Genomic DNA, 72,089 nt, shown 5'->3' on the forward strand with positions numbered 1-72,089 from the left:
ACCACAATTGATTCATAAAAGCAAAATTGCCTAATCAATGGACTAGAAATACTGTCACTGTGCATATAAGTTCTGTCCTCTTCTAATGATCCCAAACTAATCATTTCATCATCCTGATGAAGCCCGGAGAATAAAGACAACAGGAGCATGTGACTCCAACATTAGCAAACTAAACATGAAGAATGAGAATAAAGCGGTGGGTAAACAAAGGAATGGGGGGGGGCCTTGTCTCATCCATTCCCTGGCACATCTTTAATATTCCCTGTACTGATAGGACCCCAAAGTGTTACTTGTAAAAACTCAAAAAAGGCGGTAAAAAGCAGAGGGATTTAGAGTTAGAAGATCTGGATTGACATAGAGGCTTCACTTAGTAACTATAAGTTTAAGCAAATCACTTGACTTTTCTTTGCCTCTGTTTTCTGTTCTGTAAAAGGGTTTCTAACACTTGTTTACTAGGCTGTTATGAGGATTAAATAGCTTGAAAGAAGCAAGTCTTTGTACATCGCAAAGTATTGTGTGAGTATTCAGGAGAATACTATTCTTGTCTGCACAACTTAGAATTATGGCCTGTTCGTGGAGCAGAACCCTTGTTTAATTCCAACAATGTTTGCCCCCAAACACCTCTGTCCCTAGCCCAGAATGATACTCAGGCGATTGAAAAGCTGCAGATTTTTTCTCCTACTATCACAGGTCCAGTGTGGTGCACGGGCTCCTTCAGCACAATACGGACCCTCATCTGCTCACACAGTGGAATCTCCTTGTCGTCCAGCGACTGGTGGGAATAGCCAGGCTGGGTTGACCAGCACCATGTGTATGAAGTGAACACTGTGCGTGGAGGATCGGTGTACTTTTCAGAGCGGGTGCAGCAGGCCCTCCCCTGGCACTCTGTGTGACATACCTATGCCAGTGATTGCACTGGCAGCATGGTGGAGAGGGAGGTGGCACACACAGGGAGGGGAGGGCGAAGAAGCATTTTACAGCTTACGATGTAAGTCTTGCCACTTCAGCTGTGTGTGTGTGTGTGTGTGTGTGTGTGTGAGAGAGAGAGAGAGAGAGAGAGAGAGAGAGAGAGAGAGAGAGTTGTTTTTTTATAAAAACAAATTACAGATCAGAATCTCAGAGACAACCCATCACCTGGGCTGCCCCAGCATGTCTGCCAGCCATCTTCCTCCTGCATTCTTTGTCCCTGCCAAGCCATCCCAGTCAGAATAGCATGAATCCCTCTTCTCATTGTCAAGTGGCTCCCCGTGGCATCCCACAGTCTGCCCCTGTCCTGACAATTGTAAAGCTGGCTGCTACGAGTCCAGCCCTGGAGGTCACTATCTCAATGGCAAAGAGGCAAATAGATCAGGAACAAGGAAGTCTGACTCAAGGACACATCTGTCAGTCGACCAGCCACCACCCCACCCTCAATGCCGGACTAACTGGCCTGACATCCATGGGGCATCCTTCCCGGCTGCTGTCTGTGAACCCCACAGGCTGAGACTGCTCAGCCCCTTGGGCACCATTCCCACTGGCTTCAGGTGCGGGCTGCAGGGGCCCCTGGTTTGGGCAGTGCTGCAGCCCTGCTTTGGAGGAGACATGGAGCACGCAGATGTCTCCCAGCATCCAGTCCACCTCTCAGCCACTGTGTAGCAGCCACGCGTTTTGCTGGGGTTGACCCCACCCCCAGCTCCAGGGAAGACACCTAACTAGATGCCGGTCAGGACAATTCCCTCCCCTTCCCTGGGATTAGTTAGGGCATGGGGAGGCCTAAGCCAATCAGTGCAGGCTATTCCCTTGACCCCATGGTGATGTCAGGACCAAACCAATCAGAGAGGAGCTTCGTACTCTTTTTCTGGAAGCGATGCTCTACTCTCTCCTTTTGGATGTGAATGAGGAAGTGTGTCGACCTCCTTAAATCACGAGGGAAGCTGGCCTGATGATAACATCACCTCTAAGAAGGCAGAACCAAGAGAACCAGGGAGAGAGAGGCTCAGACCTGAAATGAGTCAGACTTGGAGCCAGCCTGCCTGTGGGTTTCTCAGTTCCAAGAGTCAATAAGTTCCCTTTGGTAGTTTAAGCCTGTTGGAATGGGATGTTTTGTAACTTTGCATATGAAAACATCATAACTGATAGAAGCATCATGGTCTGGGGAGGCCAGGGAAGGAGGAGGTGAAACCTTAGAAAGTGGCCCTGATGGTTAATTTTATGTGTCAACTTGGCTAGGCCATGAGACCCAGTTTTTGGTCAAACACCAATCTAGATGATTTTGTGTATTTTTTAGATGTGATTTTTTTCGGTATATTTTAGATGTGATTAACATTTAACTGCAGACTTTGAGTAAAGCAGATGACCCTCCATAATGTGGGTGGGCCTCACCCAATCAGTTGAAGGCCTTAAGACCAAAGACAGGTTTCCTGAAGAAGAAATTCTTCTCAAGACTGCAACATAGGAACCCTGCTTGACTTTTAAGCCTGCAGATTTCAGACTCAAGATGACAACATCAACTCTTCCATAAAAATCTTAGCCTGCCGGCCTGCTCTAACATTTTGAATTTCCCAGCCCCCACAATTGCATGAGCCAATTTATTGAAATGAATCTCTTATCTATCTATCGCAATAGAAAATACATGTCACAGAACCAATAGAAATAGGACAGAGCCTGGGGGCACTCCCAAAGTGAGACAAGTGAGTGAGATGAGGAAGCAGTGAAGGGCAGCCAGTGAAATGCGAATGAAGAAAGGGGTTTCTGCAAGCCAACTGAAGATGCTACTTTTTCCCAACTATCTTACTGCAGCCCTCAGCCTAGTACTGCAGGGTGACGTACCTAGATTTAACAAGTACTTATTATGTGCCAGCCATCATGGTACATTTCTGTCAATTAATTCCCTCAACAACACTGCGGTCAGTAATGTCCTTAACTCATTTCACAAATAGTTAAAGCAAGAGTAGAGGGTTAAATACTAAGGTTTAAAAAAGTGGAGATGGAGTTTAAGCATAAGGGGTCTGATTCCAGAGCCCACATGCTTTACCATGAGATAGATTTGTGAAAAGAAAGATTTAAGTGAACCAGTTAGTGAATGAATGAATATAACCAGAGATGTTGGTTCTCTTTGTGTAATATTTCCTCTCCAATCTCTGGACGCTTGCACAGATCATCTCTTTTCCTTTTAACTGCTTGTGATTCTCCTCATCCATGGAGAGTTTCAAACTGACTAATTCCAACCAAAGTCCTCAGCCTCTCAGCAAACTCACAAAAGAAATGACCCCCCAGCTCAGTCTGGTCATGGGCTGACACTCAACTCAGGCAATGTCTGTCACCAAGACCTTGAATGAGTTCCTTCCAGTGCTACAAATTTGTGGTGTTCGTGATCTATGAAGGCCCATGTGCAGAGATGTGTGATTCACAAGAAAATGAAATGATTTTTTACAAATCTAATATTTTCACTTGCTTCAAAATTCAATGAAGGTGTTCTTTAATTTTCATCATACATCATTTTTATTATTTTTAAAAAGGCAATATGCACAAACATATTCTTACCCCCTCCCTCCTTCCCACCTGCCATCAGCTACACAAATACCATCCTTGCTTTTAAAGCCATGAATGAACTTAAGTGAACCCTTTTGGTGGTTTATAGATAAATTAGCCCTTTAGTAAATGAATCTGAGCATAGAACCTTTTAAGAAAAATACTCATTTCCTTTATTTGTGGTCTGTATTTTTATTTTATTTCCAATAGAACTATACACCTCCCAAGGTGATGTAACTTCACAAAGCATCCGGCCCTATGCCTTGAAACCAATGTGTGTCCTAGGTACAGGGATTCAGGTCCGAGAGGAGAAGTGTCTTCTATGATGACAGCAGGGGGAGCCCCTTCTCTCCAGTGTTTCAAAGCTGTTTCTATTACCCCCTTTAATATAACCAAAAATGTATATTTTTGGTGGTACAATTTCAATGTGTCCAAGTTCCTGATGGGTATCACATATTCCCAATGCTTTCTCAGGTTTGACTGGTAGATGAAAAACCAAAGAGCTCTCATAGAGATTGCCCAGTCTGATTCCTTAGCCCCCAATGAGGTAAGTACATGGCAATCTTTTTTTAATAATTATGAAATTGAAGCACAAAAGTTAATTGAATAACCTGAAGTGACCACACAAAGCCCAAGAACATTTGGAGATTTCCTAACTTCTATTCCAGTGTTTTTATGTATCTGGGACAGAAGTGGACCTTTCTGAGGTGTTTTCATAAACACATGAATTTGCATCTCTCAGCATAGTTCCCTCTCAAAGATGTCTGTGAAGCAGCTGAGCAGGGGTAACAGTGGCGCTGCTGTGTCAGGACAGTCACAGGAAAAAAACAGGAATACTTCCTAGGAATCAAATCTCAACCTGGAAAGGCCTCCAGGTTCCTCGATAAAATAATATACGAGTGGACTGTTTTGTATATTTCCATCTCGAGCTTCTAAAATGTTTTTTGTGCCTGTTATCTGGAAAGAAAAATATGTTGGTGAAGGAAGTCTATTGGTTGGATTGTGTCTAGCCTGGAGCAAGGCTTTATTTTTTTTTTTAGCTTCCCCCCCCCCTTTTTTTTCTGCTACTGCAATAACTTTTTAAACAAAGACTAAATTATAATACAACATTTAGTCCATAGTGAAGTCCCTGTGCCCCCATTCCAATGTTAATGATGAATGTCATTTTAATGTCTTTTTTCCCAAAGGACGGGGGGCCATGCCTGTTATTTCTATTTTTTTGGAGATATTGTAGAGTATTAAACTGAATAATTAACAACAATTATGTTAATTAATTGGGTGGCACCTCAAGTGCCCAATGGTACTATGATGAGAAAGAACTTTTCTAATTTAAATAAAGGTTTCTCGATTAAAAAAAGGCAACTCCCTTTTAGGCAGACAGTTGTTACAGTACTTTATTTGACCTAGTAGTCCCCATATGGGCATGTCCTGAGGTTTGCTTAATAAATACATTTTTATGAACATGCACCATGCATTTAGTGTGCTTTCTGCTAAGACAGATGCCCCTTAAACAGGACTGTTTACTCCACTAGCACGGAACATTTGCCTTATTATAGGCACAGTCTTGAGGAAAAAAAAAAAAAAGCAACACCATGATTTCCAAAAAGGGAGTGACATTTGGGACAGCTCTGGTCCTGCGCCCTCTCCAACTTCGCGGATGCGCCCAGTACAGCGGCCCGGCGTCAGTGTCCTGGCAGGCGCGGCCCGGCTGTCGCTGACGCGCGTTTGATCTTTTCTGGGCCGCAGGGCCCCGGGCGCACGGGGCGCGCGTCCTCGCCGGCGGGAGCCAGGCCCCTGCCTTTATTTGGTTCAGCACGCGGGGCCGGGCCTCAGAGCGCTCCACGTGCCTCCGGGACGCGGCGGGGTGCGCGCCTGCTGCGCCTCCAGGCAGCGATCCCCTAATTATAGCCGCGGCAGCTGCGCCGGCCGGGCCGAGCCGGCTTGCGGGGACCGGCTGGGGCTGGGGGAAAGCGGGCGGGGCGGCCGCCATTTCCGGGCTACGCCGCCCGGGGGCCCCGCCGCACTGCCCCACGTGAGCATGGTGGGCGCGGGGAGAAGGCGCTGTTCCGGCCGGGAGTGCGCGCTGGGCTGTGCGGCCCAGGAAAAGTTCTAGAATAAGTCACTCCGGGCGCGGTGTGCGTCCGGGGCTGCGCTGGAAACCGTCAGCAGCGAATAAGGGCGCCTCCTCCCCTTTCCTTCCCCTCGGGTAAACAGGGCTTGGCAGCAGTGGCGGCTGTTTTCTTCCTTCAAAAAACGCTATTCGAAGCAACAATAAAAAATAAAAAAAGAAAAAGCTGCAATTTGACCATTCTGACCTCGCCCTGGTGTTTTCTACCGGCCTGTGATTTGTATGAAAATAGAGGGTCTTGCCTGACGGGTGCGCACTAGGCGGAATGAACTTAGTGCCTGACACCACCTTGGACTTGGGAGTCCTGCCAAGGTTCCGGTCTAAGTTCTAGGAAGATACTCAGTGCTCCATATGAGAAGATAGCCCTAACTCTAGGTACTTCCCTAACCTTTGGAAGAAAACCAGCTCTGGATGGGGGTGAACTCATCCCTGCGGCCCAAAGCCTAGATGATGTGCCTCACTTAATAGGTGTTAGATAATAACGGCAACAACCATATGGGGCTGATTGAGACAACATTATTCCAGAACTTAATGACTGTGACCCTCCTGTGAAATTCTGATTTCAGTTGTATGTGGGGTACGATAAATATTTATCACACACACAAAAAAGCTAATTGAATTGCTGTTTGGAGGCAGAAATAACAAAATGGCAGTGTTAAGGCAGGCAAGAGCCTTTTTCTGTTTGGCAGCTGACACAGTCTCTGAGCCTTCAGAGAACACGGGAGGCCCAAAGCAAGGCTGTGTGTAAAGAAATGCTGATTTATTCAGACACAGACAGTCCCTACTCCTATGGCCCACTTCTCTGCAGAATTCTCACTAGTATGGTTAATATTTTAAAATCATACGATAAAAGAAGGGATGACTCAGTAACTCGAGGCTCACTTTTAATAGTCTATACACTGAAGTGAATTTAGACCCTTACTTCCGGTGAAATGTTTCTGGATTTATTTTTCCTGGAGATACAAGTGGCCACATTTACAAAGCAAATATTCTATTTGAACTGCCATAGGAAAGATGTTTTCTAAGTAACAAATATGCAAGGGCCTAATATTTATGGGTTAAAGTTGCTACCTGAAAACCTACACGACAAAATACAGTATGACTCATTTTCTGTGCATGATGCCTGTCCCCTAATGGGCATCTATCTGAATGTTAACTGATGGTAACGATATAAAGAAGGAAATAGTAATATAGTAATCGCTAAGTAAAAGTGGTAAGTGATGGAATCTAGATTATATAACAGTTAATTCCCCCCCATATAAACTATATTTAGAAATATTCTAATGTGACATTATTACTCTATGCAGGATGTCTTATCTCAGCATCAAGGGCACCTGCTGAATGGCTGGAGGAGGTTCTTTAGATTATGCAACCTAACTTCTAAAGTCCATTCAAAGGATGAGATCAACCAGTGTGTGGATGCCTGCAATTTAAACGAGGAATGCTGGAGTCTCATCTTCAGACCTTGTCTGCCCTAGGAGAAAGTCATCTCCCAGAGGATTTTCATGACTGATTTTGTGATAAATTTTACGTGCCCTGAAAACTTGTTATACTATGATTTTGCGTTTTAAAGGGCTATTCAACATTTTTTCAAAGCAATATTTAAGATTGTATTATAGAAGAAACTGCTTATACGGTTGTAATAGGGGTGTTCTTTTAAGGAAATTTCACTCCATCTCAATTTGTTTTTCAGATTCAAAATAAAAGCTTTAAGACCCAATGTCTGATTCCAAGTAACGATTTGCCTATGGTATACTTCTTGTCCTCAAATAACTTTTCTGTGGCTTGTATAAATTGCTTTATGCTGCTCAGTGTCATACAGAAACACAATGTTCTGTGATAATACATCAGTGCAGATTTCATATTGTATAATTACCAAAATAAAACATGTTAGACCTCAAATTCAAAAGGAAAGCTGTTTTCAATCAAGCATGTTAAGTTGAATTGTTATGAGGAAAGAGCAGGTTAATAGACTGATGGATTAACAAAGGTCACTGTTAAATTAGGTACAAATTAATTTGTTAATGGTAAATAGGGATAGTGTGGATATCCTTAATCATGGTTTTATCTGGGGACTGATAGAGAAATCCAAAGATAATCCATTAAATCCAGTCATTTTCCATCTTCCAACCTAATTTACAAATTGACTTTTTGTGTATTTTTGTGCCTTTGAATTTACTGTGAGGGGTTAATAACTTTTGAGGAAAACGCAAGCTTTGGACAGAAGCAGCACTAATGGGATGTAGAGCTGGAAATCTGGAAGTCATACCCATACCTTTTGATTGTAATCATTTCCATTGTAATCAATACTATTGCTGTTAGAGGCCTAACCAGTGGCCTGAAGGAGTTAAACAGCATCCCCCCACCCACACATTTCTAGAACCTCAGAGGATGAAGCAGGTAAATATGTGTTCCATTCATTGGTGCCTCTGACCTTGGTCTGTGACAGAGGAAAGGCGTGTCTTCTCACACTGTTCCCATGAAGAAAAGGCAAGCGAATGAGGGTGACTCAGGGCTTCTAGTGGCCTACACACGGCTGAACGTTTTTTCTGAATGATTCCACGTATATACTTTGGAATCAGGAAGAGAAACATTTTACTCTTCACTAACCAAATAAAACCATCTATAAATCATATGCAAAACAACTTTGAGTAACGAGGGACTTAAAAAGTCTAGGAATTAAAAGGAGTTCCGTATTTTCCCTTTAACTTTCTCCCCCTTTGGGGTATAAACAAAGACATCTGCCACATCAAGAGTCTGGTTTGTTTGGTTTTTTAAACTGGAAAGTGAACGCAATCATTGAAGTTTACTTTGGAAGGAGCTTTTGAAATTTCAAAAATGACTTCTGCAAGCTGCACTATGTTAAATTTCACTAAAAATAAAATATAGTATTTTTTAAAAAGTAGTTTAACATTTCTTTTAACCTAATTATGAAACGAAACATCATGTTGTATATTATAACTGATAATTAACTTATTAAGAACAGTTTCTTGAAAACTGTCTTAAACGTGCTACTAAAAATAATTAAAATACATCTAGTGATGGGTCCCAAGTTACTGGACCACCCCTAATGAAAATATATCCAACTATACATCAACGGTTGCTGTTTAATTCAAAACGTATAGTACGTCTGTGTATACCCTACCCTCAAATTCTGTAAGTTTCACAACTTCCTTTCACAGAGAAGTCTGCCAAGCCATTGATCAATGAAGAGTAAAAGCTGCAAACACCTAGGAATTTCTTACTGTTATAGTAGAGTTGTTTGTAAATGTAGCTCCTGCTTGCTTTCCACCTTTTATTTCTATTTATAAATTCAGGTTTCAGGACATCAATAAAGCTCACACATGGCTTTGACTTGGACTTTATTCCAAGGCTTTCCAAAGGGTAGGCTTTTTTTTCTCTTTTGTCTTCAGTGCATTTCATTTGGCCCAACCGGGCTGTTTTATTCCAAGCTTTCCAGAGAGCAGCTCCACGTCTTGACAGTCTTTTCGATGTCGTCACTATCTTCTCCTCCCAATCTACTATTGCAGCATGGCTGGCTCTACTGCAAGTTGAAAAATAAGCGAGCAGTTTCTGGCTGTACTTTGCTCAGCTCTTCTCTTTATCTGTTTCCCCTATCCAGTTGCCCTTTCCCCAGTCCCTAGAACTTTTTTTCCTACCATCAGTTGCCTTTTTGTCTGTCTTGTATCTCCTGTTCTTCTTCTGCAGTTCATCAAACCCCAACCCCAAACCCACACATCCTGAGTCACATTGCCACTAGTGATTAAAGCAATAGCCATTCTAACCTTACTTTAAAACAATTAAGAAAAGGCCTCAGAAAATGTTCAGTGCTCCCAATTTTATTTTTATTTAATGCTAAAAGTTAAAGAAAAAAAAGGTACTGTAAATCTGACAAATGACAGAATGCAGGTGATATTTCCATAGCGTGATTTTAAAATATAATAATGTTGATATCTGAGATTACACTCACTTCAGTTGACATGAGTTTCATCATATATAGAAAAAGTATCACCTTCAACTTAAAAAAAAGTAAAGGTTAAAAGGTGGCACACTTTTAAAATACTTGGTGGCCAAGGAAAGGTATATAGTAAAAGCTGTAAACCATGTGTACGTTCTCGTAACTTTTAATGTGAGGCCACATGAAAGACAGTACATCTGTTAAATTCTATAAATTGTTAAAGCAAAAAAGGGAAAGCTTCAACACCCCATCCCCTAATATTTTGAGTATTAAAAGCACAGCTGAAATATTAGGATTTGAAATCTGATACTGCCCATGTACAGTAAGTAGCTTTCTGACATCTTTATCCAGCTGTGGGGGATCTCCGCACTGTCATCAGGTACAACAAAAGATCAAACCCATGTCCCAATGTTAACTTCCCAATGTTAACTTTTTAAACTTACTAGAATGCCAGAAAAATAACCCAGATCAACGCTTCCTAGCTGCAAGCCTTCCAAGGCCACCCAGGGGCCAGGCAGACTGCACACATCTTACTTTTAGAGGAGTAACCTCCACACAGAGCACAGCCCTTTTAAGCTGTTCTCCCCCTTAACCCCCAGCACAGAGAACCATAGCTTGTTTTTTCCACAGCTGGAGAGACTTATTCAAAACAGCAGGATGGTTCTTTATTAATCTTTTTGGAAAGCTTATCTGTATTAAGATTGCAAACATACAGATAGCTACCACAAATTAGGTCAAATGACTGATCAACTTGTAACATCTATGAGGTCAAATTCCAGTTTATAATAAAGTGCCTAGATACGTATTTATACAACAGACCATAATAGTTGAATTCTTTACAAATGTCTTTATGGGCATGTAAAATAGACTCTGTTTCTGCATGTGTACATTTACATAAGAGAAACCAGTCTGATCTGAGTCATAGCTACTCCAATTAAAAAAAAAGTGTAACAACAAACTGGTTAATCATGCAAGTCTGTTTGTAATATTACAATGACTGGTAACATGAATTTGCACAGCATTAATAGGTGCACGCATTAAAAACACTACGAAAAATACTGTATTTGGTGCAGTATCTGATTTTCAAGTGTTAATAACCCGACTATTTAAAATATTTGAGCAATTTTAAAAAGACAAAAACATAACTAGAAAATAACCCAAACTAGAACAATCTATACTTTCAAATTAAAATAGAAGCTGGGTTGTGAACAATACACGTAAGTTGTATCTATACTTTCAAATTAAAATAGAAGCTGGGTTGTGAACAATACACGTAAGTTGTAATAGACCTTGAAGTGATGATTCGGCCTAATTATAGGGCCAAGTTACAAACACCTGAACATAAAAGGACTTAAAATAGTGTTTCCATGATGTTAAATAACAGCACAAAAGAAAAACCAGCATCGTTGTGAGAAAACTATTTCTAATAACTGATGATTTATTGGTTTTAAAAAAAATCGTTTTACTGATGCAAAATAGTGATCAAAAGAAATTAGTTTACAAAAGGCTTCTAAAAATAGTTTGAGGTGGGGCCTGTCTATTATGTAAAATCTTTTCTTTAATTTTCACTAGTTTGACATTTTTTTTCCAGAAGAACTGTATTATTCACTTGGTATTTCAAACACATGTAAGAAGGAAATTACAGGTTTCCTCCACCCCCATTTGGGCTGTCACTGATATGCCCACGGGCAGTCCTGGCAGCACCATGTTACTGTCATTGTACCATACTGTATTTAGCACTCACGAGAAACAGGGTGTAGATGATAGTATCAACAGCAACAGCACTAACAGGTAAATGATAAAAAACAAAACACAAAACAGAAACGAAACCAATGCCACAATCTCCAAGTTCACCTGGACTGGAATGTCCCTTGCAACTCTTTTCAAAGGAAATGACAACAGCCACAACATACAGAGCTCTGGGGTGTTTACAAAGATGAAGTGGCGCTGCAGAGCCAGGCTCTGTTCAAAGATGGCAGGGCCATCTTGTACACACCACCATCCATTATCACCGCCTTCCGTCACTGAATTGTGTATTATGTAACCAACTAGCATGCAGCATTATAATCTTACAACTGTTCACGTGGGCAGTGAACAGTGGTCAACTTTGCCTTAACCGCCCCCCCTCCCCAAACCACACAGTCCTGAAAAATCTCTCAGCAGCAACTGTCAAGCAGTCCTCAACATCCCAACAACTGAACCTTAAGAACAAAATAGAGAAAGATTCAAGATCTATTTTCCTATTACTCTAAGGACAATGTTTTGCGGTAAACTTGGTGATATTTCCCAGAGGCATGCCCACTTCACAACAGTGCCCCTTTCACTCATTTCCTTTCCTTCTCCACCAACTGGCCTCCAGCCTGAGAAAGGGGCCAGCAATTAGGAATAACAGACAGTAAGGCAATCTTACAATGTCAGAAAATGTATTTGGCTTTTTTTTTTCTTTTTAAAATAAGTGCATACAAATACAGCTAGAAGCATTTCGGATTTGCCAAGTGCTCTAAAAAAGCAGCGCAAGTCACGGCCTACGTTGAAAGGTAACTGTCACCAGGATAATAAAGCACAGAAATATGCTAATAACGTTAACAAAAGAAGAAAATGCCTTTATAAGTACATACCTTTTGTCGTCAAAAAAAATATAGAAACACAATGTATTCAAAAAAATCAAAATTATACAGCCATGTTTATGAAGTCTACATTTCCCTTGTCTTGGATATATATATATATATGGAGCTATATATACAATTCAAGCAGTTTTAGTTAAGGGTGATCATTGGGTGATTTTCTGAAACCGGAAAGTCACGAGTCTCTCTCTTTTTTCACTTTCACATCTCCAGCAAGGATAGTTGCAATTTCCCCTTGCATAAAGGCCCAGGGGACATTGGAGCCCACAAGAGGGCATTTTTCCCCACTGGGACAATAGACCTCTCCACTAGCTCCCTGCTGTTTGATGCTTTGTCTGGAGCAAGGGAAGCAGAACTTGTGCGACGGGACCGATGGGCACTGCACAAAGTGGGTGTCCTCCAGCCGCTCATGACAGAGGGTGCAGCACAGCGGGGCACTGGCCGCCAGAGAGGAGTCCGGGAGGCTGGCAGGGTGCACTGGCTCCAGTCCTCCTGTGCTGCCTGCGCCCTGGCTCCCCACCTCCCTGGGGCCTAGCCTTCTCTGGTTCACAGAGGACGGAGAGGGGGGACTGCTGCTGTTCCTCCGGGGTGTGGAGTGAACCTGGCTGGCATCTTTCGAAGCATGACTGCCCCCTGCACTGTCTGCTACTAAGATCAGGGCTGCCATGGGGGACTGGCCATTCTGCGCCGCTTCAGGCGGTGTGGTCCGGTTGGAATGAGGTGAGGCAGTGGGTGGTGGTGGAGACACAAAAGAGGACGTAGGAGTAATGGGGATCTTGAGCCCTTCTGTGGACGTGGACAGCCAAGGCTGTGCCTCTCCATTGATCTTAGGGGGCCCAACTTCACCTTCTGGTTCTGGAGAAGGCTTCCTTTTCCTTGCTGTTCTTGCAACTGGAAAAACAAACAAAAGGAGAAAAAGAAGAAATAAATGGATGTGCACTGAAAAGGACCATTTGCTAACACAAAACAAAACTCACTAAAACGTTCCTATCCTCTGAGAGCCTGTATATAAAAACCTCACGAGTTTCAAGTGCACGTGCAACTTAAAACACTCAGGACATGGGGATCTGGGCTGGACAGATTTTTAAGCTACAGAAAATGGCACATACACAATTGCCTGGTTTTACTCATGTAGGCGTGTAACCAGGTTTAACTGTGCGCATGTTAAGGCCCCCCCAACAGGTTAAAAGGTGACTGGTGCCGTCCTGTCTCATCCAAGAATGTGCTGGGAAAGGAAAACCCTGTGTCAGTGCCCGTCAGCCCAGTCTGACTCATCTCTGTTGTGCTGCTTCAGCACATGAACACGTTGCCGCTATGCACTGGTTCCGCCTACGGCAGAGCAGGAAGTTGGGTGTTTGTTGTTTCTGGACTGGGGTAGAATGGTGAATGGAAAGGGCACCCCCTGCCCGCTCTCTGTCCCCCCTTCTCCCCTAGGTGCCCTCACTCCACAGCCGCCCCTACCTGCTTTAGACCCGTTGGCCCCGTTGGCCTCGAACCCCAACAACCTGCCTGCAGTCAGGGCTGGCTCCTTCTTAAACTTGCTCTCGAAGGGCCCCGAGTGGCCGTGCTGGTGCAGCGCCAACAGCGTGTCCCGCACGGTCTTGGGCCGGTTGACCCAGTCCTGCTCTCCAGGCGCGCGGCCTTTGCCCGCGCCCTCCGCACCCAGCTCAGCAGCCCCGGCCGCGGTAGACAGGCTGTCGGCCGGGCCGCGGTGCGCCGGCGGCGGCTTTTCCTTGGCCCCCGCCTCGCGCTGCTCGTGCTCCGCAGCCGCGCTGCTCGACACAGACGCAGGCCGCTTGTGCGCGCCCAGCTCGGAGGGAGGCGCGGAGCCCAGGCCCGCGGCAGCGCGGCCACTGAGGCCGAGCGCGGCGGGCAGCGGCGCGGCCGAGCCGTTCATGAGCGGCACGAGCGTGGGCGGCACGGCATGGCCGCGCCGCGGGTTCGGGCTCTGGCGGTTCAGCTCCGGCGGCTCCTCCAGCTTGGAGAAGCCGTTGGGCACCAGGATGCCGTTCACGGGCGGCGGCTGCGGCGTCGGCGGCTGGCCCAGGCCTGAGGCCGGCCGGGCCCCGCCGAAGTCGGGGCCGAGACGCGGAGGCCGCTCGGCGGCGGCCAGCGGGTAGCGCTCCAGCGCCTGCGGGGCGCGAGGAGCCGCCTCAGGTCCGGCATGGCCGAGCTGCTGCTGCTGCAGGAGAAGGTCCTTGGCCGAGAGCGGCGGCGGCTTGGCGGTGGCCGGGGCTGCAGCGCCGGGCGGGGAGCGGCCCTCCGGGAAGCAGCCGTGCGCCCGTTTGAGCTGCCGCGCCGTCTCGATGACGAACTCGACGCGGTCGGCGCCCTCGTAGTTGACGCAGCCGCGGCACACGGGCTCCGTGAAGTCCCAGATCATGGCCCAGGGCATGCGGGGCAGATCACACAGGTAGCACGACTGCCGCCGGGACGCAGCCGCCACCGCCACCGCCGCGGCCATATCCGCCGAGCCCGCGGAGGAGGGGACACCGCTCGCCGCCGGCCCCGCGCGCGCCCTCCGGCCCCCCCAACCCCGCGGCTCCCCCACCAGCGGCGGCGGCGGCCGCAGGGGTGGCAGGGGCGGCGGCAAAGGCAGAGCCCGCGCGGGCTCGGCGCCCGCGCAGCGCCCCCGCGGCACGAGGGGCGGCGGGCGCGGGGCGAGGGGCTGCAGCCGCGGCAGCACGGCCCCCCGGCGGGCGCGGGCGCGGGCGGGTGGCGGGGGCTCGGCCGGGGCCGCGGCGGGCCTCCAGACCGGGGCGAAGACGGGCCGCGCGGGCGCGGGCGAGCGCAGCAGGTCTCGGCGGCGGCGGGCGCGGAGTGCGGGGCGGGGGGCGGGGAGGCCGGGGGGCGGGGGCCGGGGGGCGGCCGCCGGGGCAGGCTCAGCCCGAGCGGCGGGGCATGCCGCGCCGGGGCGGCGGCCGGGCGGCGTGGAGCCCGTGCGCGGCGCAGGCCCCGGGTCGCTCTGCTGTTCCCTCACAGCTCCGGGTGTCGCCGCTCTCCAGCGCGCGCGTCAGTGCCCAGCCCGCCTCAGCTCCGCCGCCGCCGTCGCAGCTGCTGCTGCCGCTGCCGCCGCGCTGCTCCACTTCTACAGACTCGATTCTTCGACAGCCTCGCACGGCGCCTGCGCGGGCCCCCTCCCCTAGCGCGCGCCCGCTTTCCCTCCCCCGCGCGCGCCCGCCCCTCCCCCACGCGGAGGCCGGGCGTTGCTGGGAGAGCTGCCCTGGCGCGGTCCGCGTCTCCGCTGAAGGCGCTGCGAGTGTGCTGTGCTCTTCAGCCACCCAGCGACCTCGAGTGTTCTCTCAGGGCTCCCTCCCGCCAGGTCTGTTTGGGTAAAATCGTGCTAAAACTCGTGCTTTTATCAGCGAGGCCACTTTATGACTTGGCTGTCAGTGCTGTCTGGAGGATGGGGACTCTCCATCCAGCGTGGCCCACAGGGCTTTAGGAGTTCCACTTGGACTGTTCAGTAGTGCTTTACACTCGTGTGTGTCTTGGTAGGGACACGCGGTGCTAGAACCCTTAAGTTTTCCTGATGTCCGGAAGGCGGGGGAGGGGGGCGCGCGGTGCAGAGACCTGCTGGCCCCCTCCCCTCTCTTCACTGACCCGGGTCCTCGGCGCCACCGCCCGGCCACTTATGTAGGTCCGCGGCGGGCGCGTGACGTGGGCGCAGGGCTGGGGTCCGCGTGCGCCGTCGCCGAGTGCGCACACTCCGCGCGGACGTGACTCGGCGCCGCTGGCGCTGGCGAACTCATTGAGCGAACGCACATTCCAGGGATCCGGATCTGCGGCCAGCGCGCCGCGTCAACGCGCAGGCCCCGCCCCCGGGCGGCTCTGCGCCTCGAGGCCCCGCCCTCGCGCCCAGCGTGTACTCGAGGTGGTGAGGCGCGGGCTGTGGGGTGAGTGGCTGGCAAGCCCAGGCTGCTTGCGGGCGTCCCCGCGCCCCCGGGGGCGGAGCGGAGGGCGCTCACCGCACGACCTGGGCCAGGCTCAGCCCGGGTGGGGGCGTACGCGCCCAGCGCGAACAGCCGACCCGCCGCGGCCCGCCACGGTGGGCAGCCGCTGGTCTGCCCGAGCTGAACTGAGCACTTGAGTTTCACACTTGCATCGGGAGGAGGAGCTGGTGTGTGTTATGGTAAATCACTTTTGACTGGTCGTTAGTCTTACCGACTAATAGACGTGGGCTTATCACTCTCAGTCGGAACTTTGACACTTCAACTCTGTAAGGGCGGCCTCTGATGCTGCTCTTGTTGAAAAACAGGCCCACATGGCTCCCTGAGACTGGCATGAGCTGGTTACGTGTGGGAAGAACAGGGTACTAATTATATTATCTTTCCTACCACTGGATTGGTAGGTGGAGAGAGAAAAAAATCCTGCTGACGTTTCTCTCTAGTTGTTGCTATTGAAAATGCCAGGTTGCTTCAAAGGATTAACCACAAGGAAGAGAAAAAAAAACACCCTTAGAAAAACAGTGGAGGGAGCCGCTTAAAGCACATGAAAAAACCTGTTTGCAATGACACAGAAAACGTAATGCCAGACCTAAATTTTTTTTCAAGCTAACGCTGAACGTTGTTTCTTGGGGATTTCCAGAGAAGGTGTACAAGCCATAAAGGTTTCCCCATCTGTTCCGGATCCTGCCCCGCGATTGCACTTTTGTCACCCTCTCCTACCTGGGGAAACGGACCTGCCAGTTGCCTTTCCCGCAGTAGCTGGGGCCAGTGTGGGTTTGGTCACTCCTTGTCCCTGCTGTCGCGCACCTCTTAGAGAATCTGTCCATGGAGACTGTGCCACTTATTCTAGCACGGGACTTGGCCCACCCGGCCACTGCCCAAAGAGGTTGAGGCCCAGTCTTTGTGCTGCAGAGAAGTGAGCCTTTACAACACCCCCAAGCAGTGGCCCCATGAGGCAGTGAGGAAACATTACAAGAAAAGTCAGTGTTGGAGCCATGGCCTAATTATACTCATTTACCTGCAATAGGGCACTAATACCCTCAAGGGATAGCCCAGAGTAGAAATACTGAGATGCAAACTCTGCCTTGAGAGGGCCTAAGGATTTTTGTAGAACGGAGCTTTTCTCCAAATGGAGAGCATTTCCTTTTTATCTTAACACTACCAGTTTAATGTCGAAACTGGGTTGATGTAACTTCCCTAATGAAATGCCCGCAGGAAAATGGAAAGGCTATTTTAGTTCTGGTCTCTCTTGCCATAAAAGGATCCGGGATCAAGGGGGTTAAGGCTGGCCCTGGATCCAGGACAGCAATTCCTTATATTGTATCAAAAGTCTTTCCTGCTGCCTGGCCTTTCAAGGAGCTCTGAAGCAGCTTTATCGATGTATGCTAAGTAAACACAGCTTTGTTTTTGTCTCCCACTCCCGCCCTCCCTCCCGGCGCAGCCAGGAGCTGGATCCCTTCCAAAGCGCGGCTGCAGCAGTCACCGCGCCTCCTCCTCCGCGCACTGGGGCAGGGTTTCTAGGGTGAGGCAATGCGTCTGCAATTCGCAGAGACAAGGCAGGAATTGTAATTGTAGTTCATCATGTGATGACTTATGAAAGAGGAAGTCGGTATGTTTTAGTCACGTAGACTGCCCTCCTGCTTAAGGCCCAGGCCCTTTCAGAAGAGAATTATGGTAATCTTTGCCTATGGTAATCTTTGACATTCGGAGTCAAGGTTACCTGCTTGGCTGCAGTGAGCTCCCACACATTCGTACTTGGACAGGCAGGCGCGGGCCGTGTGCAATGTAGTGGAGCTGTGGGTTGAGGCTGGCTTTTAACCAGAATGCTGAAATGCCACAATTTGACTTCAGGACTAAAGGAAATATTCTATGGGGAAAATTGCTGAGTCTAGACAAAGCAACAGTCCTTCCCAGCTCTAATTTCTAAGATTTAAAAAATGAAAGTCACAGTTTAGGAGCGAAAGAAAAGCTGTTCAATATGGTACTGACACAAGCAGGAGTGAGGGAAGTGACGGGAAGGTAAACCAGAGGGAGCAGTTCTAAGCAGCAGCTCAATGGGAAGAACAGATCTGACCTCCCCATACTGAGGCGGCCACTGTGTGAGCGGTAAACATCTGAAACCGGAACTGGTCGCCAGAGCTCATTGCAGTGGAGATGCTCTTGTTAACACCACAGACCTGTACTGACAGTCCACAGGGCAGTGTAAAGAAATAATTCCCACCAGAGGACACCCTGCTGCAGGAGGGTGCCACCCCCACCCTCAGCAGTGTGTGGGTGCTAGCTGGGAGGTGGTGTGCTGAGTTCAGCGTTCACCCTATATCCACATGTGGTGGAATCAGCCTTCATTCTTTTAGAGTGCAGTTTCTATTAATAGCATGATGTTGCAACCATACTAAAGCTGCTTAAACTCTGACCCCTGGCATATTTGAAGGAGAAAAAAATGCAGTGACGTGGTTTTTGCATTTCTGTGGATACCATCCTAGGCTCTTTGTACTTGGGCAAAACAAAGTACCGTAAGACTGGAAAGACGTGATACTCAGAGCTTTCCCACTTTAAAAGATTATAAATATATGTTTGAACATATTTGTTTATGTGAATACATCGACACATACTATATAGAGTCAGGACATAAATGAACCTTTTGTGATAGATATGAGAGCTTTTCTTCTAAGCAATACCATTTTATGAGACAGTTCTGTTTTTTGAATTGCAAGTGTACTTTTTTAGAAATGCTTTCCTTTTGTTCGACCTTTCCCTATAGCCTGCCTCTCCTGTGCACGGAAAGCATTCGTATATTAAGGAAACTTTTGCACGTGAAGGAGATAAACTCTGTGGAGGGTCTAAGAATCAGGCCAAATAAAGTCACAGGAGCTCTTAATCATCCACATATTATACACAGAAGCTGTTAGTCACCAGCCTCTATGTAAACACATGTGCAGGTCCCCATTACAGTAAAGTTTGGGGTCTTGATGTAGGCTAAATTCTTACTGCCTCAGAATTTAAATTGCTAAGTGAAAATACAGGCAAAGGAGAGACTGAGGTCACATACTCTCTCAGGCTGCAAGGAAATTTGTAGGAGAACTGGAAGGGATTCAATAGCCATTTAATGCCAGAATCCTCCTATTGACTTTTTGGAAAGAACATGATGAAGTGCACTTTTCTGGAATAATATCTGGATGCAGGTTTAACTTATATTTAAGACACTCACTAAAATCCTTTAAAAGATATCAGTAGGAAGACGCTGACAAAATAGTGAACTAACTTCACAGATAATGTTTGAAAATATTAAAATGGCAAATTTTCTCTCATTAACTTGCCTACTTAAAAATGTAACTTTCCTACATACACATTTAGTAGTAAGGGAACTGAAAAAATAGAAGATGTGACAATTCTAAAAAGTTAAGCATAATGTCTTTGTGTTTATTATATCTTTCATATGGACATTCAAAAAAATATTTCAAGTATAAATTCTATTATCTTGTCATCCTTTTTCAGAAACTGAAAACCTAAGGTAGTAAACGATTAAATGATTTGCCTGCAGTAACACTAAAGGTGAGTGTCAGAACTGAAATCCAGGTATGAGTCTTGTTGTCTAACCACAAAGTCTAGAACATTCTATTTGCACTTTGCATTTAAAAAATCATGTAAGCACAGTTTAGAGGCCTAGCAAAAGAGTGTTAACATCTGTGTTAACAAAAAGAGTATTAAGATTTGCTTATCTATATATTTAGAGGAAAAAAGGAAACCCTGGTATCTTTCGTAGGATGCATAACCTAAAGTAAAGTAAACAGTGACAACAGATAGAGAGACATGGTAAAGGTGAGAGGCATTGGCCACCCCACCATGCCTAGCATGGGATTCCTTAAATGGCAAACCATTTTGTGCTGGTCTTTATGAACCTTAGATAAAAATGGATGTAGATGTTAGGATAAAAACTTCAATTCTGGGATTTAGTGTGGTGAGGAAACGGATTGGGCACTCACCAAACTGGAATACTGCACCTCTAACACTTTGTGACCTATTTCCTTAAACACAAAGAGGAAAATCTAATGAATTCATTTAATTCCTATTGTAGGACTCCAATCCCGACTACTTTGCACTCAGATAAATAAATATAATAGGCTATAGGGCACTGAAAAGGAAAAACCACTGGGTCAGATATTTCATAGAATTTCAAGGGGCGGTAGGAAGCAAAACGATCATAACTTATTCAAATAAGCCTTCATTATTATTGTTTGTATTTCTTATGAAATAGAAATTAGCAAGTATGAACTGGACTGACTTTCTCTTGACAAGACAAAAAACATATTTTGTAAAAGAACAATCAGCTGGAAAATTTGGCCTTTACTAATGAGGTTTGAGTAATCTGTTCTGGTGGCTTGCTTACTCTAGTCTAATGTGTTTGGCAAAAAAAAAAAAAAAGTGTTGTTATTTAAAACTATCATTTTATGTGTAGAGGTGTTATTCCAATGGTATCCATCCAAAAATCTAAATATTTAACCAAATTCTTTTTCCAAACTTTTTTTTTCAGTCTTACGTATAAAGGAGACACAGCTTCCTGCAGAAGGGGAAAAGGAAGGAAAGTTAAAAAGACTAATTGTGGACTGTAATTTATTAATTGGAGTGAATGGCTGGGTTCATTGGCTCATCCGTTCCAGTGCCCACATGGTAATACTTCTTTGCCAAGGGGAGTGCAAAACCATTGATAGAATTAAGATTCACACTAAGTACATGGGAGCAGACAGCCTGAGTCTAGTCCTAGCAAAAGACCACTCGTGGACAGAAATAGAGAAATTGATTTCCTAAAATGACTGCCTGAGTACAGTGTGTTTACTGAAAAGCTTGTCACAGACAGCTAAAATCCAAAGACAAATGAACTTTGACAGACTTGTTGGCAAGCTGGCTCAGCCCTTCAAGCAAATTCCTGAGTGAGGAAGTTTGTTCTGAAACATGCCTGGGGACTACACACATTGAACTTCCTGGGGGCCATTATCTCTTAGCATTTAAGAGATAGCTAGATTTTAAACATTTTTCAGGCTGCTTTTATTCTTTCTATCTAATTTGCATTATCAGACCAATTCATTATTCTTAGCAGTAACTGACAACATCCACGTCTCTTTATGAATTTGGTAAACTGAGGCACCACGCCAGTAAGGACTTTGCCTTGAGACAGAAAATGTGCAGTTAAACGACAGCTATAATTTGGGTTTCCCAGACTGCAGTTCTTTCTTTAGCCCACTGGTGGGCTACCTCCTATTTCTATTTTCTTCACAGGTTCTTTTTTACATACATGTAAATATCTGCACAGGAGATAGCTGAGGTTCACTTCATGCACCTGGCATAGGACCTGAGGCAGGTCACGTGGACACTCTGGGCCTGTGTTCTTGAGTGGACGAGGGGATGCTAAGCTTGAAACCATTTCTGCTCTGACCTTTCGTGGGGACAAAGGGTGTCCAGGAGAATCTGATAAATCCAACCCAACATTCTTCTGACACATAAGGTATCATAAGACAATGCAGGGAAAAACCATGCAAAAAAATAACCAGTAACTTCATTTTGGGGCATCGTGCCATCCAAATAAAGTTGTGAGGTTAAATGGCTACCAGAGCATCCCATCATCCAAAAGCATTGTGTCTGCTGGGTTTGGGCTCAGATCCCAGGCCAGGAGCGTCTAAACCACGGTCTATACTTAAAGTTAGCCAGGGCAGAAACAGCTGTATCAGCATTAATATGCCAAACTAAAGTGTTTCAAGGCTTATGGAAAATATTTCTTTCCACAAGAGACCACCTTATTTTAGATATAAATGCGTGGCAAAGATTCAATACATTATGCACAGGCTTTTCGGGTTACTCAAGAGGGCCCCCGTTGAAGAAAAACAACAACAGTTCCTTCCATACACTGACAAGCATTTGGCTGAATAGGTCAGCAGGATGTGGAAAGTTGTTTTGAGGTTTTTTGGTATTCTCACCCAGGATTCCACTGCTTAATAGCTGTGTGGCTTCTTCGCTGGCTATATACTGAATTTATAAAGGATGTTATGAGAGTAAGTTCTAGGAATTCTGATGTTTTGAAATTTGTGACTTGGTTAACTACAGTGAAATGTTACATTCATAACCTTTTAAGTGACTTGTTAATTTGGGTCTGATTATGAAAAAACTTAAGGAAGTTTCTTAAATTCTATGTTTTTCAAAAATGGTGGTGGGAAGCACTAATGTGTAATGTTTCATTCCGACTAGTCTTAAACACACAAAAAAGAGCCATATTCTTTACTTTTCATCCAAACGTTATTCAATATATTTTAAAACGAGTGTTCCAGAACCAGACTTCCAGATTCCTTGACTTCAGAGGGTGGAAAAGGATAGGCAGCCCCTTTTAGCTGTAACAGGAGACATTCTTTTAAAAGCCTGGAATGCTGAAGCCCTCTTAGACGGAAAACATGTCAGGACATGCCTTTTTGGGACGCTGTCAAGTGGTTTAGGCTCAGAAGTCTACATTCCATACTTTTGAAATTGTTTTCTGTTGGCAGACGACCTCTTGATTATTTTCATGTGGTGGGTGTTCAGGCCAACCTCTCCTGTTCCAAGTGACTAAAAAGAAAAAACAAGACCCGCACTCTGCGAAGTGTCCACATTTCAGCATAAAGTTATGGGTTGTGTGAGTGCTGGGTCAAGTTTGTGAACCTTGTCCCAGTTCAGAACGGAAGTTAGTGCAAAACCAGACACACGTTACCTGGAATGCTTCATTCTCAGCGCTCTTGCTTCTTAATAGTGTCACCACGCTAAGGATAAAAGTTAGAAACAAGCCAGTTGTCCCACACCACAGAGCCTCTGTTTTTCGGAAGTTCTGATTCATGGTTGGAGCACTGCACCAAATTACTATACTGGCTAGTGTGGGACTGGTTAGATTAACAGTAAATGCTCTGCTCCCCCCTCCCCCACCCTCAGAGTTCGTTTTTACAGGCCCCATTATCTGTGAGTCCCAAACAAAGGTAGCCGACTTAAAATTCTGCCAACATCTACCTTATTAGGGCCCACGTTAGCAGATGTTTCGGTATTTCTTGAACACCAGCAGGATTCTCAACATGCCCTGAAACAGAGAGGCATGATCTTGGGTAATAGTTAAAAATGAAAGGTCTCAGTGGCTGGCTGGCTGGCTCAGTTGGTTAGAGCGTGGTGCTACCGTAATAACATCAAGGTTGCCGGTTCAGTCCCGGCGTGGGCCACTGTGAGCTGCGCCCTCCTTAAAAAAACAAACAAAAAAAACCCAAAAAAAAAAAACCCACAACAACAAGAAAGGTCTCATCTCATTTCACTTTGTAGGAATTACTTTTTTACTTGTCTGTTTTATTGGGAAATTTCCCAGAGACTTCTATGCAACGAGAAACTAGCCTGGAAGAAGACAAACAGGACAGGCATAACAGAGTCAGAGTTCTTTTAAAATATTTCATTTTGCAGACCAAGAATACAACTTGTAAATCTTTTTTATGCTTCTATTATGGTACATAAATTATGATGTTTTAGGAGAAGCCAGGAAAGCCAGCATAGGGAAGAAAGTCACTTTCTTTCAGCTTTCCATAGGTAGTATAATTTAAATAATTCCATGGTAGCATTTCAACACCTCCAATTGAACACTGTTGTTTACGAAGTAAGAACAGTAATCCTCGTGTAAAAGGTAGTATTGCTACCCTGAACAGCAGATGGTGTTATTAAATACACAGGCAAAGTCTAAGGTCATAAGGAACTAACAATTAACCAGAAATACGATCTGTCACAGTTGTTTAATGGGTAACCTTGCAGATATATGCCACTTGTATTATCGTGAGTGTTGGGAGGTATATTGTCGAGCTCAGAGCAGTTACACAGTCGGCTTAGAAATATTGTAATTATATTCTTGTTTAAGCATTTAGTGAGACCAACAAACTAGAAAGAAAGTGAAAATCAGTGTGATTTCCTCATAATACTGCTTTTTGTTACCTACTTTGAAAAATACCAATTCAGACTGCACGATTTCATAGCTATCTCTGAATATAATTGATCTCCCCCAAACTAATCCTGTCAAAATTTGGGATTTTAGACTGCTAGTGTGAGTCGTTCTAAGACTTCTCTGCATTATCATAGGCATCACTTTTGCCCCTGCAGATTTTGTAGTGTGACGATGATGAGAGAAGATTTGGGCATACACAACAGCAAACCGGGAAAAGCTAATGGTAGTGAGTTGGGAGGAGGCAGAGGGAAGATAATTGTCACTGACTTCCCAATCAGTAACAGGGGCACTATTAAAATCGGGAAGTGGGCTCCGTTTTGACTGTAAATCAAATACAAATAGGTCACTAAGGTAAGAGGGAAAATGATCAACAGGGCAGCCACCAAGTCTGAATGACAAAGAACAGGGTTACAATTTGGAAGCGTGAACCTTGGTCCATCGGCAAGAACTCCAAAATGTATGGGGAGTTGTGCTACCAGCCGTAGTATCAACCAATCCGAAAAACAGCACCTGGGAAAGCTAAAACACGCTGGTGCCCCAGGTTAATAAAAGATGAACAATGAAAACAAGGTTCAGAGGTCACTGGCTAATCAGAGTAAAGAAGTGGGTGGATTCCAGTCTGGACAAAAACTGTTGTTAAATTTCCCTGCTGTTGGATGTGGTGAGGAAGTGTGAATCACAGAAAATGTGTGCTCATAAGAATCTTCTTACACAGTTTCACACGTTTAAGTATGTTTATTTACATTTCTCCAAATTTAAATTACTAAGGAATGAAAGCACAGCCTCTGAAGGCAGGGACTCCCAATTTGAGACCCAATTTGAAACAGCTTGATTTTCCGTGTGGCCAAGACTCCTGCTGGAACTTCCAGCAGTCCTCAGAAAAGCCAGTGAGATACCCTTGGGCTGAATGAATGAGAACTTTCTGGAGAGCAGGAGACTGGTGGAGGTCCAGCTGGAAAAACATATGGCAGCAGAGACAGAAAGAGTGTTTCATGACCAGGAACTTTATAAAAAATCTCTGCAGGCTCAAGGCAGCCATTCCAACCTAAGGTCTTCCTAAGCATGATGGATGTTCTTCCTTCCAGGACTGCCTCCAATTCACCTGGACCGCAGCCACCTCGGCATCCTCAGGCGCCCCTTGGGACGGTGCCTGCAGAAGAACAAGAGTCGCACCACATCCCACCTCCAAGGCCAGGAGGCCATGCCTGCCCCACCCCCAACTAAGCCAGGATATGGCAGCTTATTGTGTTGTCCTGAAAAAAACCTAAGTTCGCAAATCTCTGTAGACAGTGTTTTATAATAGATGGGTCAGGAGGGAAAATAGCTATGGTAAATTCTCTGCTTAACCACACATGAACTCTGAGCATTTTGAGGCTACACAATGACACAGACTGAGCTCAAGGAGCCAACCCACGTGCTCTGAGTTTCAGACTATGACACCCAGAGGAGGTGACTTCTGCAGATAAATGCATAGCCTGGAGGTTTTATCAGTCCCTCCCCTGCTCAATGTCAGTTCCAAAATCATGAGAAGGAATATTTGATTTTCCCATGTTAATTCTCCATAATTATCATCTCTTATTGCTAATAACTATTTGTATCTGTTACTATTGGAATGCTGTATTCTTTAGAAAAGAGAAATTAGGAGGCGATTATTCAGAATATAAAAAAACACTTTATAAAGTCTAATTTATCACGGATTATAAAAAGAAAAACTATGTTCCTCTAGACTACTTAAACAGCATTAGATTTTAAAACTATAACCAATATGTACTTTTTAAAGATGCACACATTGTATTGGAGGGGTAGGCATGTATATCTTTTTATCTTCAGCTGTGACATCCATAATTTAGCTATAGCTAACACTACTGTTTTTTTTCAACAGATCATACGGTCACCCTTTCAACTTCTCTGATGGACGTTTCACCACCATTTTCCTTAAGCTGTGGCAATAGCAGAAGTAGCAATCACTGTAGTCACAAACATCAGGGCCTAACTTTATTACCCAATCATTATGACAATTACCTTCCGGTTTTCTCTGTCAAAGTGAGTACACACATTTCCAAGGCGTTTATTTTCATTACTGGACAGAGAATGGCCAATAGGTCAGTTACATACACTCCATGCTGATAAAGCAATGTCATTAACTTCTGGTAAAAAAGAAGCACATTTACAAGCCCTTTATACTTGGGTTGTGTTTTTCCTCTTAGGAAGACAAAGCAGAAACCAAGATGACCAGTGTGTGTGTGTGTGTGTGTGTGTGTGTGTGTGTGTGTGTGTGTGTATGCATACATTATTACTATATTATATATAACAATGTATTCCATATATTCATAAGTATGTATTTATATATTTAAAATAATGTCAGGTAGTATGTTACTCATTTAGAAAGAGCTTTTCATCCACCTGGTCAAAGAGCGGAATGTATCCAAGACCACCTGGGCCTAACGGGAAGAAGCCTTGAAACCCGGCATTTTCTAAATGATCAGATAGAGAAAACCAAGTCACCTCGATTTACTCTTTGAGGGGCACCAGGAGTGCAGACATAGATCTGGGCTGGGATCTCGCTAAGTGTTTGTCTTTTGAACGGGGTCCCAGCTTCCCTTGGGCTGCCCAGCTCTATTCCACATGGTTCCAGGAGCTCCGAATCACTGCACAGACCCTCGGATGTGTAAGGCCTGGGAACGTAAGCCATGCTCTGTGATCGGGGCCAATTCCACCTCTGCTGCCATTTTACTGTGCAAACACAAGCAAATCGCTTCTCGGTGCTTCATTCACTTACCTGTGTAAATTGATAGAATAACGACAACAAAACCAAGTGCTGAATACCCAAAGCCACGTGCCAGGTTTACTAATATGTCCAGAGACCACTCAGTGGGGTAAGTCTCCCCAGCGGTTAAGAGTGCAGGGCCTGGAAACAGAGCGCCCTGGTTCTTATTCAGGTTCTGCAACTTTAATCAGCTGTGTGATCCTAGGCAAGTTACTTAAACTTCTGTGCCTCAATTTTCATATCTATGAAGAAATGGGTGTAAAAACAGTACTTACTGCAGAGGTTGATAGGAGGGTTAAATGACATGTAAAGTGCTTGAACACTGCCGGGCACACAGCAAGCCCTCCATTAACACTGGCCTTTGTTATGTTGGGCATTTCCAGACCAGGCTGAAGCAGCCGCTTGTCCTAAAACCAACCAGATCTTCTGCCTCCCTTGGCCAGACTTCGGGATCTTACCTTAGGGACACCCCCTGCTGCGCAGCATCCCTCCACACCTACCACTGCAGGAAGTCCCTACCACCAAAGCTGCCAGTGACCCTTTTGACCACGTTGGGGAGACGTAACTCTTGTCCTTCCTGAGTCATCTGCCACTTTTGATAGCGCTCCTTGGGTTCTTTTTCTCACTTTGGCTCCTGAAGTCATTTCCTGTACCTTCTGAACGTAAACAAGTCAAGAACTTAACACGTCTCTATGTGTGTTTTATCTGTTTGCCCCCCCCCACCTTCCCACCCCCCCCCTACTCCAGGCTGGCGGTTTCAGCACTCAGTGTGTAGTAGATACTGTAGATAATAAATGCCTGTGGCCCTGCCCCGACGGTTGAAGTGCTTCTGCATCCCTGTCCCTCTGTGTTGTCTGCATATTTGAGCTCTTACTGCTCTTCCTGGAATCTCTGCTACAATGAAATAAACCCTTTAAGGGCATCCATCCTTCATTTGAGGTTGAGATTCTTTATGGTTAAATGTAACCTGTTTCAGATTTCCAATTTTTTGGAGGGGGTATATTTTTAAGATCTAAATTTCACTTCATTCATGAAACAGACTTAGGAATTAATCTCCCCAAACATCAAAACCACACAGTTATTCTGAAAACAACTCCTCTTGGAATGTACAAGATGGCATTTTAACAGGGGACTCATGTTTTCTGAGAGAGAGAACCCAAGAATATGCATTTTAAAGTTCCTTTTTTAACACTGTAGAGTACGATAACCTCTGGTTCCATCTCACCCTGAATCCCTCCGCCACACGTCTCAGTTCCGGGCCACATCAATGGGTTACGTACCTCTGAGAATCAAGGTTAATTAAAACATTAGCACATAACATTAAAAAAAGGTTTTTTGGGTTTTTTTACATACACACTTTCTGAAATCAACTATACATGATTTTTTAAAAATTACCCATTATTTTGGATTATTCACACCATTAGGCACAATAAGGCCCATGATATTTTAGGGACCCATGAAAATGTTTTAATTTTAATTTCTTTTAAAATCAGAAGGGAGAAAATATAACAATGATTATATAATACTTCAAAATAATATAACAACAAATATATAATAATTCAATCTAGATTATATTTGTCTTTATACCAGTGCAGTTGTAGAATATAATTTTTAATTTAATTTTTTTTTAATGGAGGAAGGAGCCCACAAGGGTAAAAATGTCCATGGCAGTTCCAGGAACCACAAAAGTTATAATGCAGCCCTAATAATGACAACTGATTTTGTTTAGGTTCATGTTGTCATATTAGGTATTCCTGGAATGTTTTTATATTTTTAATTTATACATTGCCCCAGACTTAGTCTTTGGTTTTCTAGGTGTTTTTTCCTGTTTATATTGGTCCCTCACAGATCTCCTCCATTTCATTGTTTTTATTCACAGTCTCTATAATAATGACTTCCAAATCTGTCTCCCTGTGTCGAATTCTAACTTTGACCTTTAAATTGCCCACTGGGCATTTCTACTTGTATATGTCATCACCAGCTCACAAACCAACAAACTCATCACTGAGCTCATCTTCCACTGCTCTTCAGCTCTCTCTTTTCCTGTCTGTTAGAATCACTACTAATGTTGTAGCCATGAAAGAGCCAACCTTTCTCTCGTCTCCTCTTTCACTCCCTTATCTGAAGATCTGCTTGAGCCGTAGATCCCCATGCCCTCTGTGTCCCTATGTGAGTCTTGCTTTAGCCTAGCTTTACTTGCCTCTCATCAAAGTCCCTGACACCGGCTGCTGGCCAACTTCCTGCATTGAGCTCCTGCAACAGGACCCCTAACCAAGCCTGAAGGGATCGAAGCACTGTTCTCATCATTTTCTTCCTCTGGTCCACAATTCCACCACTTCAACCCAAATACCTGACCTAGTTTCTAAGGCCCCGCTCAGGTGGGCTCCTCCATTCTGGACAGCATGTCTCCCTACACATTACCACCCACCAAAGGAGAAAATTAAGGACTCCCTTCACTCACCCACGCACTGGACCTGCACTTTTTGTCGTTTGTTCATGTCCTTCCCTTCATTCGCTCATTTATTCAGTGGTTTGAGGGACTACTCTGTCCGAGGCACCTTAAATGTTCTCTCACTACCCATTACAACCCTACACTGCTTTCAAAGCTCAGGTCATGTGGCCCCAGGTCCTCCCTTGATCCCCAGTGTCTTCTGAACCCCCAGGGTACTTGTAGAGAGTGTCCCAGAATTTAGCATTTGGTTATATATGTGGTATGGGATTTCTTGGACATACCATGTATGCTATTTGTGTGAGTTTTGTGAAAGAATTGATCTTTACAGATAGGTGATCTACCTTTTCTATCACCCAACTGCACCTGACATCCAGCCCAAGGCTGATTATGAATGAAAACTGCTATTTTTCAGTGCTTACTATGCTATGATCCAGGCACTAACCATGCTGGGTACTTTATATACACTTATCCCTGTGAGGTTGATATTATCACCCTTTCTTATGGATCGGGAAACTGAAGGTCAGAGAGATAGACTTGGCGAAGTTTCCATAGTCATTAAGCATTAGGTTGCTGCAAAAGCAGTTTGTGGTTTTCAATATAAAAAGATATATATATATATATATATATATATATATATATATATTATATTACACATATATAAATATATAATATATATGTAAAGCAGTAGGCTTATATGTGAACCCACTCAGCCAGTATCTTTCTCTTTCGCAAAGTAGTAGATTTTGTAAATTAAAAAAACCTCAAGATTAAAATTACAAATTCATAAATGTACAATGGAAACAAATTGAGAACATAAAAGTAGTTCTCAAAATGAACACATTATATATAAAAGTTCATGAGTAGGAATTCTTCAGTTGAGGTTGCAATAATGTTAAATCATTAATATTATGTTTCTCTGTTGTTCTCTATATACCCTAACCTGGTTGAGTTTCGGAGACGATTAAAAAGCATTTTGTAGCATTAAGAAAATAAAATAATAAAATTAAATTGCTTAACTACAATGTACTAATTTTACTTTAAGAACATTTTTTTTTGGGGGGGCGAGTGCTGAAAACTCCTTGAGATATTTGTGATGAGGCATCATTTCAAAATGAAATCTATGGCAGAACTGTCATCTTTGGGTTCTGGAGCATGCCATCTTGTTGCTGGAAGATGGTTTTTGCTTACTAGCCCTTCAATGCAACTTGCCTCCTGTGACAGTAACTGCTACTTGTCTCCCAATATCCATCCTCTTTTCTTTCTTGATAACAGAACCCTAGTTTTTAGCTGGGTTCATTGCCCTAGTGGCTGGTCATCAACCCATACCTTTTGGGGGGGCACTATTTCTCAGCCTCCCTTGCGGTAATATATAGCCATTAGTGAGTGGAAGTGGTACATGTCACTTCCTGTTCTGGCCCATAACAACCTCCCTTGCTGATACTCCACACTCTTTCCCCTGTTACAGTTTGATGCAAACAAGTTTTGGAAGACAAGTGTTGAAGATGGTAGAGGCACAAGATAGAAGAAACCTGGGTCCCATAATCACTTCTTGGAGGACAACCACCTGCCAATCAAGAACATTATTTTGGACTTTATGTGAGTGAGAAATAAATTTATATCATGTTTGAATCACTTTTCAGTTCCAATAATAATCTGCAAGTACCTTATTAACACAGACATACGGTAACAGACCATATTTCCTAGCTTCACTTGCTAAGTGTAGCCAGGTAACTAAATTCTGACTAGTGAGATGTAAGCAGAAGTGTTTTTGTGTGATTTTGCAGGAGGCTACTTAAAGCAAGTTGATTTGGGTGGGACAGGGAACATTTTGTCTTCCTTTGTTTCCCTTCTACTATTGTCTAAAACTCAGACATAATATCAGGAATTCCACTGGCCATCTCAACGACCTTGTGGATGGAAGCCATTTACTAAGATGGAGCAGAGAGATAGAAGAGACTTGGTCCCTGCTGAACAGGGAGCTGCTGGATCAATCTTGGACCCCTTACCCCTCCCACAACACTTTCATCTTAGAGAAAACTCTTCTTGTTAAAACCACTCTTTTGATTAAGGTCCAATGTCTGAAGTTTTCTTTTTATGGATCATGCTTTTGGTGTCAAATCTAAGAACTCTTTGCCTAGTTTTAGCTCCCAAATATATTTTCCAATTTTTTTTCTAAAATCTTTGAAGATTTATGTCTTACATTTAAGTTCACAGTCCATTTTGAGTTAATTTCTGCATAAGGTATGAGGTTATGGTTGAAGTTTATTTTTGTGCCTATGGATATCCAATTGCTCCAACACCATTTGTTGAAAAGTCGATCCTTCCTTTATTGAATTGCTTTTACACCTTTGTCAAAAATCAATTGGGTATATTTGTGTGGATCCTCTATTCTGTTTCACTGATCTATGTGTGTCTCTCTCTCCACTAATCCCTCATTGTCTTGATTACTATAGCTATATAGTAGGCATTAATATCAGGTAAAGTTATACATTGTCTTTTATTTTTATTTTCCAACATTGTTTTAGCTATTCTGGGTCCTGTGTCTTTCCATACAAGTTTAAGAATAAGCTTGTTTATGTCTACAGAAAACCTTACCGGGCTTTTGATAGAAATTACATTAACCCTATAGATCAATTTAGGGAGAATTGACATCCTTACTATGTTGAGTCTTCCAAGCCATGAGCACAGTATATCTTTTAATTTATTTAGGTCTTCTTTGATTTCATCAGCTATTTGTAATTTTCAGCATCCAGGTCCTGTACATGTTTTGTTAAATTTATATCTAAGTATTTTGTTTTCTTTGGAATGATTGTAAATGGTATTATATTTTGAATTTTGGTTTCCAAATGTTTATTGTTAGTATATATAAGTGTGATTGATTTTTGTGTACTGATTTTGCATTCCGTAAGCTTATGGATTCACTTATTAGTTCTAAGAGTTTTATTTGGATAATCCTTGGGATTTTCTATATAGACATTCAGATGATGTCCAAATAGGCACAGTTTTATATCTTCTTTTCCAATCTGTATGTCTTTTATTTCTTTTTCTTGTCTTATTGCAGTGGCTAGAACTTCCAATACTATGTTGAATAAGAGTGATGATAGTAGATATCCTTACCTAGTTCCAAATCTTTGAGGGAAAGCATTCACTCTTCTAGAATTAAGTATAATGTTAGCTCTAGGGTTCTTTTGTTTTTTGTTTCTGTTTTTTCTTTGTGGATGCTCTTTATCAAGTTGAAGTAGTTCTCTCTATTCTTAACTTACTGAAAGGTTTGTGTTTTTGTTTTTGTTTTAATTATGAATGTGGTTAGATTTGTCAAATGCTTTTCTGCAATTGATATGATTTCATTATATGATTTTTCTTCTTTAGCATGTTGATATGATGAATTACATTGGTTGATTTCTAATGTTGAACCAGCTTTGTATATCTGGAATAAATCCTATTTGGTTATGTTGTATAATTCTGTTTATACATTGTTGGTTTCAATTTGCTGATATTTTGTTGAGGATTTTTATGTATAAGTTCATGAGAGATAATAGGTCTGTAGTTTTTCTTTTTTAATACTGTCTTTGTCTTGTTTTGGTATCAGGGTAATACTAGCTTCATAAAATGATTTGGGAAGTGTGCCCTCCTCTTCTATTTTCTGGAAGAGATTGTGTAAATCTGATTTTATTTCTTTAAATGTTTGGTTTAATTCTCCAGTGAAAACATGTGGGCCTGGAGATTTCGTTTTCTGGAGCTTTCTAATTACAAATTCAATTTTGTTAATGGTATAAGACTCTTCAGGCTGTTTGTTTCATCTCAGTTGAGTTTTGGTAGTTTGGGTTTTTCAAAGAATTGGTCCATTGCTTCTAAGTTGTCAAATTTAAAATCCTTTTGCATCCTCTCTTTTGTTCCTGATATCATATCTTTGATTTTATTTTTGTCAGTCTCAATAAAGGTTTATCAATTTTATTAAATTTTCCAAAGAACTAGCTTTTTGTAGCATCGATTATCTTTCTACTATTTTCTTGATACCAATTTCATTGGTTTCTGCTCTTAATTTTAACTGCTCTTAAACTTGCCTTGAGTTTATTTTGCTCTTATTTTTCTAGTTTCTTGAGGCAGGAATGTAGATATTTCATTTGAGACATCTCTTTTTGATGCAAATGTTTAATGCTATTCATTTCCCTTTCCACACTGATTTAGCTGCCTCCTACATATTTTAATATGTAGTATTTTCGTTTTCATTCAGTTCTATGTATTTAAATTTTTTTGAGACTTTTTCTTTGACCTTTACAAAAGTTGGTTTTTGAATTTACAGTGGTTGTTGATTTTTTAAAAAATAATCTGATTATAGTGAGGGGAAGTGGAAGAATTAAATTTAGACATTATCAAGAATCCAGCAAATCAAACATAAGTCACTGTGAATAGTAAAATTTTTATATGATAAAGAAAATAAGAACTGAAGTTAGATTATTAGTGCCTTCTTGGAAAATGGTAATATCTATTCCATGAAAGAGTTCCTTTCATATTGTTTTCTTTACATTTATCATAGTGATTGCTTTCTTCTCTTTTTAAACCTAAATCATTATTTGTTCTCTGTTCAAAAATAACTCAGTCAAATAGATATTCTTGCTAAAGCTATGATGTGAAAATAGAAAAAAATTTCACTATAACCTTTTTGTTTTATTCTGCTTTTATCTACATCTGTTTGTCACCTTTATTCTGGAAAGAAGGATTTCGGCATGATAATACTTTAAAATATGGACTAACACAAAATGTTCCTGGACAACTTTTATTTGAAAGCAAAACAAAGAATTTATTGCTGACTTGATTACTAGAGGCAAAGTAATCAGAAATTCTATGAAAGAAACTGCAAGTTGACCTCTCTTAAAGTTACGTAAAAAGCTGAGGTTGATTTTGTAGTTCTTGGTCAGAATCTCACAACAGTTTACATTACTTTTGTATAGTGTCAGGGGCTTCTGTTACTTTGCCTTTTTTATATCCATTTCTTCCTGAGATACCAGGACCCTAATTTTCTTTTAGGAAACTACCCCTTCCTGACTCCCAGTCCCTGTAATGCTAGTGGAGCTTTCTCTTACCTTTAGCCCCAGGAGGGGGCATGTGGTCCAGGTCTGGTCAATGAGAATTTTAACCATGCTGATTGGTTCAGAAATGAGTATATGTACAAGCTGAGCCTATCAGAGCCAAAATTGTAAGCCCCAGGATTTATGCTAGAATGGAAAAGAGAAACTCTCTTCTTGGATGATTAAACCAATAGAAAGTTAACCTAGAGCTTCTGGTAAACATCTTGTCAAAAATTAGGGAGTAGTTGCTAGAGGATGAAATCATGAGAGAGGAAGGCAGAGCTAAAGGCTGGAGACATATTCCTGAAGACATTGTTTGAGGGTCTGGAACCAGTTCTATCTGAAAGTCTACTCCTGAATTTTTCTGTGTATGTGAACAAATGCATTGCCCTTTATGTGAGTTGTATTTCTGTCACTTGCAACTGAGAGTCTTGACCATATATTTAATTTGTTACTAAATTGATTAGGATATAAATATATTTTTTTAATTGCATCATGAAGCTTTCTTGAATTGGAAAGAGAATGGCCATTCCTCCCTAAAAAATCTCTTACGACTTGCATTCATTTACAGAAAATGCATACAGTTCTTTTGTATGCATCTTCCTTTTATTCGTACACAATCTAAAGATTTTAAAATATACTTGTTTAGTTGCCTAAATGTTCTAATACACTTGTCTTGTCCTTGCAGTTCATATTAGGCAGTAGAAACTATGATGAACATGTTGTTATAACACCCAACAAAGTGCTACTTACCATTAGAAGTTTACTAACAATTTCCCATGGCAAGAAAAGACCATAATTCTTCCTACAGCCTTGTGCAGAAGCCTTCCTCCCTCTCACCCGGGGTAACCAGCCGCAGGAAAGCGTATTCTTCAGAACTCCCCTTTCCTGGGAGGACTAGCTCCTGTTGGCACTGGCACCTTTTGCCTGGGGAATGCAGTGTTTTTCTTCTCACATCCTCTGTGAAGGGGTTGGGCCCACCACAGTTTTCCATTCATGAGGTTGGGTCAAGCAGAGCATCTTATAGCATGAAAAGCACCTCTTGGAAGAGACAGTCCCAAGGAAGGCAGTGCCTGTCTGTGTCGGTGCCTCTGTGCAGGGGCCACGGTACTGGTGAACCGGGAGGGCTGACTATTCTGGGCTCAGCTAGTCGGGATATTATTTGATGCCAGTGGGAACAGTGCTACAGGCCAAACCAAGTTCTTCACGACTATGTATTCCCTAGGGGAAGACACTTCCAACGCAAATGATTGAAGTGGAAACTGGATGTGCCCTCTGCTGCCTCCATAAAAGCTCCGATAAAACTCGCTTAAGATTCACGAAACAGGATCTATCAGAAGTGGCTGCAGCCCTTGTTGCAGAGAATGAACAGTAAGGGGTCTGAATGGAGAGGGAGGGGCACTGACTGGGTGCTCATTTACAGCAGGAGCTCAGCACTTTACTATCTCTGCCACTTCACTGGAACAAGGAGAGAAAGACATTAGGATAGAAGATAATGTTCTGTAGACACAAAAAGATGGAAGAGAGCGCGGCTCGTGAGACGTCACCTCTCTGAAGGTCTACTCGAGGCTGTTCTGGCCGCTTACCCCAGGAAACACCTTCCACATTATTGTAACCGTCTGTGGCCAACTCTGCCATGCAACATACCCAGGCTTTCTGAGTTTGGTGAGCACAGCCATAGGAAGCGGCAGCCTGCCGTCAGAAGGGGAGTAACTGGTGTTGGGAAGGGGGAGGGGTGTATCAAGGCCCTGTGCTATGTCACACATCACACAAGTCATGTGTATCTCAGCAGATCTGTGGAAGTCCTGAGCCTGGGGCCTGGGAATGTGACCTTATTTGGAAATAGGGCTTCGGTAGGTGTAATCCAGTGAAAATGAGGCAATACAGGGTTAGGGTGGGCCTAATCCAATGACTGTCATCCTTCAGAGAAAGAGGAAGAAGGGGAGAACATCATGCGATGGCGATGGCAATGGAGGTGGAGATTGGAGTGATGTGTCTACAAGCTAAAAAAACACAAAGGATTGCCAGAAACACCAGAACCTAAGAGAAAGGCATGGGGGAGACCCTCCCCTAGAGCCTTCAGAGAGAGAGCACAGCCTTGCTGACACCTCGATTTTGAACTTCTGGCGTCCAGAACTGTGAGAATAAATTTCTGTTGCTTGAAGCCACCCAAGTTGTGGTAATTTGTTACGGCAGCCACAGGAAACTAATACACCCAGCTAAAGAGTAAATGCAAGGTACTGTAAAACCCACTGCATGGCTGGAGAGATCACTGTAGAGCTGTCCCAAGTAGTCACAAGGAGCTATGCCGTCTTCGGCAGAAGTGGTGCAACTCGCCAAGGATTTGAGCACCTCTGGATGTGGCCAGACAGATGAGCCCACCATCTGGGCGCTTCAATGGCATGAGCCATGCCTTGTTCTCCTCCGCATGATGCCTTCTGTGCTTGGCAGATGTTGAAACTATGAAGGAGTTCATGGGAGAATGTATTTCAGACGAGTGATTAGCTTTATCTTATGATGTCACATGAGTATTTACCATCATCTCCTATGAAGACGTAACTGGCAAAGAAATCGGACCCGATGCCTTCGTTGGAGAAACCCACTCTTGGGCATTGAAAGACAGACACAACCTTGGGTTTCCTTGAGATTTAACTTGGTCCCTGAAGCCCTGAATAGCAGATGTGACTAGAAACAGCTTTTTTTGTTTGTTTTTGTTAAATCTGAAAACCCCACCGATACTGGGATGTGGCCATAGTTTCTTAACTTTTAGGGCGAGGTGTGTAACTCTCCATTTAACATCAGCCCACCACAAATAAGAACCTGCTGTTTTGTGCATGATTCATGTTAAATGCCTACTGAGGTTCTAGGTGAAGGGTACTGTCACCAGCAACAACCAATAAATGAAATCATACTGGATATAAAACCAGCTACACGGGTCTCCTGGAGGAAAATGGAGCATGTGCGGGTTTCATTTGCTAAAAGCCCAGAACTGAGGCATCTTTTAATGTTGAACATGAAAGTGTTTTATAAACTGTAAAGAAGTCAGTTATTATGTTTATTGTTTTTCCTATTCCACACCCTTGATTAAATGACAAATCCAAAGACTCAGGAGTCAGCCTTTCCACTTCTCAGGGCTATGACTTTCTTTCCCAAATGACAGAGTTCGGGTTAATATCCCAAGGTCCCAACTAAATCCGTTTTTTTCTTTGACTCATGATTCCATCAGAAGGGTTATGCATATATCTAAGCTCCCAAAATATGAGAATACGTTTGGTGACTATTTGTATGTAATAAATTATTTCACGTATGTTTTTTAGAATAGACTTTGTATAATATACGAGTAGAAGACAAAGTTTGAAAAAGTAAAGAGAGCAAGTAGGACACAAGAAAGCATAATGGGAAGCACGTAAGAAAATATATCCATTATAATAATTTAAATTCAACTCACCTAAAAAGGAGAGAGTATATTTATGATTAACGTGAATCTATTCCATGCTCATTGCTAAGTAAATTTTTAGACAAAAAGAGAAGCAAAAGGTGCTGTGACCCAATTAGAAATCCTAGCTGCCTTTGAAATATAAACAGCAAACTTAATTTTTTACTATGTAAAGGAAAAAGTTGAAATAACCCTAACTTCAAGTTATAATTGCATATAACCAAACACCATATTAAAAAATGACTATTGAATTTTTTTGAATCAATAACTTTTCTGCTTCTAAAATGCCCCTTGACATTCCCGAAGTATGCTAGATTGCTGGATAGAGTGTGTAGAAACATAGTCAGGAAATGATCTAGGATTTTTAATTCAGTGGAATCAACATTTCTTGTATATTTTTATTTGCTTTTTTAAGACAATAGGCCTTTGATTTTAGTGTGTATTCTAGCCTTGGAATCAACTCCCGACAGAGAGATTCCTAGTTCCAGGCAGGGTCCCTCAGAGCCTTTAAACCATGGGTCACAGGCCCCCAAGTGTGGGCAAGACCACAGGGACCATGGGTAATGGAGGAACCTCTGGGTGAAAGCTGGACGCAGGGGAAAACACAATAAGCAGGACCAGTTCCAAACGCTAAGGGTAACAAATACTTAGACTGGCTTGGGCTAATGGAAATGAGGCAATAGGGCTAAAAAAACAAAAACCAAGAACCAAAAAGCTGTCATTTCTCTCCATAACTAAGGATTAGATCTTAATCCTTACATGTTTTAAAAAGAATTTTAAAAACTATTTTAAGAAATATGGAGCAAGAGCTGTAAAAGTGTTTATATATCTCGTGCCCTAGTAATTCTGCTGTTTAGAATTGCTAGGTATTTATCTTAAATTCTAGATATTTATCTTTAAAAAAATCAGAAGTGTGTAGAATGACTTATGAATAAGCTTGTTTAATTAAGCATTATTTATAACATAGGAATAGTTGGAAATAAACTCAATGTATAAAAATGGGGAAATAGTGAAATAAATCCTAGTCCATCCATAGGGGATGCTGTATAGATATTTAAAAATCATGTTGTCAAAAATAGTTGTTGATAAAGGAAATGGCCCAATCTATAGCATTCAGTGAAAAATGCAGCTACAGAACCATATATTCCCTATAAGGTTAAATACGTATGTCTGCATATATATAGAAAACAAATTGGAAAGAAATATACCCAAATGTTAACTCATTATCTCTAAGTGGCATTATGAGATTATAGGTGATTTTTCTTCAGGTACTTTATATTTTCCATTTTTAAAATATTTTTCTACAATGAACCTGTATTGCTTTTAATAGCAGAAGTATTAATTTTAAGGTTATTATATTCATGTGCATTTCTTTAAAATGACATTCCCCCCCACCCAAATCAGAAACATGGACTCTGTACTTTGGCTTTAATGGTAGTAAGTGGAGAATTATGATAAAACATTATATTTTCACGTATTAATTACTCAGTAAATGAATGGATATTTACAGAGCACACCCTAGTTCAATCACCAATGCTTACTGAGCACTTGTTATGATCTGGCCACTGAATTCCTATTCAAGGAGCCAAGGGGCCTCAGTGAACAAGGATGTTAAGTCTGGATGGACTTGTGACTGTCACATGTCACTATGGAATGAGACATTCCTAAAGGTTGGGCAAACTTGACGGAGCTTACTTCCAAGGAGTCTGTCCTTCGCTCAAGGGTCTAAGACCCAGCCCAGCTGCTCAGACAGGTCTGGCTAAATTGTGGCGGCAAAGCTGTTGCAGGTTCCGAGCCCTCGTGATCTCGTGGCTGCCTTGTAACCTGCCATTCCGTCTCAGAAGGAAGTTCTGGTAGTCCTAGAGGCTTGGTTTGTTCCATAGTTGTTCAGCTTAGTACTGTTTAGCCTTCTGTATCTTGATCAGTGGTTGCTGTATTTCTCCATATGTTAGGTTAACAGGCTGATAACTTCCCAAGTCAATTCCCCTCTTCTCTCCCTTTATCTCCCTCTTTCTCTCCAACGCACACATTTCTATTTTCCAATTGCTTTATCTGCATTTTGTACATACCTCTAAATAGGAGAAAGCAGGGGCTCTGAGCTCTGCGCAGTTGGGTCCTCAGGGCCTGTTGAGACCTTGGAGCCGAGGCAGCCTTCCACCCCCGAGAATTAAGGCCACTGTGTGACTGCGGTGGCTGGCTGTGCTCAGAGCACATTTCGAGGCCACATGTGGCTTGTTTGCGGGCGCCTCCCACTGTAAAGTCTGTCAACATTTTACTCAGTGTGGCAGAGCGCCTTTCGGTGAACGGAGAACCGTCTACGCAGCGGGCTTCTGCTGCAGAAGCTGCCTGGGATGTGCCTTCTTCTCGTGTCAGCCAGCGCCTTCCCAGCCCCGGACACGTGGGCTTCATGCGCGCCAGTCAGAGAGGCCACGTGTCAGTTACTAAACAGCACCCACATGCCCGGCAGTTTTGTTCTGCGTAGGGCAGGGTCTTCCACACGTTCCAGGTCTTTACATTCGAAGTGGCTACTCTTCTCTACCCTTCCCTGCCCCTTGGGAAAATGAGAGTCATTTACAGGGATAAACGGGGAAGCCTCACTGGACGATATTATAGCACAGTGGTTAATAAGCGACCTCATTTCAAATCCCATCTCTGTTGTTTGTAAGCTGCGTGTCTTTCAGGAAATTTACTTAAATGTCTCAAGCCTCAGTTTCCTCAAGGGGGTGTGGTCCAGTGACAAAGTATCCCGTAACCCAGCGCCTGGCTGATAGGAAGCCCTCAGTACCGGGTAGGGTTATAATTATTCTACAGATAAAATGTGTGTGTGTGCATGTGCGTGAGTGTGTATCGTGTGTGGGAAGAAAGGAAGGAAGTGACTGGTAAGGTTTGCTTTCACAGTTCCTGTAGCTGGACTTTCTTTCTTTCTTTAGGAAAATCTGAATGTGTCAACCATTTCTTATATATCATGGGAAGGTGACTTAGGCTTTTCTGTCAGCTTTTCATCACTTAAAAGAAAAAAAATTTGGGGACAATGAGCAGTTTTAGAGGTCTGTTTGGGAGCTGAGCTGAGAGTAGAAGTAAGTAGGACAGTGAGATTTTGTTTGTTCCTTAAGAAAACCGTCTCCCCTCCACTGCACTGACAATGTAAGGTTTGTGCCAACATATCCTCTCTTCACAATCCCTTCCATTTTTTCCCCCATTTCTTCTCTTTTGAGTAACAGTATCTTTAACAGTAGTTCAACTGTCCAGAAACGGGAAAACTCTGAAGTGTCTCTTAAAGAATGTGAGCTAGTACTGATCACATCTATGTAATAACCACACATGCGGCACATGGTAGCACAACCACCGTAACATCCCCACTCTTTTTGGCAAAGTAGCCATTCTGGGAACTGAGTTCTCGGCAACTGAGAGCTTGTCCTTCAAAGCATCAGAAAAAAAAAAAAAAAAAAGGAGTTGAGGGAGGCAAGAAGGAAAGAAGAAAGGAAGGATAGACATTTGGGGTGGAAAACTTTCTAAAATATAATTCGACCTCTCCTACTTTCTGAAAGAGTCCAGGAAACTTTATTTCACATCTTTTTTCCTTGTCTTGGTCTTGAAGTCGTCATAACGAGAACATATTCTAATGCTATTGTATCATAAAACTATCTGCTTACCCAACTGAGATAGATATATGCCTGCATACTAAGAGGACCCAAATCAGGGTGCCTTTAGAATTCCTGTGTCCGCTTTTTACAGTTTTCTATTTCCCCCTTCCCTAGCCTGTCAGCAGTTACTTCTTATTGACATGTACGTCTATAGTAAGCTTCCAGTTTTCTGTTTCTGAAGTGCTAAGGGCATGAAAGTGAAAAAAAAAATCACACTGGTTAGGGCCATGTGCACAATAAACATAAGGGCTATTTCTCTTATGAGAAAAGTATACTGGTATGTGTAAGAAAAGCATTTCTCAAGTATAGTTTTAATTTTTTTATATTCCTTGTTTCTAAGCTATTTCCTGGAAATTATGCAATGGTCAGTTCTCTGTAAATAAAAAACATATAAAGTATATTGACCGTGTCAGTTGTATAAGGTTGTATTAGGTTGGTGCAAAAGTAATTGTGGCTTTTGCAATTATTTTTAACCTTTTAAACTGCAATTACTTTTGCACCAACCTAATATTATCAGTTATTCAAATGCTACATTCAGATAATATATTTCTTCAGTGCCCTGAAGTTTTGGAAATGTTAATAGCTCTGTGGATTAAACTGACATGAGAGGAAAATATTTCAAGTCTCCTTCAGTGATTTTTACGCTCATAAAATGTCCTCATTGTATCAAAGGCAGGGTTTGATCACGGAGAAATAATATCCTCAGTAGTCTATCTCAGCTGCTCTCTTCCTCTTGGAGACGCTTTCCCCTTTTCCCAATTGGTTTATAAGGTGCATTTTCCATGACTGGCCATTTCTGCTTAAGATTCTATTGGTTAAAAATGTAATCTAGGCAATTGCCAGTCTTTCAGGATTTCCTGGCAGAAACAGGAATGAGTATTAAAAGTCAGTGGGTTGGGAACAGTTAGTCACCAAACAGTGTCACATCCAACGGTGCGATGAGCCTGATTTAGGACTTTGTACCTGTGCCTCCAGTTCTCTCTGACAAGCCACAGGACCAGAACAGATTGTGGCTGGGCCGGCCTTCCAGAAAGATCCACACATTGGTCCCTGGACCCTGGGAAGCCTCTGCCACCCTGGCACTGATTATACCGGCTGTCATGTACGGAACAATCACGCGGTACACTTTGCAGTCAGCAAGTTTGTCTTGTGTTAACGTTTTACCGATAGAAATGAAATAGTGTTTACCTCAGTTCTGTGGTAAGTCATGTGCAAATAGCACCTGTGACATTTCCAGCGCACATGCTGGACCCCCTCCTTCATATTTCTCATTACCGTGAATAGTAGGGGAGAAGCCAGCAATTGTCAAATCTTCAGGAAATGTTAAAATACTCACCAGAAACGGTTCACAGCGCCGGCTGTCAAGGTGCGTGGGAGGTTACCACTGTCACCACCAGCACGTTCACTGATTATAGACACTCGTCCCAACAGAAACCCAGACTCAACACATAGTTAAAAACCGATGCTGTTAAAAGATATGTCCTCCCTATAACAAGAATCCTCTATAATTAGAATTTTTAAATGTATTAGACTTTAAAAGGATTTCATAAACTGGATTTCATTATACTTTCCACCTTCTTTATTTATGTATCGTTACCCTATGTTAAGCACTGTTCTCAGTGCTTTAAAACGCTGATTCATCTAATGCTAATAACAACTTTGTGAGATAAGTAACGTTAACCCAGTTTAAACTGATGAAATCTGAGATACAAAGAGAGAAATTTGTCCAAGGCCACATTGCTAGTTAGTGATGGAGCGACTCGCAATCCCAGACCAGGGCAAGTGTAGACGCCCCACATGCTGCCTCCTTGTGTGAATGTGAACATTGGTAGTACGGTCTTTTATTTTCCAGACAACCTGAGCCAAAGTTGATTTTAAAAAATATCTAGTGTATTAACGTGCTAGGGCCCCATAACAAAATTCCAGAGAGTGGGCGGCTTAAACAACAGAAATTTACTTCCTCACAGTTCTAGAGGCTGGAAGTCCAAGATCAAGGTGTTGGCAGGGTTGGTTCCTTCTGAGGCTCTAGATGGCCATCTTCTCCCTGCATCTTCCCACCGGTCTTCCTTCTGTATGGGTCTGTGTCCTAATCTTTTCTTATAAGGACCCCAGTCAGATGGGATTAGGCCCCACTTTAATGTCCTCACTTTAATTACCTCTTTTAAGACCTTATCTCCAAATATAGTCACATTCTGAGGTATTGGAGGCTAGGACTTCAATATATAAATTTGGGGAGACAAATCTACTAAATGGTTATAGTATGCTAGCCATTATACAAAATGACAAAATGAGCTCCGTGTTCTTTAAAAAGAGATAATATTCAAAATGGACATTTATTTGAATGACAAAGTTGAGACAGCTCTCGGTTTTTTTCTAGACGTTGGTTTGACAAGGTTCTCCAGTGTGAAGTGGGTACTATTATAATAGTGCGGAAATCACTGTTTTACCTTTCTCCCTTCTTCTTACACCAAAGTATGAGAGTGGGGGATCTTTTCATCTGTCTGTCTATCATCTATATATCTATCTATTATCTATCATCTATCTATATCTATCTATCTATCTATCTATCTATCTATCTATCTATCTATCTATCTATCTATCTATCTATCTCTATCATGATACAAAAATAGCATGAAGATCTACCAATCAAATTTTAATCTTTTCTAAAACAATGCTTCATAGAATTCTATTTTCTAACCAGTCTCAGTTGATGGACATTTAGGTGAATTCTAGCATTTTTGCTTTTCCAAACAATGCTGTAATGCACATTTTTGTCCTATATGTCATGGCAAAATTTTGCCAATATAGTTGTAGGCTAAATTCAAGCAGTGGATTTCTGGATCAGAGGTTATGTGCATTTAACATTGTGATTGATATTGCTAAATTGCTCTTAGAAGAATCTTAATATTAGTAAAATGACCACAAATTTACAGTCCCCATAATAATATTTGCAAATGCCTGTTTCTCCACATATCTTCACAGGCGTTAATTATTATAAAACCTTACAATCTTTGCCAATTAGGTGAAAAATTGTATCCTGTTACCACTTGGCTATGCATCTTTAATTTCGAGTGAAAGTGCTAATCAGACATTTCTTATAAACTGCCTATTCATATTCTTGGCCCAATTTTTTATTGGGTTGTTCTGCTTTTTCTTTATTGATTTGTACTAGCTCTTTGTAATTTAAGGAAATTATCCCTATATTTCTCATATATGTTGCAAATATTTTCCCTGTTTTTTCACTTTTTAAAGGTAATTTTGTACTTCAAAAGTATGTATGCTTTTATGGTATGAAAATTTTAATCTATGGTTTCTACACTAGGCAGGACTTCTCCATACAGAGATAATCAATAAACACATCCATGATTTTTAAATCTCATGGTTTCAAATTTTATCTTTAAGGTTTTTATCCACATGGAATTTATTGGGAATAAAGAGTAAGGTAAGAATCAGCTTAAGTTTAATTTATTTTTCCAAATGTCTAGCCAATGGTTCCAACACCATTTGTTGAATAATTCCTCTTTTCACCACTTTCAAGCAACTCTTACTGCCTTACCCTGACCTACACCCATTGAGTAGCTAATGCCGACCACTCTGGGCAGACGATGGCAGTGACCGACAATCAGAATAGAAGCTACTGTTTAACTTCAGGAAAGGAGAGAAGATTGAGAAGACCCATTATACCACTGCCCCCCACAAGCAGATACCTGCCCCGCCTTGGGGGCCAAGCTGAGCTGCCCCCTCACCCCCATATTTCTGGTCCCTAACTCACCCCCTCCCCCTGATCCCAGGCCTCTCTGAGAACATTTCCATTATGTCTATTTGGCAGTTCTTTTGGGGGGGACATATCAAAAGTGAAAGAGACTATTCCAAATACTGTACAGAATAAGACTTAGATTTGAGGTTGAAGCTTTGCTCTACCATTTACTGGCCACAAAGCTACTTATTTTCTTCTCTTTGAACTTCAGTTTTCTTATTTGTAAAGCGAAAAAAACAATACCCATCTCCCAGGGTTACTGTGATAATTAAATGGGATAAGGCATGTAGTAGGCCTTGATACACACTTGATATTCAACAAGTGTTAGTTTTTTCCCCAGTTCTTGATTATATTTTTCCCGTTTGTAGCCAGAATGGATCCTTCAAAAACTTTCTGAATCAGGCAACGGGAACCTTTTTACAAATGAGGTAATTAACTCACAAAGGGAAAAGTAATAACCAAGGACCATGTACGTTACATGTAATAATTTTTATTTTATTTTATTTTTTATTCCTATCTCCCCACCCCCCTCTGTCTATCAAACATCAACTTGTTCTCTGTACCTGTGGTTCTCTTTCTGTTTTGTTTTATTCATTTATTTTGTTTTTTTAGAATCTACATGTAAGAAGTGAGATCATACAGTATTTGTCTTTCTCGGACTCATTTCACTTAGCATAATAACCCTCTAGGTCCATCCATGTTGTTACAAATGGCAAGATTTCATTCTTTTTTGTTGCAGAATAATATTCCACTGTATAGATGTACCACACCTTCCTTATCCATTCATCCATTGATGAACACTAAGATTGCTTCCATATCTTAGCTATTACTAGTAATGCTGCAATGAACATAGGGTTACATATATCTTTTTGAATTACTTTTTAAAGTTTTATGTGGATGAATACCCAGAAGTGGAATTGCTAGACCATATGGCAGGCCTATTTTCAATTTTTTTTTTTTTTTTTTTTTTTTTTTATTAATTAGTTTCAGGTGCACAAGACAAAGCAAAACTTAGACATTTATCATTTATATCCCTCACACTGTGTGAACCCCCCTCCCCCCATCCACTATCCCTCTGTACGTTCCCAAAACCTCTCACCTTCCCCTTATCCCCACCCCCCTGCCCATCTAGCAACCCTCAGTTTTTCCTCCATTTTTTCAGGACTCTCCATACTGTTTTCCAGAGTGGCTGCACCGATTTACATTCCCACCTGTGCATAAGGATTCCCTTTTCTCCACATCCTCGCCAACACTTACTGTTTGTTGATTTATTGATGATAGCCATTCTGACAGGTATGAGGTGATATATCATTGTGGTTTTAATTTGCATTTCCCTAATGGTTACTAATGTTGAGCATCTTTTTATATCTCTGTTGGCCATCTGTATGTCCGTTTGGGAGAAATGTCTATTCAGGTCCTCTGCCCATTTTTTAATTGGATTGGGTATTTTTGGTGTTAAGTTGTATGAGTTCTTTATATTTTTTGGAGATTAACCCCTTATCGGATATATATCATTTGCTGCAAATATCGTTTCTTATTCATTAGGTTGTCTTTTCAATTTGCTGATGGTTTCCTGCTGTGTAAAACTTTTTAGTTTGATGTAGTCCCATTTGTTTATTTCTTTCTTTTGTTTCCCTTGCCCAAGGAAACATATCCAAAAAGATATTGCTAAGAGCAATGTCAGAGAGATTACTGCCTATGTTTCCTTCTGGGAGCTTTATGCTTTCGGGTCTTACATTTAAGTCTTTAATCCATTTTGAGTTTGTTTATTTATTTTTTATTGGGGAATATTGGGGAACAATGTGTTTTTTCCAGAGCCCATCAGTTCCAAGTCATTGTCCTTCAATCTAATTGTGGAGGGAGCAACTCAGCTCTAAGTCCAGTCGCTGTTTTCCATCTTTAGTTGCAGGGGGCACAGCCCACCATCCCATGCGGGAATTGAATGAACTGGCAACCTTGTTGTTAAGAGCTCACACTCCAACCAACTGAACCATCCAGCCGCTCCTCTGGAGGCTCAGCGGCAGCTCGTTGTCTTCAATCCAGTTGTGGGGGGCTCAGCTCACTGGCCCATGTGGGAATCGAACCAGCTACCCTGTTGTTCACAGCTCACGCTCTAACCAACTGAGCCATCTGCCGCCCTTTGAGTTTATTTTTTTATATAGTGTAAGAAAGTGGTCCAATTTCTTTTTTTTTTTTCATGTATGTGTCCAGTTTTCCCAGCACCCCTGTTTAAAAAGATTGTCTTTACCCCATTGTATACTTGCCTCCTTTGTGGTAGATTAATTGACCATATAAGTGAGAATTTATTTCTAGGCTCTCTATTCTGTTCTATTGATCTGTGTATCTGTTTTCAGACCAGCACCATGCTGTGTTGATTACCGTAGCTTTGTAGTGTAGTCGGGCAGTTGTTAGCCACATGATCCTTTCCTGGATCAGTGCGCTGGGCACAGCCACCCTGCAAGTCACTTTTGCAAAGTGCTTTTGGACACTGTCTAGGAAAAGCTACCAATAAGCAAAATGGAATTTGAATGAAATCATTTGTCTCTGTGAAAGTGAACAACGGTAGGACTTTATTGACATGGCCCAGATTGTGAGAAAGGTGCAATGTTTGGCATTGTCCTTAATCCATGTGACTTGCTGGGCTGAGGTGGGGGTCCTCTGTGAGATTGTCACTCCTGCCTCTAATGATATGGTAGAAGCTAGGATGGAGCTGAAGATATTTTCCAATAGCCTCATCTAGGCTGCTTGGAAAAAGTTACATCAACGCTGGGAGTCAGCCCTCACCCAGAGAGAGGCAGCTACTGGAGTCACCAGTGTGGACATTTGCACCTGTGACCCAAAGGTCCAGGATCCAAGCCAGCTGCCTGGGAGCCTCAGGAGAGGCACAGGCGCCTCCTTTCCCACATTTGACAGATGTAAGGACCGTAGGCCGGCCCCTGGTTCTTGTCTGAGACAGAGGGGCCTCCCACGTGGGATGGGGCAGCCTTCCCCACACACCCCGTGGCGACTCAGAAGTCCCCCAGGAGGAACAGGAAGCCCCCCATCCCACAGCCTCCCATTCCATGGTTCAACACCCACTCCTCTCCCACAATGAGGCTGGGCCCACAGAGCCCCAACCCCCACCCCAGCACTCCAGGCTGGTCAAGGGCCCAGATTTGCACCTGAGACTTTGTGCCTCAGCCCCCAGCAGAGTCCTGGGAGAGGGGATAGCCTACAGATAAAATGTTACTCCCCACCCCCACGAAGCTGTGCAGTGGCCTCAGGGCCACTAGCTTCACTGAAACAGAGACCACGCATCTCAATTTCAAAACAATTTAAGATATTGTGCTAATGAGAGGGGTCTGCATTTAGATCTAGGAGTTAACAAAAATCAGATGGTTGAAAACAAGAATTTCTTGTAAATAAAAATATAGCTCCACCATGCAGTTACAGTGATTTTTTTTCCTCAGGCTGAAGATATTTCTCGTCATCCGATCCCTTGTTCCTGACTTTTTTATTCACTTAAAAATCACTGCCATTTGCTGAAGCAGGTTGAATGACTCCTACCTTTTTGTTAAAAAAAGGCAGCTCTGAATGAATGGCTACATTGAATCAAGTCACTAAAGAGCTACTACAGCGAGACCACCCAGGCCCCCAGCACCAGCTCCTGTCCCACTTGGAAGGCAAAGTTCAGTCTTGTAATTAGGGGACCCCTTGTTTCTTCAATAGTGCTGAAGCTCTGTGGGGGTGGGAGGTGGGGGGAGGGATCACCTTTTAGGTAACACAGTAGCCACCAGCCCTAAGGGAGCTAAAGCAGTGAGTGCACTGAGGTCTGTTCTCAGCTCTCTTGGAGGAGGAGTCTGGTCACTGGGCATAGAAGCCCCCACCCCACCCCTGCCCCCCTCCCCTCCCCTTATCTCCCCTTCCTTCCCCATCACCTGTGCTGCTAAGGCCCACAAAACATGCTACCACAAACGATTCAACTGTCATTACAGGAACAACAAAAACTATTTTGCAAAAAGAGAACCATAACTGTTTGGGTTTGAAAAGTTTAAGTGTCCTCTTCTCCTCCCCAGGTGGCCATTAGATTCTGAGGCTGGCGCCTGCGGGAAGAGGGCCCCAGGGTAGCAAGGAGCCACCAGGTCCCTAAGGTACCATGTTGAGTTTCTCAATCTAACTTTGTTTAGCTTGGGGAAAACATATTTTCAGTCCTGAAAAAACCCACTGTGGTTTCTCTCCGACTGCCACCCTCTATAATCGCCGCTTGCAAGAGTTTCACCCTTCTCCCATAAAACCAAAAAATGAGGATGTTGGGCAGACATTCTTTGTTTCTTTTCTTCCATCCCTGTCGGTTCTCCCAACACCAGCCGCTCTGCTCCAGTCAGGCCAGGCTGCCCACTGTCCCCACACCCCCCTCACTCACTGCAGGCTCCAGCTGGCCTTGTCCCACCCCTTTCTCCCGGTTAGATTTCCTCATCCAGAAGCCAGCTCAGCACTCCCCTGGCTAATAACAGCGGGAGACGTGGGTCCTGCCACGCACACAGTGCAGGGACAGCCCTGTGCCATCTGCCAGCTGCGGGGAGCACAGCCCTTCTTCCCTGCAATCGCCCCAGATTGGCCTGCAATTGCTCCTTTGTGCCTCAGTCTCCCTGCATCACTCCTAGCTCAGCAATTCACCCATCAGCCCACAGCAACTGAGCTCCCAGGACGGGTCCATTGCATCGTACAGTGTTTTGCACTCGCGCCTGTTTCACGTGCACGGGCACGTGGGCGTCCCCTCCTCTGCCGAGGCACTGTGAGGTTCCTCTGGTCCTCCAGTCACTTTCTGGTGCCGGTCTTCCCCATCACAGGTTACTCACACCTTGGCACCCATGTGCTGTTGATGGACCGGTTCCTGTCTCTTCTCCCTCTAGCAGGGCAGGGGCAGGGCTGAGTAACACATTCGTCAAAGCTCCTAGATTCTCTGAAATTGTCGGCTGCTGACTCACCGTGTGAGTGTGGACAAGTCACCTCCCATTCTCAGTCCCAACTTCTCCAGCTTGAAGAATGCGGCTAGAATGGACGCAATGTCCCTGTCCAGAGGGTGACTATTTAGTGCATTGTCCAACTGTCACTTGTAAGAGCAAAAGAAGGGGGTGTTCTGAGGATGCCCGAACAGGCTTAAACAGGTTTGTCCCTGGCAGGTTCTAGATCCCATGGAAAAGTTGGGAGAGGAGCAGGCTTTCCTTAGTTTCTTACCTCAGTCATAGAGCTAGAATAACAGCAGCTTGCTGCCACTGGTGCTAGTATCTCTAGCGTGGCTCTAGAGAGGGAGCGAGAAATTCAGTGTCTTTCGTACATTTCTAACCTATGTGCAAAAATCATCAGGCACCACCCTCCAACATTCAGGGCGATGTGAGAAATGGTGGGTGAGGCTGCGCAAAGCTGTCTCAGTGACAAAGAAGGATCTTACCTGCTCATAAGTTCCAACCTCAAACACCCAGCCGTGCCCTGCACCTCTGACATGTAAACCACCCTGATATCAAGCACTCGCCTATCTGAGGGTGTAAGTAACACCTGGCCACGTCAAGGAAGCTGGGCCTGGAAGAAGGGCTAACAGAACCGCACGGTGGCTCTGGGCCCTTAGTACCTTCTGAGAATGCAGTTGGTGGGAGGGTTTGCACACAAGGTCTACATCTGGGCCCGCGGCTCTCAGAATTTCTTTTCCTGGGAAGGAATATCCAGACAAGAATAGAGAACCAGTATGCAGCACGTGACCACGACCAGGAATCAGCAGAAACAGAGCCTCTCGTGCTTGGCTCAGAAACCAGAGCCAGAGCTGGGCAGGAATTCGCCCTTGGGAACTGTTGCTTAACCCTCTTGCATTTGGGGCTCCTTGACGGAGGCCAGGCCAAACAGGGATCCTGGGCAAGGCCAGCCCAGCCAGCCAGTGCCAGCTCACTCGGGGTTAGACTAGGGCGGGCAGGGCCCAGGCAAACCTGCAGGATACCAGGCACTGGGCAGGAGCCAGGGAGGCAGGTTTCTGCAGCTCCCACTTCCCAGTGGAAAGCGCATGTTTCCCAAGGCTGTTGAGAAAAAGACTCAAGTTGCCTTCAGCCTGGGTCTAATCTAGCTAGACCTGCGTGGGTTCCAGGGGCAGCTGCACCCAGTTACAGGCCTTGCCTGGAAGTGATGAGAGGTCTGACTACAACTGGGTCTGCAGCTGTGACAGCCTCGATGGCCAGCTCAGCCCTCAGGCAGCCCCTCACTGACTTCTGGAAGGGTTTATTCCAATATCAGAGACAGGGGAAGGGAGGAGAGAAGAAGCACAGGAGATGGCTGTCTGGCTTTATGTATTTTCTTTTAACTGTAAACTGAATTGGAAATGTCCGCAGGGCGCCCAGGGCATTTTGGTTGTCAGCACACTGGGGAGGCAATACGTCTAATCCCTGTTCTGCCCCACATGCTGGGGGCACTTGAGGAATGGGTGACAGCTCCATCGTGGTGGCCGTCTTACAGGAGTGTCTGGGTGGCAGAGGAGGGCATCCTGACATTCATCAGGGCTTCTTCTCATCAGAAATGGATAGGCTGTAGCAATCAGGAAGGAGACCAGGTAGATTAAGTCTAAGCTGCAAACACTTCCGTTCTCCAGGAACCCAACACCACGTCTGGGGAGATGTGGAGAAGAGAGTGACCTGAGTCGGTGCTGAGAGCCCTGTCCCCAGATTAGGGGTCTGTGAATGAAACCCTATGGAGACCACGTCACCTGGACTGATTCTGCTCTTATCAATTTTAATGACATATAACTGTTCATACACACACGCAGAGGCCCTGTCTCCTCCTCTCAGGGAGTAAGATTCGGTAGCTGGTCCTTTTCTGATTTCCTGTCACTTAGCCCCAAATGCAGAAGCTCAAGGACAAGCTCCTCCCAGGGGGTGACAAACAGCTTGGACATTTCCAGAAGAAATGTTGGTGGTTGGGGGTGAGAGAGGCCAGCGTGTGTGTGTGTTTGTTGTGGTAGTGGTGGTACGGGGGGAGACCCCATCCAGAGGAGGCTCATTCTCACCATTGTCCAGTTTTCAAAACTCAGGTTTACAGCTCTGAGGCTGTCCTCACAGACACAGGAAGGTTGGGCGTGTGGGACAGGCGTCTGGGCCAAAGCTGAAGAGCTGCAGCTTCTCAGGTGAGTTGGATGAGTCACTGGCCCAGGCCTTTTTCTAGTTATGAGTGGCCAGGCCTCAGTTGTGTGACACCTGAAGACCCATCTGGTGGAGTCCAGGAGCCCGCCCTGACCTGCAGGTAATGGGGATGACTGCAGGTCCAGGTTCCAGAACCCCTGCCCGCCACGCTGCCCAGAGACCACAGGGGTCTTATCCTCTTCTTCACCCACTGCCCTCTCGTCTTCTGAGCCGGGCAAGCCCAGCTTACTTAACGCTCACTCGAGTAAAGCCCATTGCCCTGTCCTCAGCCACACCTTCCATACACCTTTCGAAGTGGGGAAGCGCCAGTGTTGACATCATCCAAGGAGGGAGCGGAAATACCAGGAGGTGAGTCAGGTTGTCACCCTGTGCTCTTGAGGACGGAGGCCGTGTGTCCTCATGCCAGGTGCTCTGCGTTCTTCGGTGTTGGCGCAAGCCAGAGTCCCTGTGACCAAACCAGCTCAGGGGAAAGTCACCCTGGGACACCTCTGTCCTGTATTAGTATTATAAATCCAAAGAACACATAAGATAACGTGGACAACCCTCACAATGGGATTAGTTAGTTAATTTACCCATTTAGTGAGGAATTTTCCATTTATTTTCAAATGAATCAAAGGTGCAGGTAGGGTGGCTTTGGATGGTATCTGATTAATGAAAGACAGACTTGGATAAAAAATGTGTAAGGTCTCGAATGCCAGGTGACTGCTTTGGACAGGAGGCCATTGGAAGTTTATAATTAAAAGGAAAACAAACACGATTTTCTCTTTCCTGTGCTTTCCCACAGATAAGAGTTTGCCTACATATTCGGCAAACCCTGGAGTGGTGGGTAGTTCTGAACACGCAGGGTGTCGGGGGCCTTTATCTACTGGGGCCTGTCCTGGTCCTTTGTGAGGGGTGGCAGGGCCTCACTGGCTATCCACCCAGGTACAGGAAGTAAGTAAGCAGAGGCAGGACAGCCAGGGCAGGGCTAAGGTGACCTAACCTCTCCCTTAGGGTTTGGGACCCTCCCTCCAGGCACGGGCTGTGTGAGAAATGGATGCCCAGCCCAGTCACCTCCATACCAGCCAGTGACCACAAGCAGTCAACCGCTCTCACTAGGTACAAGTCACATGGGGGACCCAGGCACATGTGAACCATGGCCGGGGCTGACAGGAGTTGAATTAGGGAAGTGAGAGGCACACATGAGCGGTTCCAGAAGCAGCGAAGGATTGTTGCAGATACTGAGTGCTGTGTTAGGCGGGCTGGGAGAGGAGCTGGGGCTTGAAAGAGAAACAGTTAATCAGGAAACCAGGAGGGTGCTTTGGGCATGGTGAGCAAAGGAGCAGATAAACCAGTTGTTAAGTAAGCTTGGGAGAAGTGGACGGTCAGCAGGCAACACTGGAGGACTTTAGTGGGGTGAGGGGGGCAGTGGGAAATAAAGTGGCAAAGGCTGGTTCTAGTCAGTTTTTGGCTATTCCAGAAAGTCAGGTGATGGGTTTGGACTGTACTGAGAGGGAGCCATGAGGTTTTGGGAAAGAGGGTCAGATTAAAGTAGACAGTGTTCATTTAGAACTTATTATGGTAGGTCCTGGAGGTTCAACCATGATGAAGATACGGTCTTAGAGAGTTTCTAGTTTGGGGGAACTGGCAGGCAAAAACAGAGGGTTGCTAGAGGGGTGGGGGGGTGGGGATAAGGGGAAGGTGAGAGGTTTTGGGAACGTACAGAGGGATAGTGGATGGGGGGAGGGGGGTTCACACAGTGTGAGGGATATAAATGATAAATGTCTAAGTTTTGCTTTGTCTTGTGCACCTGAAACTAATTAAAAAAAAAAAAAAAAAAAAAGAAACAGGTACTTTCGGTAAAATGTGATAGCCCTGTGGTGGAAATATTCACAGGTTGCTGTCGAAGCTTAAGGACAAAGCGCAAATCCTTGTCATGTGGAGCGTAGAGGGGGAGGTACGGAAAGGCAAGTGATGAAATTGTGGGCAACAAGACTCTACCGAGAGCAACAGGGAGGCAGAGGAGACTGGACTCAGGACCAAGGGCGAGGCGGGAGGGTGTGTTAAGGAGGCCGATGAAAAGGTGAGGGAGGGAGAGTGGGGAAGGGTCATTAGCTCAGGCAGAGGAGTCTGGTCTGGCTCTGAAGGAAGGACAGGACAGGAAGGTAGGTAAACACATCCCCAGGAAGCTATTGAACTTGGCTTGGTGTGAGGTGGTAGAAGCTGGAACCGAGAAGAAACAAGGATGACGGGGGGTGGGAGGGAGGGGAGGAGCTGGAGCTGAGGGTGACACAAAGGGGGAATTTTAGTGCCGCTGGTTATCTCTTTTAAAGACATCTGTTGTAATTCTTGTTGTTATATGAAAAGAAGAAGCAAATTCCCCCCCAAACAGCCCAAGACCACCACTGTTAACACTGGAAATAGCTCCGTCAAGTCATTTTTCCTGCGTTGGTTTTTGTTTGGCTTTAACATTGTCGTAATCACATCACGTTTATAATTTTGCACCCGCTGCACTTCACATGCTAGTGTGTACATTTTTATGCATGTTAAATGTATCCTGGTTATTACCAATGTCCAGATTTTCTAAATACACATTTACGTGAAAAGGCTCACTGCACTGTTTTTTTTCTTCCTTAGCAGCAGACTTGGAAATATTTCCCTTCTTTTCTCGCTCTCTCCTCTCCCCCACTCCGTCTCCCTTTACCCAATGATATTTCCAAAGGAGCCTTTGTTCAGGAGTCATGATAACAAGCTCTCTCTGTCCCAAGCGCCTGTCACTGTCCCCAGTCCTTGCGTGTGTTTTTCACGACACCGCCAGGAGGTAGGTGCTATTATTCTGAACAGAGAAGTCACCGCAGTGTCCACGGACACACAACCAGTGTGTGTCAGTGCCTGGATTTCAACCCAGATCACCTGGCGCTGAAGCCCATTCTCCAGCCACTACTCCATGCTCCTGTTTCCTTGTTATGTACCTTTAACATCACAGGTGTCAAACTGAGGATAGAATTTAGCGGGATTTTGGTGCGGAGGTGCCCGTGATGTGCAAAGCTCTTTCAACTTGAATGTGGCTGTTGTACCGAGAACTCTGCATTTTTTGCAATTCAAGTTTTGGGTGATTGCTTTTTCGGGCCAGGCATGGAGCAGCTCAGGAAAACTCCTTGTCTTTTCCTGAACCCTCCAGAGAAGTGCTTAGAGCTTTGCGGTAGCAGGACAACCTGGCCTTAGAGATGTCATTGCGCCATGCTCATCTGACATCCACAGCCAAGGGCCTCCATGAGGTCTGTGTGTTCCGCTGGCCTAATCTAATTAGAAGCTGCCGCAACTGCTCTATCTGTCCCTAGTGTGTCATCAAGAGTTCGTGCTCCCATCCCCAAGGCCTCTGTTCCTGTCTGTTTATCGACCAGCAGCATCAGGGTTTATGGAGTAGAGGACTTCATGGAGAAGAGGACGTCACTGCCATGGATGTCTGAAGAACCTTCTGTGAGCCTCCCTCTGTGTGGCTCTTGAATGGCTCTCCTCGGCCGCAGCCCTGCCTGAAGCTCACACACGCCCATTTGCTACTTGCTTCCTGCCCCAAATGTCAAGGTTTTCATTTGACCGTGATATAATGACCTGTATAAAATTAAAAACAGCCAAATGCCATCTTATTTACAGTAACTTTCTATTTTCTGAAGTCATCACAAAAACTCTCCTTCATGAGGCCGACCTACAAATCACGCCAGTCGCCAAGTAGAGGCCTAATCGCTATGGCCACAGCCACAACATAAATCAGCCCAGCCCCACCCCCCCAGCTTGTCACCCTCACTCTGTCCTCAGCCCAGGCGGGTTTTTCCATCACATGCGTTTTTGGCAACAGGGAGCTAGGGCAGAGGGAACGCTCAGTTCCCTTTCCAAAACCTGGGGACACTTAAAAATATCTCCAAGTCAGCAACCAGGGTTCGGATGCACGCTCATTCACACTGGTCAGTGTCCAGTGTTGGGAGTCAGGATTCGAGTGCCCTCAGCCCCGCACTTGGGCTGGGGCCCAGGCCCAGCATGTCAGCACCATCAGCAGATCCCTCTTGCTCCACTGTTGAACCTCTGTCTCGGTGGATAACCTAGCCACAGCCCTACCTCTTTTCAAGGCTATCTGTTAGGGGCTGAATTGTATCCCCACCCCCCAAATTCATATGCTGAAGTCCTAACCCGCAGTATTAGGACTGTGTTTGGACATAAGGTCTTTAAGGAGGTTGTAAAAGTTAAATGAGGTCGAAAGAGCGGGCCCTACTCCTATAGGTTGATGTCCTCATAAGAGGCTGAGACAGCAAGGAGGCGAGTCCACATGAGGACAAAGCGAGAAGGCAGCCATCTGCAAGCCAAGGAGTGAGGCCCTGGGAGAGCTCAGACCTGCTGACACCTTGATCTTGGACTTCCAGCCTGTGTACTTTGAAAATACAGTTTATTTCATAATTTGGGTACTTACCAGATTTTGTTTTTCCTCAAATACATAAAATAATCCCATATCTCAAAATAGATCATGAGTGTCACCCTTCAGTATAATTTCCTAACATATTTAAGTCTGTTTTGCTTTTTTTTCTTCCAAATTACCTACCCCTACAGTCGTTCTTTGATACTTGTTGAGTATAGATTTCATTGTTGTCAGATCCAGTGAGTCTCTGCTTTTTATCAAGTTTCATTCCTGGAAAGTTTATGACAAAGTGAATTGCCTTAAAGTAGATTATATTTTACCATAGGAACAATAATATAATTGAGAGTTTTATTCTGATTTAACATCAAATGAATTTTAGATGTGACCAGAATATGTCACAAAAGCAAAAACACGCCAGTTTTAAACCTCTATAATTGATTATAAGAATAAAATTAGTGCCCGAGCAATTCTAAATGGGATTAAGTAGATTATACATTGCTTGTAATAAAAAAGGCTGTGTGTGTGTGTGTGTATGTGTGTGTGTAAAATATAAAATTTCCTTGTTTTCCCACCTCTTCCCTGACAGTCCATTCTATGCACTGGCACAAGATTAATCTTAATAGATGAGGCTCCACGTTGGCAAAACTTCACTAGCTCCGCTTCCCTTGTAGGATCCAGTTGTAAACCTTGAGCGTGGGAGTTCGTTCCCCACACGAGAGCCTCAGCTACCTCCCGGCCCCTCTTCCACTGCTGCACACCAGCCCACTGATTAGCAGCTGGGTCCTGCACACACACCCCTGTCTTTTCCTGCTTTGCCTGCTCAGCTCTTGCCCATCTCTCCACCCACACAAATCCCGCTCCTACTGGGATCTGCCCAAGTGCCTCCTGGGCCTCACACAGCACCCCTCCAGCCCCAGAGGACTCCCTGAGTGACCCCAGAGCACGGTCGGAGGGTCAGTGTGCACGGCTTTGGGCCACTGCTCTGTGCTGTTCCTACTGTGGGATTGGTTACTCCATCCACACTATACTCCAGGAAAGGGAAGGAAGAGAAACCAGCAATTGGTTAGGACCTACTATGTGCCAGGCACTGGGTCTGGCATTTTTATATATGTTCTCTCATGAATCCTTACAAGTACCTATACGATAGGTACTGGTATTTCCATTTTAATAACTGAGGATACAGAGGGTGAATAACTTCTTCAAGTAACTCAGCTAAGAAGTGATGGAGCCAGAATTTTAACCCAGGAAGTACACAGGAAGGATATAAAACTGGAAATCAGGAGATCTCCAATTCAATTAACCTCTCTGAATCTCATTTTTTCTCATTAACAAAGAGGGCTAACAATGCCTACCTCACAGTAATGTGCGAATTAACTGGAGACATAACTTTTGAAAGGCTTTATCAGCTGTGGAGGCATTATTTCCCTTGGTGCCTGGCACACTCAATGCTTAATGAGTATTTGTTGCTACATTGATTTCTATCCCTTCTCATAAGAGTTGCAGTGTCTGCTAGTCTCGCCTGCTATGTCTCCTTGCACTTAGCCAGTTACAATAATACTCATGTTTTCCACTTTGGAAAAGAAATCATGCCATGATTTGCTGAGAACCATTTCCTGGTCTAGAGGAGCATATAGTCCACATTTACCTGCACACATTTGCAGGCATTGCATCATGTCTTCAGGAGAACTCCTTCCCCCATTTTGTAATCTGCATTGGGGAGTGCCACCGAACTCTCATGTAGGACATCAATTTGCTTCTACTCCTTGAAAGATAACAATGGTCAATAATCATTGCTATGTCTCCTACTAGTAGGGCTCACTGAAATGGGATGAAAACCCTCGATAGGGGATGACTATCATCCTTGTCTCTGCAGACAAAGCTACCTAAGAGAAGTGGTGCTGGTCATGTGCTAGGTCATTTATCTTAGTTAAGAGTTCTGGTGTTCTTTTGCATGATAATGGTGACTGAGTTTGGCTTCTAACTTATCTTTCTATACCTTCTGAATATTTGCGCACTTTATTAATCACCTTTTATGGTTTGGGTTTCTGTTATTTGTGTCTTCAGGTTTCTTTCTCTGTCCTCATCCTTCCTTCCATGATTACACAGTTTAGCTCCTTGCAAACACAACTTCTCCATTTATTCTCATCACAGTATGATTTTGACCCTCAGCTTTCCTATTTAACCTTTCAGAAATTTCTAGAAGCAGTCTCCTCTCATCCTGGTGTGATTAGAGTGCCTGACTCTGAACCTGTCCAGCCAGACCTTGACCCTGTCCATCATTTCTCTCCTGCTTGTAAATTTCCTTTCATCTAAAGGGTAAAGTCAGTAACTCTTTACATTTCTTAACTGTAGTTGTAATAGCTTGGATTCTTTTTGTAGGAAAATTGCCTACCCTTTTGGCGCTCCTTTTCCAACACAATTGGTTGTTATGAAATCAAAATTATTTTCAAGATGTAATGGGTCACAAAAATAGGCACCAACAACACTTTTGCACGTAAAGTTAATAACTTCTAGATATAGATTTTACTTCTCCGTCATACATCCCTACTTATGAGATTACCCAATGATCAAAACAGAAACCTTACCCAGGAAAACCCATTTTTATCTATTTTGTCCAATCTGCAAGCCTTTTTCACTCTGCCTAGTTGGACTCTTCATAAATATGAATGCGTTCCCTTGATCCATCTTTCCACGTTACATCCGTGAGTAGACACCTCCCTGGTTGGACATCAGATAGTCTATCCACTTGAACCAGGCTCATTGATTCTCTCTTCTGAAGAACACTTGCTTTAGAGAAGTCAAAGGACACTTATTCCCCTTCCTGCTTTCTTTGGTTGGTCTCCCGAGAAGAGCCGAAGGTGAGAGGAGGTCTAACCTCCAGTCTTTCCTTCTTCCTCTCCATCCTCACAGGGCCCTTCCTGTACCTAGAGCACTCCCTCCTGTCTGCCCGAAGGCTCATCCTGCAGGCCACTTGTTCCTCAGCTTCCATGCTGCCTGTCTGCCATTGCAGTGGCCCTCCCTTCCAGCTGGCTTTGGTGGCTGTCATTCTTGGTCTATGTGTCCTCCCAAGAGTCCTGTTAAGTGGAGATGTGGCAGGACCAGGGTCACTTATGGACTTGCTAATGGATTGCTGACAGAGTGAGTGGACAGGAGGTCAGTCAAAGCCACCCTTGTGAGGGTGACAGCTGGTCTTCCTTGGTCAGGCAGACCCAGCTCTCCTCACATGGGGACATTCTGCTAAGGTGGTCAGGGCCAACTGAGGTGAGAGCTCATCCTCCAGGAAGTGACCCCCTTCCTCTGCTAACTTTACTGGTAGACAGGTCTCCAGTATAGAGGTGCTCCTCTCTCCTTCTGTGGGGCCACCTGAAGCAAAGAGACTGTTTCTGTGCTGCTTGCATATAATCTCTTTAGGAAATGACTTATTTAGTGGCTAGAAGAAGTGAGCCTGTGTGAGCCTGAGTAGTAATTAGGTTATAGTTACCCAGCAGACCCACCTGTACCAGCTGCTCTGGAAAGGAAAGCAGACATGTAATACAGGAAAGAGGTGAATACAAGGTTACAGAACAGAGGTTGGTGGTGAAGGTGAGATTTGAGATTCAGGTTTCTCACCATTAGAATCCCCCGAACCCCCGTCAAGGGAATAATGAATAATAGATAGTAATAATAAGTTTTAATCCATGTACATTCTTTTATGTGCTAGGCATTGTTCTAAGGGTTTAAATACATTACCTCATTTAATCCTCATATCAACCACAACAGTCTTAATTTAACAGTTGAAGAAAAAGGACACTTAGAAGTTAAGTGACCAAGGTCACAAGAGAGAAGGGTATGGTACCAGGACTCAAACCCTGATAGTCTGGGCCCAGGTCCAGGGTCCACACACATGTGTGTTTGTGTGCGTGCACACATAGGTGTGTGAAAGACAGAGAGAGAGTCATGTTTTAAAGACAGACATGGTGACAAGCATATGGCTCATATAGTTCCTCTCCAAAAGATATTCCCAGACTAAATAATGACTCCAAGACCTACCATTTACTGAGTGGCTATTAAAAATTCTCTAATTCTTACATTAATGAAGCAAGATTTTTCAGTATATAGGTGAGAAAACAGAAACTCAGAGAAGTGAAGTGAATTGCCCAGGACCACTCAGAGAGTAAGGGGGAGGGCCAGGATTAGAGTCCAGAGGCCATGCTCTTTTCAGGAAACCCTGGGCCTTGTTTGGAGAGGGTCTCGTCCCCTTACATGGGCCAATCAGATACTTGAATAACTATTTCATAATATTTGGGGGAGGGGGAGTTCTCATTACATAGATCATCCAAAGTCCCTTGTATCTATAGCATCTGGTAAATTGAATAAGATCTGATCTGACTCTATAGGTCACTGGAAGAACAGACTGGACTTTTCTTGGCTGATCGTTGTTATATAGAACATCAATCCAATATTCTGATTCATTGACATGCACATAATCGAGAACTAACAAGATAGCTTTGTCCTAGTCCCTGAATGCTTGCCCCTGAGGAAGGAGCTGGCCCACAATGCAGGGAGAGAAGGTGTTACACGAGAATGTTTCTGCTCCTCAGCTTAGGATCTGCTCTTTTTTGTCTTTCCCCTTCAAGGAGTGCTTTGACTGGCCAGAAGCTAAGCATGGCATCTGGGTCCTAACCCGGACAGGACCTAGGACTCAGACTTGACTGGCAAACTCATGCGTGGCTTCAGGCAGCCTCAATTTGTGTGGGGTTTAGTCTGAAGGATGGTGAAGGCACAGGTAGCTGGGGGAGAAACTGAAATGGGGCAGACAGAGTGGTACCTGTCTCAGAAATGGCCTCTAGCCTAGCATTGGGAATTCATGCTCAGTCCCCAGGCCAGGTTTGCAGGCAGGGCTGTAGGAACTGACCCATAGTGGGCTCTGGGAGAAGGGCCAGAAGCGTTCTGCTTTGCGGGATTCACAGAGTCACACATGGTGAAGGACAGGCCTGTTACTCCACTTCTATAGGGGTCTGGGTGCTTGGGGAGGACCTGGATATCCCCCGGGAGGAAGGGGATGGCACAAACTGTGGCCATCAATGGAGTGGGGTGGCAGTGGGGGACCCAGAGGGACTATTAGTGAGCACCTGTGAGACGCCCCTTCGGGACACAGAAATTCCTGGAAGGTGGTGCATGGGACTGAAATCCTGTATTCCATGTGCCAGGGGGATTACAGCCTGTGCAGTGGGTCGTTACTGTTAAGGTGGCTCATTAGAATCCACAGACCACTGGAGCCGGGGGTCTTAAGAACATCACCCATACATGTGGGTGGTCCATGAATACAGGTGTGGTGGGTTTTCTACCACATGCAGCCTTTGAAAATGAGGTAGGTTTACATTCGAGCTTGGGGATATAGCCACATGCTATAAGAATATAGATAGATGATAGATAGATAAATAGATAGATATGTATATGTATCTTTAAAAAGATATTTTAGGGCCTTTAGCTCCACGATCGTGGATATGACCCAAGTTACAGGAGCTGAGGATGGCAACCTGTTTTCAGCACACTTAGAGAAGTGAAAGTGCACAGAGTTAATCCTGGGAGCAGCAAGGGTCCTGCGAAAGCCCCTCTGTCCAGAGATTGAACATGTGTGTGGAGTATATGGTGCATCCATGTGGCAGGTGGGCTGTGGGATTGACCCTAGGGGAGCTCCCCTCTGGTGCCTGGGCATCCTGGGTATTTCCACCAGCATCCAAATACGCATTTCAAGGACCTGGGGCTCAGCCTCCAGGAGCTCAGCCCGGAGCTCCCACCTAGGCTCTTCAGCTCACCTGGTACTATCCCCCAAATTCCCAAGCAGATGGAAGAACCAGACCCCCATGCAAGTTGGGACAAGACCCTCCTCTGCCTTCACCAGTTCCAGGCAGACCACCAGCGGTGCTGGGCCCAGTCCACATATCTGCTAAGTTTTTCATCTTAATGTTGTGTCTTGGTACTTTAATTAAAGGATCCCAGAAAGCTGATTCCTAAAGGAGGCTGGTATTTAGCCGGGTTATAGAACACACCTACTTGCTATAAACAGGAGCACAGAGAAAGCTTTTCTACTGGATTGAAGGTGCTCCCCTTCCTTTTCTACAGTTGGTACAACAGCCTTGAAATAGTTGCCTATGAAGAGACACCATTCCACATTTATTATTGTATTCACATGTTCTCTCCTTCTCTGTTCTCCTCCTTCTTACTCTACTTTGAACTCCTCATCTTGAGAAGAAATAGAGATCTTTTTCTCAGAATTCTCCTCCTTAGCAGACTCCTTAGCAGCCTTGGCGGCTGCTGGGTGAGGGGCATGGGTCAGTCTGTTAGATGGATGCAAAAGGGAGGTTCCTTAACAAAGCCTTCTATTGCTTTCTCCAAGCCTTCGTGTGTTTTGCCAGAGGGGGACATTTTCTTGTAGGTTCCAGTAGCTGTCTGCATTTCGGCACACAGCACAATCAACGGGAAGTTAGGAGGCAACTCCATTAAAAATGAGAGATAGAATTGAATTAAAACAGAAGAAGAGGAGGAGAAGGAGAAGAGAATACCCCCTCTCATTTCCTGAAACTGAGCCAAGTGACTTCCAGAAAAGGTAGGAAGATGGTTGGCTTTGTCCCCTACTCCCTGTTCATCCCTTGGCCCTCTATGAGTGGGTTTTGTTTTTTGAGGAACCCTGAATGCTACCCTTCCAACTCCTAATCCTCCTAGCTCTCTCCCTAACATTGAGAGATTTCAGTTCCTGAATAAAGTATTTGGCAGAGAGGGGAAACTGCTGGTAATGAAAAGCTCTGGATGGGGCTCAGGGAGGAAGACACCTGATAGCAGTGCATGCTGGGATTGTAGTTCTCATGTACCCAATGAGTCAACAAGTTAGAGAAACTGGCAGAGGAGCCCACGCTGGTATGTCTGAGCTGTGTTAGATGAATGCTTGCTGGAACCAGGGACATAGGCTGAGATGGGCCAGCTCAGCCTACCTGCTCTTCAACTGAAGACAATTCTATCTCTTTATCCTCATTTATGTTTTCTACTTGATCTGTTAATGAATTAGATTTTATAAAGTTTCCTATCATTTTTTCCTGTCAATTAATACTTATACTTTGAACAAGATTTGTTTTATATGTCATAACTATGTTACTTTGGACTTAAAATGTATGCCCATTATCTATTTCATTCCTGAAGATGATATTCTTTATCAACAAAATATTACCTCTGTGACCGATTATTTCTTCCAGTCTTGAATATTAATTTGACTGATGCTAATTTTGTGATATTTATTTTCTTTTTGGTTTGTGTATGCCTGGTGAGTTGGGTCACTCTTAATTTTTATGAGTTAGTATGCCTCTTATGGGCAGCATGTAGTTGAATTTTCTAGCAAAGCATAAACTAACTCAATTAGAAGTAAATGCACTAATAAATGAATAATTATAGAAGATATTAAACAAGTTGTTGAAAGACTGCATTCAAGAAAGTCAGAAGGATCAGATGGGTGTTTATGGGTGGCTTTTTTCAAACTTACAACAAAAAATTAATTTCCACACTGAACAAATCATTGCAGAACACAGCAAAGTATGCAAAGCTTTCCAAATCAACTTATAAATTTGTGTAATCTGTTAACAAACCTGATGAGCCTAGAACAAAAGCAAAAACTACACACCAATCTCATTTATAAGTTTGGATAAAAAAACTTAAAAATGTTTTAGCAAATCAAATCCAACAATATATGAGAAGAATGATATATCATACCCAGGAGATTTTATTCCAGGAATGCAAGGATGGCTCTATATGAAGAAACTAATGTACAATTTATCACACAAAAAGGTTTGAGAAAAAAGTGATAATCTCAACAGACACTAAAATGGCATTTGGTAAAACTCAGCATTCATTCCCAATAAAACCAATTAATTAACAGATACCTAACATCACAGTTAAAAATAAAATAATAAAGATGGTCCCACTAAAATCAGGAAACAGATAAGGATGCTTAGTACCATCACTATTGTTAAACATTTTCCTAGAAATTTCCATTATAAGACATACAGAGAAAACAATAAATAAAAATATCAAAAACGAGGGAAAAGTATTGCAAATTATGTGATTGTCTGTCTAAAGAAATCTAAATATAAACTAAAAAGAAATTATTTTTCAAATATATATTTGAGAGGTGGTAGAGCTCGATAACCAAGGGCATGGGCTCAGAACCGCCCTTTGAATTCTGACTCTGCCACTTACCAGCTATGTGACTATGGAGAAGTCATTTAACTGTGAAGGCTGTTTTCTCACCTACAAAGTAGCTAACATTTCTTGAGCACTTTGTGCCAGGCTAACCATTTTATATACATCCTATGAAGCAACTATCATTATCACCCCCATTATATAATTGTCTTTTGTACAGTTCCCCATTATACAAAGGAGAAAATTCAGGCACAGAAAAGATCATTGGCACTGCCCACACTACACAGCTGGCAAGTAACAGAATTGGGACTCCAATCTGTGCAATCTGACTCTAGAGTCCCTCCCCCAACTGCCATGCTACACCGTCTTTTTCTGTTTCACTCTATAAATTGTAGCTACCATTACTACAGCAACGAAAAATCTGTACTTTTTCTATATACCACTAATAGCCAATTAACAGTATATTTAAAAGATTAATTAAATTCAGAACAGCAAATGATATAAAAACCCTAGAAATAGACCCAGCAATAAAAATGAAGGATTCATATAAAAATTTTAATGAGGGATATAAAAGAATATTGGGACAAATAAGGAGATATATAATTTCTTGTATGGGAAGACAAATAATAGGAAGATAAAAATTCTTCTGAGATAATATGTACATTTAATGTAATTCTAATTAAAAATCCAAGGGATTTTATTTTTTTGGAATTCAACAAAATGATATACATTTCATTTGCAAGAAAAAAAATGAGAACAGCCAAAGTTGTTTATAAAATGGAATAAAGGAAAGTGACCTGCATTGATAGAATTCAAAACGTTTTATAGAGCCATAATAATTTAAATTGTGCAATTCTATATCTAGCCAATAAATAAAATAGAAAGCCCAGAAACAGACCCAAACATGTTTAGTATATGGCAGAGACACTATTTCTAAAAACAGGGATGAGGAGTATTAAATCATTTGATAAAACTTTTCTAAAATGAAATACAAAGAAAGTATCACAAAAATAACACACGATAGATTTGCCTTTGTATACACTTTAAATATATATCAAAAATATAATCAGCAAGATAAAAGATAAACTGCTAAATATTAGCACAATGTATTCCAACAATCCTCTTAAAATATAAAGAATTGTTAAAATAAACAAGGAAAAATAAGGACAAGAAGAAACAACCAGAAGAGTAAAAATTAACGTGGTCAATAAACACATCAACACATGCTTACCTGGTGAGTAATAAAAGATAAGCTGATTAAAATATTTTGTATAAAATTACAATTACATATATATATATATATATATATATATATATATATATATATATATATTTAATCATCTGAAATTTTATCAGCAATAACTAGTTTATTTTAAAAGCTGGAAATTTTATCTATTCTCAAAAGTAATCAAAGCCATGAATTATCAAATTACAATCCTATCAGAAATGTACTTTCTAAATTTTCTAACACATGAAAAAGATTTGATTAAATGAAGATCTATATCATGATTCTGAATGGGAATGCTGAATATTGTAAAAATGTAAACATTACAAATTATTGTAAAGACATGTACCTCAGCAACATGGATGGATCTCGCAGGCACAGGTCAGGAAAAGAAGCCAGCACCAACAATTTCCATTTATTGTATCTTTCCATTTATATCAAGTTCAAAAAGAGGAAAAACCAATCTATGATGATCAAAGATTTGAGAGTAGTTATGTCTGAATAGGGGCCAGGGATCCAAGAGACCATGGGTGTCTCCTGGGTGCTGTCAGGCAGCCATGGGTGTCTCCTGAGTGCTGTCAGGGGGCCATGGTGTCTCCTGGGTGCTGTCAGGGGGCCATGGGTGTTTCCTGGGTGCTGTCAGGGGCCATGGGTGTCTCCTGGGTGCTGTCAGGGGGCCATAGGTGGCTCCAGGGTGCTGGTCAGGTCTGTTTCAAAATCTGGGTGATGGATACAAAAGTGTGTTCAGTAAACCCAGCAAGCTATACATTTGTGATTTGTGCAGTTAGACTCTTACTTCGTACTTTAAAAAACTTCTAGTGGAACTTGAGTTAAACGTAAAACATTAAGTAATAAAATAAGAGAATGTGAGCTCCGTGAGAGTAGCCTCTGTGGTCGCTTGCTCTCCGCTTCATTCCCAGCTTCTAGAGTAAAGCCTGGCTCCAATGGTGCATAATATTTACAGAGTGAATGAATTAGAAGAAAATGTCAGTGAATATTAACTGATTCTGGGCTGTGAAAGGACAGTCTAAATGTAAACATAATGGGAAAGAAAACATGTTTTTAAAATACTGATATATTTAAATACATAATACTTAAATCTTCTGTAAGTAAAATGCATAAAGGGTGTAAACAACATTAAGGGCAAAAAAACAAATTGGCAAAATGTTGGGAATAAATGTAACGCTGGGGATTGATGTCTTTAGCAGGCAGAGCACTTAAAAATCAATAAGGAAAATTCTAATACCCTTGGGGAAAATCAGGTAGTAGCAAATATACAATTTGTAAAAAAAAAAAAAAATGACAAACTAACATATGAAAAGATGACTGATCCCATCAATAATCAAAGAAATGCAAATTAAAATTACAAAATGCCAAAGATTTTCTTCCATTTTTCTTTCTTCTTTCCTTCTTTCTTCCTTTCTTTCCTTCTTTCTTCCTTCCTTCCCTCGCTCCCTCCCTCCCTTCTCTTTCTTTTTTTCCTTCCTTCCTTCCTTCCTTCCTTCCTTCCTTCCTTCCTTCCTTCCTTCCTTCCTTCCTTCCTTCTTTCTTTCTTTCTTTTTTTGCCTCCCCAATTTTTCCTTCATTCATCCAACATACAGTTTTTGACTGAGTACTAGGTCCGCATGCTTGAGATTTCGTAGTAAAGAAAACAACCACTGTCCCTGCCCTCAGGGAGCTCACATTCTTGTGAGGAACACAGAATTTTGACAACAAACACGTAATTGGATAAGTATTTAGTTTGTCAGGTAATGATCATTACCACTAATAAAAGTACGGGTTCATAGACCGCAACGAAAGTCCCACTCACGTTGATAGTGGGGGAGGCTGTGTGCGTGGTGGGGGGCAGGGAATAGATGGGCAATCTCTGTCCTCTCCACTCTATTCTGCCCTACTCCTAAAAGTGCTCTAAAAAAAATCAAGTCTGTTTAAACAATAACAAAATGAAGGAGGGTACTGGGGATAGCAGTTCAGAGCTGGTGACACTGGTTGCTAGTGTATATGGAGTGATTTGTGAAGGCCTTTTGCATAAGGTGGATTTCAGCAGAGACCTGAGGAAGTGAAAGGTAGAGATTTGGGGCGCAGGGCAGAGGAACAGCAAAGACCCTGAGGCAGGAATACTTTTGGTGTCTTCAAGAAACACCCAGGAAGGCAGTGAGGCTGGAAGGGTGGGAATAGGAGCAATACCACGGTCCAGGGAACCAAGCACTCCCATCCACAACTGGGGAACTGCACTTGGGTAATTGTTTGTGGAAAAAAATGTTAAATACATTCTGAGGATGTTAAAATTGTGCCTATCTTGTTTCAGTGATTTCTCTTCTAGGAAATTATGGTAAAGACATCATCAAACCTGTTGACAAAGATACATGTTTAGAATGCTCATCATGACATTATTAATATACCAAAATAAATGAATAAAAAAATTAATGGACTTGTCCAGTAAATCACAATACATATGTACTTTGGAATAAAATGAGGATTTTTAAAATTATGTTTTGTAAGAATGGCAATAATAGGGTAATGCTGGCTATATAATACTAATAAAAAGCAAGGTCTAAAAATTATGTATATATCGTTTTATTTTATATTTATTTTATAAATATAAAATTTCTATTTTACATACATTTTATTATGTTTACATATAATAAATCCAAATTTTGAAGAGAAATAAAAATACATAGAAAAAAACTGGAAGAGAATACGTTTAATATTAATAAACTTTTTTTTTGGTATGGTAGAAGGTAGAATTACAGGTGATTTTGTTTCTTTACATTTTTCTGTAATTTCTTTTTTGACAGTGGCCTATATTTTACTTTCTAATGATAAAAGTAAAGATTTTTTTCAAGTATTGGATAACAATTATTCAAATATATGTGCTATTTAAAAAATAGATTATGAATGAAATTACATTGCCTCTATCTCACCGTGTTGTACACTGGGAATCAATTTCCCTCCAATCCAATACTTTGATTATTCTACTAAATCAGTACCAAACTGGAAGTTAAATTATAAAGTCCAAAAGACAAAGACTAACAGCGGTGAACTACAAGAAAAAAGTCCCGAATTATTTGCAAGTCAGAGGTCAGTAATCCCTTCTGTATCTGCTTTGGGAAGACTGCCCAAAGTCTTCAGGGGGACAGAGGCATTTCATGCCCTATCCTCCCATTCCCACCCTGAATTGCTTTTTTCCCAAAAATGAATAAAGACTCCTCAATAAAAACTATTAAATAGCTTGGCAAAACTACACAGACAAACACATAGGCCAATTAACAGAAACAGTTCATATCAAAACTGTCTGTCTGACCTAGCCACTAATACCTACCCGGCATCAGATCTAAATGTTTGGATGAAAACGACAGAGCAGGCGATGGCTGGCCAGCTGCAGAGGAGCGCCCATTAAGAGCGTTCACATCTGTCTGCAGAATATGTGTGCAGCATGTTTCCATAAAAGCTTACAGAAGATTGAGAAATCTGACTGTCTGCCTAAGCCTGGAAAAGGTGATTTTTTTCCTTCAGATTTATTTTTCTCACCACCCACGACCTTTTTTTTCTTTTCTTTTTCTTTTTTTTTTTTTCCTGTGGTCTGAAACAGGAGGGTCCACTCCCTTCTTTGGATTTTGAAGCTATTGGTACTTTTTTTTGCCTTTTAAGGCTTAGCTGCTTTAGAGTATGAAAATGAACATACACAAATCACCATTATGAGAAGACAGCCTGGCTTCGTGGAGGATAAATGCTGTAGGGTTAACATCCTGGCCTGGCACTCAGTGTGAGTCTTGCTGTATTCCTTCCCTCCCTGGTGCTCAAGGAGTATAAATGAATGATAGGGACCCCTATCCTCATTCCTGAAAAATGAGGCTTCCCTGGGCTTCCGTCGGTAAATGCAGGATGGCAATACCTGCTGTGTTGTGAGGTTGTCATGTGGATTCAATGAGATCCTGCTTTGTAACCCCTTAGACTCTCTGCCATTTCAGATGATGGTGTCCTCCTTAGCCTACTAAGTGCTGTACACTCACTGCTCTTGAGGTAAGACTGGAACAGCATACTTGGCAATACCCAAGAATCACTGTTTAGCCTGTTTATCCAAGGGTTGTAGAGGTAGGAAACATACTTAGAATTATTTTTTTTCAGGAATGAGGATAGGGGTCCCTATCATTCATTTATACTCCTTGAGCACCAATAACATGCATTTGTAAGATGCTGGATAAGGAGATAGCTACCGTCTCTGAGTTTCCATAGCTCTCAGCACAGAGCCCTCCTCAGAGCTGTGGATTGGCTTTGTATGAGCCGAGGGCAGGGGCCGAGGAAGCCACCTAATAAACTGGCCACTTTGTGAAAGGCAGAGACCAGGCCTGGCAGGGGAGCCGGCAGCCAAGGCTGGACGAGGGAGGGATGGACGGCAAGAGTTCTGTTCTGAGGCACCAAGACAAGTGTCCTTTGTCACCCCATTTCTAGAAAGAGAAACATATAAAACAATGGGAAAAAACACACAAAAAATATGTTTTTCAGTTAGTAATAGTCCACCTAAGAGCTCCTTTCTCCCCCATGTTTCTGGGGGTTCACGGTACGTTCAGTACTGAGGCTCCCCTGTTCTGTGGCCAATGATCATCTCAGACCGTCTTCCGTGGAGTTGTGTTGCAGGTGACAGGGATATCATTCCTTAGGAACAGCCGGCCACAGGAAGGCGTGGGCAGAGGCCGACCCCCTAGGCGCCTGTCACCCAGATTGTGGAGTTCCACCTTTGTTCTGAGTGTGGATCAGTTGCACTCAGCATAATAATTACAGAAGACATCATACTTCCTGGAGTTACATGCTGCAGAGAGGCAGTGATGCTGGATGGAGACACTGGGTCTTGCATAGCGGATCTCAGTCCTTTTAGAGCCAGCTGGTTAAACCCATAGAGCTCTGAGATGACAGGAATTACCTTCAATTGCATTTACTTGCTGAAAGGTGTATGTCTTGGTTTTCCAGGTAGACTGCAGGCTGCCTGAGGATACAAACCATAGATTATGCCTCTTTGCTTCTGGTGGAGAGCTGTGCTCATAATTTAGTACTCGATAATTATTTGTTACATGAACTAATGAGTGAGATCATTACAATGAGTGATCAAAACTGGACATCCAGTCTCCTTGCCTGACTCTTAGGAATTGTGCACAGGCAGCCAGCCTCGCAGGCACACAGCTCTAGCGTTCGGGCCACTGCTGAATCCCTGGGGAGCGATATGACTTTGTAGATATGCAGGGGAAGGTACAGTGGAGGAGGGAAAAGGAGTGAAAACGGCAAAAGTGAGAGCGACCCCACCCCGGTGTGGACCTGTGGCGAGCTCATTGTAATGGTTACTCAGGGGATTGGCTACCACTGCGTTGGATCACGTGGTTCACTCTTCCCAGGCCCAGTTTCCCTTTCTGGCTCAACTTGCTGTCGGTACAGCTCCTGGATAATCAGGCCCCGCAAAGGCTGTGAGCTCTTGTTACTGAGGTCTCCCCGCTGTCGTTAAGTCCTGCCCTGCCTAGACTCTGATGTTCAGCTTCTCTCGGGTTTCTGCAAAACTCCTTTCTATTCTTAAAATACAGACCTTTACACGTTTTCCCTTCCTCTTTCTAAAATCTCAGCTCCTTTGAACAGACTTCTGATCTTTGCAACCAAACGAGCTAGGTCTAAAGCACTCCTCTCAATGCCAAGTCCATGTCTCTGGCATTCCATGGCAAAGTGTAGCCCACTGGCCGCTCCAGCAGATGGTGACCCTGCAGGTGGCAGGGAGGTGTGAATGATCCAGAGCGTCTCAGCTGAAGGAGGCTTGTCTCAAACAGACCTGAGGAGGCTCAGAATAGAAGGGATACAACGTGAGGTCAGGGCAACCTGCTGTCCCCAATGGTGC

The 72,089-nt window shown here is 43.4% G+C and overlaps 1 protein-coding gene and 1 long non-coding RNA gene across 3 annotated transcripts; one reads left to right on the forward strand and one right to left on the reverse strand.

Moving 5' to 3' along the window:
* Positions 1-9,461: 9,461 nt before the first annotated feature.
* On the reverse strand, positions 9,462-14,823 carry IRF2BP2 (interferon regulatory factor 2 binding protein 2). 2 transcript variants are annotated; one of them, XM_074316671.2, is made up of 2 exons: positions 13,730-14,823; positions 9,462-13,111 (listed from the first exon to the last, which is right to left on the reverse strand). In XM_074316671.2, the coding sequence occupies exons 1-2, from the start codon at positions 14,682-14,684 to the stop codon at positions 12,396-12,398; spliced, it is 1,671 nt and encodes a 556-aa protein (XP_074172772.1). In that variant the 5' UTR covers positions 14,685-14,823; the 3' UTR covers positions 9,462-12,395. The 2 variants fall into 2 exon arrangements, with proteins under 2 accessions (XP_074172772.1, XP_074172771.1); XM_074316670.2 differs by having other exon boundaries at positions 13,682-14,823.
* A 4,905-nt stretch (positions 14,824-19,728) lies between these two features.
* On the forward strand, positions 19,729-48,694 carry LOC141567855 (uncharacterized). The gene is made up of 7 exons (XR_012490756.2): positions 19,729-20,835; positions 25,237-26,194; positions 30,836-30,966; positions 44,922-44,961; positions 45,645-45,704; positions 46,439-46,569; positions 47,180-48,694. It is a non-coding gene; the product is annotated as an uncharacterized LOC141567855 (long non-coding RNA).
* The last annotated feature ends 23,395 nt before the right edge of the window (positions 48,695-72,089 follow it).

Source organism: Rhinolophus sinicus, chromosome 6 (genome assembly GCF_057876585.1).
Source record: "Rhinolophus sinicus isolate RSI-liver-muscle chromosome 6, RSI-T2T, whole genome shotgun sequence".
In the NCBI taxonomy this organism is placed as follows: domain Eukaryota; kingdom Metazoa; phylum Chordata; class Mammalia; order Chiroptera; family Rhinolophidae; genus Rhinolophus; species Rhinolophus sinicus.

Excerpts from the sequence above, each read along its gene's own strand:
- IRF2BP2 (XM_074316670.2), bottom strand. The coding sequence starts at position 14,684 with ATGGCCGCGGCGGTGGCGGTGGCGGCTGCGTCCCGGCGGCAGTCGTGC. Across the intron at positions 13,112-13,681 it reads GGCCAACGGGTCTAAAGCAG|TTGCAAGAACAGCAAGGAAA; the intron begins GTAGGGGCGGCT and ends TTGTTTTTCCAG.